General features: G+C 46.8%; 2 protein-coding genes across 3 annotated transcripts; one reads left to right on the top strand and one right to left on the bottom strand.

Moving 5' to 3' along the window:
• Positions 1-12,649: 12,649 nt before the first annotated feature.
• On the bottom strand, positions 12,650-67,569 carry LOC130372857 (uncharacterized). Its single transcript, XM_056579018.1, has 19 exons — positions 67,510-67,569; positions 67,173-67,182; positions 60,544-60,903; positions 52,051-52,314; positions 49,696-50,051; positions 46,978-47,077; positions 46,805-46,900; positions 41,802-42,161; positions 41,623-41,664; positions 40,404-40,766; positions 40,228-40,269; positions 34,434-34,724; positions 34,271-34,330; positions 26,467-26,802; positions 25,205-25,495; positions 25,042-25,101; positions 19,891-20,226; positions 13,222-13,509; positions 12,650-13,131 (listed from the first exon to the last, which is right to left on the bottom strand). The coding sequence occupies exons 1-19, from the start codon at positions 67,567-67,569 to the stop codon at positions 12,971-12,973; spliced, it is 3,876 nt and encodes a 1,291-aa protein (XP_056434993.1). The 3' UTR covers positions 12,650-12,970.
• Positions 14,079-18,394, top strand: LOC130372211 (uncharacterized). Of its 2 annotated transcripts, XM_056578065.1 has the most exons (4): positions 14,079-14,708; positions 15,855-18,049; positions 18,169-18,211; positions 18,325-18,394. In XM_056578065.1, the coding sequence occupies exon 2, from the start codon at positions 15,889-15,891 to the stop codon at positions 18,046-18,048; it is 2,160 nt and encodes a 719-aa protein (XP_056434040.1). In that variant the 5' UTR covers positions 14,079-14,708; positions 15,855-15,888; the 3' UTR covers position 18,049; positions 18,169-18,211; positions 18,325-18,394. The 2 variants fall into 2 exon arrangements, with proteins under 2 accessions (XP_056434040.1, XP_056434039.1); XM_056578064.1 differs by lacking the exon at positions 14,079-14,708 and having other exon boundaries at positions 15,810-18,049.
• Positions 67,570-72,089: the final 4,520 nt, after the last annotated feature.

Raw genomic sequence — 72,089 nt, 5'->3', positions numbered from 1 at the left:
AGTTTAGGGAGAGAGGCCACTGCTAGGAGCACGCGCGCACACACACACACACACACACACACACACACACACACACACACACACACACACACACACACACACACACACACACACACACACACACACACACACACACACACACACACACACACACACACACACACACACTCGCTGGTTCCTCTCTACCTCTCTTTACTCCTCATGCTCCATCGTTCTCCCCCCGTCTCTATTCCTACCCCACCCCCTCTCTATACTCCTCCACCTCTTGCTCCACCTCTGTACTTATCCATTTCCTTTATACCACTCTTTACTCTGTCCTCAACCTCTCTCCACCTCTCTCCTCCTCCTCCCTCCTCACCCCTCACCCCTCCTCTCTCCTCCACCCTCCTCTCTCCTCCTCCTCACCCCTCCTCTCTCCATGGCAGGAATAGAGAACGGCAGGGAGAGAAGGAGGAAGAGGAGAGGAGGAAGAGGATAGGGGGAGGGGAGGAAGAGGAGAGGAGAGGAAGATGAGGGAGTGTGTGTGAGTGTGTGTGTGTGTGTGTGTGTGTGTGTGTGTTCCCAGGACTCTGAGGCATGCCGCAGGTCGGCGACGTTATCAACAGCCTGATTCATTGCGTTCCTCTGCTTTCTAATCTGATAATACAATAGATAACAGATAATGATAGATAATACAATAACTACAGCGCTCACTCATCTTCCTTGGTGAACAGGCTTTACACGTCCCATCACGGGCTCTTCCATCTCTCTTCATGTCCATGCGACTCTTTCTACCTTCTTCATCTCACCACCTTCCAGGCTTTCCATTTTCCACTCCCCTACTGTCTAACTCTCTGTATCCGTCTTCTCCATCTTTGTTCACCTCGCCTCATTTGCTCTCTCTCTCCCAATTCCCATCTGCGTCTTCCTCGCTCTCCCTTTCTCTCTTCCCTATCCTAACTGTTCTCCTCTTCCTCTCTCTCTATATATACTGCATGTCCCTCTCTGAGGCTTCTCCATCACACACACACACACACACACACACACACACACACCACCCCCCCAGCAGGAAGAGGAGCTGAGCTCTGCCATGACACCCAGAGGTGATGACAGTGGAGGAATTTACACCCTGATTCAGGTGTGTAATCCCTGACGAGCACGACACACAAACACAGAGTCAGCAGGTGCACGTGCATGCGTGCGTAAGTGCGTAAGTGCGTGTGCACGTCTGTCTGTGTGTCTTTGAGACTGTGTGTGTGAAAACGTTGCTTTTTCAAAATTGAAAGATTTCAAGCTTGCCTTGAAAAATAATGCAGGAAAAGATTGCCGTTTAGGAAGCGAGCTGTAGAGAATAAGACAAAACAAAAGTGATAAAACAAGGTGACAAACACAACGTTGAAAGTTTCCACTTAATAAAGACACATGCTCTTTTCTTATGCAAAGACTGACTTGAATTAATCATCCTCACTGTATTAGTGTTTTTGATTTGATTACACAGAGTATTGTGTATATTGTGATACTAATCCAGGGAAACATGAGGTAGGAGATATTTCAACTCATTAGAGAGCTACTTCAGTAGAAGTACTCAATTAAGCGTTTATTTTAACGCTATAATGGTTCATCTTGCAATATCCAAGTTTTGCTCAATAACCCTTCAAAAGTTTTGTTTTGCCGTCTCATGTTGTGCTTTTGGGAGATTTGGGGAGTCGGCCGACTATGACCCGATTGGTTAAACCCAGTCATGTGACCTGACTGTGGTCCAACGACACCGAGAAGAGAGGGGGGTGAACGAGGAGGAGAGGTAGAAGAAGAGTAACGGCCACACCCCCCTCGTTCAGCGAGGGTCTCGCCAAGTTGGCAGCGTCTCTCAAGGTCCACCGTCGGCCCTGCATCAGAACAAATGTACAGTGTTCCAGACAAACTCTCACAACTTGCAAAACCACTTAGATGCAATATCCCTCGTCATCGATTTGTTCTCGTTATAGACGTATTACTAATTGTTATCGATCGCGCCCTGAACGTGATAAATAGAGAATAAAACCTTTCAAATACCTACGACGATGTTTGAGTGTGCTCGACTCATCTTGCAGAAATGTAATTGTATGCAGATGACGCTTGACGCGCACCACAATAAAAGTGCCACACAATATGCATTATATATGCACACTGATACAGATTACCTTATTGATCCCGGGGGAAATTATTTGTTCTGTTTTTCCAGCTCAAGCAGACACATCAAAGTAAACACAAAGTGGAATAAACACAAATAGAAATATAAACACAAAACTCACCATGCACATAGCTGTTCTAATTATGGATCAAATATCCATCTAACAAAACAGCAGGATCAAATAAGCATGTATGTAGCCTCAAAGTATGTAACTGAATCCTACTACAGTAAAGTGTGTCACGTGTATTGCACAGGTCATCTGGATATGATGACTAGTCAAACGAGTTCAAAGGGAGAGCTCAGAGGCCACGCTGAGCCACTCACTTACGGCAGTGTGGAGATGTCTCTAGACTTACGGCGGTAAGTGAGTGGTTAGGAGTCGAGAGTAAGTAGGCGGTGAGGAGTTTGATGGCCTGTATGAATCCCCACATCGGGGGGGGGGGGGGGGGGGGGGGGGCTGGGGGTCACCGGACCTTAGCATCCTGGGGCTAATGCGGTCAGAGGCCGCAGCCGGGGATGGACGGAGTCCAGTCAACCTCCTCAGGACTTGATCAGCCAAGAGGGCGAAGGGGGAGAGGGGAGGGCGAAGGGGAAGAGGGGAGGGCGAAGGGGGAGAGAAGTACAAGGGCGCTGTAAGCCTCCTTAACGTTGGCATACTGCAGCTCCACAGTCTACCCTCTCTGAGGAAGCCACAGACTGGGACAAAGGGGGAGGATTGCTGTGCATGTACGCTGCATAGTTGAAGTACCGGAAATGGGCAAAATAAGAAAAAAATAGAAAGCAAACAAGCTTTCTTTTTTTGGTACAAGTTGTTGAAACTTAAACCTGAAAACAAGGAGACGGGAGAATCGAGCTGAGTGCCAAGGTGTCCCTGCGAAAGACACCTTCACTTAACTGCTCTCTCTGCCGGTGTCAACCTTGCATGGTGTGTGCCTGAATGGTTGAATGATAGGCGATATTTTAAAGCGCTCTGAGGGGCCACTGGTTAGAAGCGCTTTATAAATGCAGTCCATTGAGTGCATAATGTATGCAATGGAGACGTCTCTGGATAGAGGATTTCCTGACAGCCAGAATTTCAGAAAGGCTTAACCAAACATTTATCAAACGCGAATGCGCATGCAAGAGAAGAAAAAAAACTAAGCAAAAGCAGAGAAATGTTTTGAGGCAGTTTGGGGACGACAGAGGCGTTGGGTAGAGGTTCCACAGAAGAGAGGAGCGGCTTGTCGGCTTGTTTTGGCGTCACAACGCGTCGGGCAAACCTCTTGTCACGTATCACATCACACATCACAACCCGTCTTGGCAGGAGGATAAATCAACAGTCTTTTGAGTCGACGCAGCCCGTCGGGTGGACTTTAGGACCTGGAAACCTCCCCAGTTTTAGGGAGAGCCTCCATCCTCCCCTGCGTTCCTATTGGCCCGTGTGACCTTGGGGTTTACCGCGTATTTATTTGTATTTTTTTTTTTTCTTCATGTCCTGCCAACATGAGCAGACTCACTGAGCCGCAGCACCACAGAACAGTTATGTCCTTTTTACAATCATCAGCTTTTATCTTTATGGAGATTTGCTTAAATTGTGTACTTTCGTTATTGTTTTGAGCAGAGACACACACACACACACACACACACACACACACACACACACACACACACACACACACACACACACACACACACACACACACACACACACACACACACGGGCATAGCGTAGCATGGGGCAGCTGTTGTGTGTAGTTCAGTGCTGTGAGGGACCCAACAGGCTGTGACCATACCGTAATTATGAGCAGTTTTCTAATTATTAAGCACTTTGGAGCACTAAACCCATACACCACTAACCACTAGCCAACAATACCGCTAACGGCTAGCCAACCATATCGCTAACTGCTAGCAAAACGTACCACTAACGGCTAGCCAAGCGTACGGCTAACAGCTAGCCAACAATACCACTAACGGTTAGCCAACAATACCGCTAACCACTAGCCTCAGACAGACAAAAAAACATGGCCGCATTGTAGCATATGTGAACGAGAGACACACAGACATACAAACACACACACAGAAACCCACACAGAGAGAGAGATTCAGAGAGATAGAGTTAGTCAAAGAGACAAGTCAGACGCTGAGAGACAGAGAGAAGTCAGCATGAAGGCTTATAGTGTCGCAGAAAGACAGCGGGAGAACGACATGACGACAGAGGAGAGAGGAAATTGAGAGGAAGACGGAGAGGGAGAGGACGAAGGGGGTTAAAGAGGAGAGAAGGAGAGAGAAACATACGAGGAGAGATGGACGTAAAGGAGAGACAAACCAAACAGACAGACAGAGACAGAGCCCCGGCCCCTGGCCTCTGTGGCGGCGGCGGCGGGATGAAGACGGATGCTAGGCTGCAGGTGAGCCAGCCGCCACTCCCCACACCACCACCACCTCTCCCCACACCACCACCCCCAACTCCCAGATCAGCAGCACCACCACCACCACCCCCACCCCCCAGATCACCACCACCACCACCATCACCACCACCAGCTCTGGAGCTCTCTGATGGAGAGGGGTCGCTCTGCTGAGCAGCGCCCCACCTACGTGACCCTGAGACGGGCCACGGCGCAGCGGCCAGCCCCCTCTCTGGATGGGGGTCCAGGGGGGAGGAGGGGGGAGGGCCAGGGTGATTCATGTGGACGTGGGGGGGTCAGGTGGGAGAAGATGGACTCCAGGAGCGAGTGGAGGAGACAATCTGATAGCGCGCTCTCTCTCTCTCTCTCTCTCTCTCTCTCTCTCTCTCCCTCCCTCTCCCTCAGCCTTGCGACTTAGCTATACACCATGAGCCTGGTCCATAGAGACAGACAGCTCTAGAGACAGACAGGCAGATAGAGAGACAGACAGGCAGATAGAGAGACAGACAGGCAGATAGATGGAGTCAGATAGACACAGAGTTGATGACTTAACTTGTGGTTCATCCAGAAGAAGATCTGGAATCTCTCCATGGAACACATTCAGTAATGAAAGGTATTGGGCTAGAAACTAGATATCAATTTCACGACGATTAATTGATTGATTCGATTAATGATTAAACAGAACCAAAAGCTTTTCATTCACTAGTTTTTGTCAACCACCTAAATAGTCAATGTGCAATTTATAAATTGAATCTCAAAAGCACTTACTTAGTCAACACTTGATAATCAATACATAGTAATTTACTTGATTAATTACTGAAACGATTATCAAAATGATAGTCAATTAGCACGCACACACACACACACACACACACAATCCCACGCTGCCATCTAGTGGCAAACTACAGCACTGAAAAATGACTTCTCAAAAAGTTAGTGATGATTGGCTGATTACATAAGCAGACTGTAATTACCAGATGATTAAAGCCGCTGGATGTAAACACGCCTAATGGCTACTCATATTCATAACGCTCTCATCAGAGAATTACACGGTAATGGCTTTAAACCCAAATTCCAATAGAGAAGCTTTCTCCAGGATTCTGTGACTTCAATTAAATGAGAAGAATTGAGCGATGTGGAAATGAGAAGCGTGGAGCGAATAACTGAATAACGAATAACCGAAGAGACCAAAAAAAGATTTTCGCAGCAGGCAGACATTTGTGTTTTTTGGTTTGTTGCCCACGATGCATTAAACAGTATGAGGAATCTCAGCACACTTCACATACAGCAATACAACTTTAACTCTGTTAGATAATAATAATAATACATTTAATTTAGAGGCGCCTTTCAAGACACCCAAGGACACCCCAGGATGAGACAAAGGGTAGAGAGAGATGGTTAGAGAGACCCAGAAGAGAGGGATACTGAAATGAGATGGACCAGACATTAACTGGTGTATCAGACCCACAAACAGGCAGCCTTAAGGCACGGACTGCGCCAGACAGTCAAGGGGAGCCGACACATGGGCATCCTGGTCAACGTGAGAAGATCCTTAAAGGTTGGGTATGGAATTCTCTTTTTTTGGCCATTTTTGCAAAATTACTTGAAATCCTTATCATAACCCACTTACAGCCACTGAGTTAGAAGTACTGACATAAAAATTAAACAAGTCAATCATCTGTGGAAAGGGCAGTGCTCGAAAAACTCCAGCCAATGATTTCCAGAACCAACGAGTGGCATTGGAGAGTAAGTACGTCAATCAAACGGTCGTACTGCACTCCCCCTTCACAGCTCCCGTGACCCCTTCGTGCATGTACTCAAAGCTCGTGACCCAGAGCAAGCTTCTGTTTGTTGTTATCCTGCGGTAGCTACTGGAGCTAGCTGATTAGCTAATCCACATTTGGACCTAGCACTAGAAGACAACCCTAAACGAGTCAAAGTCAGCGTTGAAGGAGAGGGGGAAGGACCATTTGAGTTGTGTAATTTCAAAATCTGCTGGCGTTTCGCAGAGCCCATACCCAACCTTTAATAGAAAAACTACAGGCCTAATGACGGCCATCTCCCCTTCCATCCGACCTCTGACCCGGATCAATACAACACCAGACGCAGGCCTGCCCAATCTGAAGAGAACGGTGCATTAGACCAGGGAAGAAGACTTCTTGGGCCACACCTGGATCCACAGGAAGTGAGACCGAGGCAGACCCACACCCCCAATGTATGGAAATGTGGAAGTGAGAAGCGTAGAGCTTGATAACGAATGGCAGGCCTGACAAACGTAAACAAGAGGAAAATACCAAAACTATACAAATCTCAGCCTCAGGCTGAGATTTGTGTTCTTTTCTTGGTTACCCACGATACAATACACCTGTTATACCCACAATGCCTCATACCAGCGTCATACTGACAAATACGTGACAAATAACCGGCTGAAGACGGACCGAACGGCGCGGAGAGTGAAATCCGCCGTGCCAAATTGGATCACCACGGCGATCACAGGGAAGAGAGACTCACGGTTACGCTGGCGTCCCCGGTGGCGCCTGGCGACCCCGCTCGGCGTGTTATCATCACAGGAGGCAGGGGGAGGTGGCGGCAACGGCGCTCTGCCTGAACGGGCCGCAGCGATTGGCTGTCCCCAGCGTCTCCCAACATCTGCCAATCAGTCAGCGTTCGCCCACGCTAAACCGAGCGACTGGCAAATAAACATCATTAAAACCCGCCGTCGCTGGCCCCGGCGCTGCGCGCTCCATGCGTGACGGGTAAACACCACTACAGCTCATTAGCATGGCTCTTCTGGTGTGTGTGTGTGTGTGTGTGTGTGTGTGTGTGTGTGTGTGTGTGTGTGTGTGTGTGTGTGTGTGTGTGTGTGTGTGTGTGTGTGTGTGTGTGTGTGTGTGTGTGTGTGTGTGTGTGTGTGTGTGTGTGTGTGTGTGTGTGTGTGTGTGTTTAAGATAGTTTGTGGAGGACGTCTATTTGGTTGAGTCTTCTTGGCCTACAACTCCACGAAGTATTATCCAACAGTGTGTCGGATCAACACACTGTAGGCTATAGGCCTACATAAATATAGGACCACTTGTTAGGCCTAGTAAACGTAAATAGGAAATAACGGTATACAACTCGGAAGCAAATGTCTCTATATGATGCGTGCATGAGAAGAGAGGCCTATGGTTTTGTTTCTCCTGAACGTCAGGGTTCCCCACACAGCACTTTACAGCTTTGGCGGCCCTCTAAGCAACACGCGTATAAAATAATCGATACTTCATTCACTGTGTAAAGATCAGGCTGCAGGGCAGCAGTCTGACCGCTTGCATGAAAATAAGCATTATACATATATAATGCCACCTGTATAAAAGGGTTGGGCAAACCCCACCACCTTAACTAACACATATTTTCTGCGGGAAACCCTGAGCGTGTTTATGTTTCAAAGGGCTAAGCCTTCTTCTTGGAGAGGTTACATTGCTCACAGCAGGGTAACCATGCACATGCTACTGATGCTGATGGCCATCGGTGTTAATGGTGATGCCAGCACTCACTATGGGCTAGGATTTCTCTTGGCCCTGGTTTTCCTCTCCTGGGATTCTCCCTGCTTCTCCACTGTGCGGAGATCTCCCCCATTAGCATGGACTTCAAAATCAACATCCTCATCGACTTTAGCGTTACTTTTTACGTCACTCGTTTCATTAGAAACTGTTCACTCCTGTCCTGTCCTTCAGTCTCTTCACTTTTTCACAGCTAAAAACAGTTCTTATCCTCAGATATCACAAATAGAACGACGTATTCAAAATCATCCACTCTGAATTTAAACCTGTGAGAGTGAGACAAATGTCTAAGTAGGGGTTGCATATTATGGCAAACTACTTGTCCATGTCCAGCTAGTTCTCTTAACAGTAAATCATCACTGATAAAAGGGGGGAGGTTTTTCACGTTTCGATACAAAACTATCGTCAATAGTGACACAGCGCATGACCCGGACAGACAAGACAGAATATATTTGATCTACAGCTAATATACAACGAAATCTTGCAGTACACTATAGTATCCATACGGTGGTGCTGTCGTCCAATGTGAGTCGGGAAGGTAAAAATAGTTTTCATTGCGATAATAGTCTCAGTGAACTAACTAAGAAAACTTTTATTCCTCGACATTTCAATACAGTCGAATGATTTCTCAAATATAGGCGGTCAACTTTAAAAGCATACTCAAATGTGCAGATATTATCACATTGATGTATTTAAGGAACAATATCTATTGCTCTTTCATGGATTAATTATTCGACTATAGCCGTGGGAAGTGTATGTGAGGGGAGGGGGGGGGGGGGTTGTGGGGATGACGCAAGATGTGCGAGATATAAATGATGCTGAAAAATGTACATTGATGTGCATGTTTTCTTACATGATTGTGGCCTTTAAAAACAAGTTGCATACTTGATGAACAACTCGGCTCCGGGCCCTGTCTTATGTTACTCAACACCTTACAACAGGGATGCCAGGGTGAAATTGGTCAGGGGGCCAGATTTTTTTCAAGTGAGACCTCAGGGGGCCGGATTACACTTTCGGACTGAAAAGGCCAAACACTGACTCAACGCATGGATAGGTAGGCTATTTTAAATTATGTTTGAAGGCCTAGACATCAAAAATAAATTGCATTGGCCCCAAAATAGCCTCACAATGAGGCCTACAATTATATAGCCTAAAGCAGGAGCCAGCTCCCCTCTAAAAACGTAACATTTTCCTATCCATGCAAGTAGCCTTCATTTATAAATGAGAAATGCAAAAAAAATAGACTAGGTGCCAACAAAACACATTTCCTATAAATAACACAAGTGTAAACTGTTAATTACTTTTAATTTATTTATTGAAGGCTTGCATAGGTGAACTAGGCGATCGCCTAGGACGGCAAATGCGTTGGGGGCAGCAAAAGTGTTGGGGGCGCCCCCTGGTGGCGGCCTTAATTAATTAATACATTTTAATGAAACAAGCGTGTTTTCTAAACACGTTTCGAAATGGAATGGAGAATGGGGGATGAAGTTATTGAATCGTAACAGACCAGCAGCAATAACAGACCAACTGACGGATTGCAAAAAAAAAAAAATACATTTCATAACAATTAAATACATATATTCTCCCCTTATCACCCGCGGGCCAGATGTGACATACAGTCGGGCCGTGTCCGGCCCCCCGGCCGTAACACTGACATGATAGAGAGATAGAGATAGAGATAGAGATAGAGATAGAGATATATATATGAACTATGATCATGACAATGAGAAACCTTAAACAAACAAACCTTCAATGGAAAAATGTATTTGGATAAATTTGTAGTGGTTGCCGGCCGCAGTGATCAGTAGGCCTAGCCCCTCCCATTGTATTCAACTTCCTGTTCTGGGTGGCGGAGGGATACGGGGCCATTGGTGGTAATGATTTGAAGAAAGAATAGGTTTTATTCTAAAGTCCAGCCAGAGCCATCACCTTAAGTGTTATGTAATTGTCAACAGCAGCTGGTCAGTTGATGGGTGGAGCAAGCTGGCTCCGTCCCTCCAAGTTGGCAAAATATGCTTGGAGATTATCATCTCCACACAAACTGTTTGTAGGTGGCAGAAGGTATTTGAACTCCTGTAACACTTGGGGATCACCAAGTTGGAATCCACAATCCCTTCAATCAAACCTAAGGCTGGACAGAAAACACCAGTGAACTCATTACGAATAGTATTATTTAAATCTCAAAGGCTAGGGTAAAGGTGTGTAACACCCTGAAAAGTGGAGAAGTAAATAATCACGCTCGACACGGTGCTCTGTCGTGGCTTCAACAAGAATTAATTACTATTTCAAAAGTATTTACCTAGGTAGGCCTATAATGTTCCTCAAAAAGGCAGTAAATATATTTCTTCGCATTCAAATAGCCTACTAACTTCGCAGTCTGGTTGTCTTCTTTACATTAATATTTTCTCAGTTATTAAGTAAATTAAATTAAATATTTTACGGTTGTAGTCATTCCACTCATTAAAAACAAGCTCGACACGGCGCTCTCTCCGTCGTGACTTCGACAAGAATGAAGCATCGTGGCCGATAGCTTCCCGTTCAGGACTGGGTAGGCAAAGCTAACCAATCAAAGGTAGGCTAATCGAAATGGATTAGCGAGTCGATAAGAGATCTAATCTTTTCTGGCAGGCAAGTATATAATAGATTTCTTATAAAAAATAAAAAATAAATCAATCTATTACATAGGCCTAGGCAGTCAATCATGTTGGCTTGGTATCCAATCGCTGTCAAAATCGAGAAACGAGTTTAATCTTTCAGAGAATGATGTGTGAACACAATACTCACCTCGTAGACCGAGTCTGACACCGACAATGCCCCAGTCCGCCTTGCGGTTCCCGTGCTCATGGATGTGTCTTACTTGGCTCAGATGTCCCCATATTTGTAAGGCCGGCCGCCGCCCCCATGAAATGGGATTGGCCACCTCGGGTACGTGGTCATTTCATGAGGGCGGCCCTACAAATGTCTGAAAGCTACACGCGGGAAAAAGTAATAAAACACACACAGTGGCTCCGTCACTGTGTGTTTTTGGGCCACCCTAGACTTAGGCCCAATCTCAATACTTCCCCTTACCCCTTATCTTCCCCCTTACCCTTGAAGTTGCGCGTTCATGTGAGAGCTAGTGGTGTCTCAATACCCAATTTGATCAAGATTAAGGGATAAGATTGAGTGCTATGTAGGCCTACCCCTTATTTTTAAGATGATTTGAGAGCTCACTTGCTCCAAGGGCTATCCCAGAGCACATAGCGAAACCGGGAATTTTCCAAAAAACATGGCTGCTTGAAGCGAGGAATGTTTTACAGCTATCTACACAACTTTTTATATGTTTATAATGACTCGGTTTGATCTGAAATGTGCTACACGAACGATGCATAGTATTCTAGGTCTTAACTGAAGCTTTCAAACGGTAGTTTTAGGATACAATTAGCGCGTATACCACCACTCCATTGGCTTATATGGTAGCTTAGACTACACACACCCTCAACTCTTCAACGATGGCGGCAGCATCTAAGATATATATATATATATCGCTCTTCTTCTCTGGCTTTTATTGGCGTTTCGGCGCTCTGGTGACGGGGCAGCCAGCTGGCGACGATGAATGATGACGTACCCGAAACCGAGTGGCGTCTCATTTCATAGGGGAAAGATCTCAGCCCTTGGCCCTTACACTTGCAAGTGCTAGGGTTAAGACAAAGACAAAGACAAAGCAAAAGGGGCAAGGGGAAGAATCGAGATTCGGCCTTAATCCCGGCCACCCCATTGGCCACCCTTGTCGCATTTCCTTTTTTTCAGAGACTTTATACATTTACTCAAAGATCATTGAACCATTCAAAGAGGTTCATGCAAAGGGACCATTGCCATACCTGTGAGTACAGCTACCTGTGAACGAAGCATTTCCACACTCAAACTGGCCAAGACCTACCTTAAATCTACCATGGATGATGTTCGACTCAGCAATCTAGGAATTGTGTAAATGTAAAGTCAAGCCGAACAAAAGCCCTGGATTTGTTATTTTGTGAATTGCTGTGAAAAGCTGAGACCAACCTGCACTTGTGTTAGAATCTGAGTTCGATCTATACGCGAGGCCTTTAGAAATGTGACTTAAAATGAGTCAGCAATTAAATTCTGATGTTTTTTGTTCAGAAAAAAAATTAACTCATAGGCAACTGCATAAATTGATCAAGCAAAATGTATTTGACAATTACACCACCGTTTGAATTAATATTATGATGTAGAGGTACAGCGTGTACCTGCCTTAAATATTCCCTACATTTCAAGATGCCTCATATTCAGGCCTTGACATTAAGCTTGCCGAAAAGGGCAAGTGGCTGTTATGTTTTACTTGCCCAATAGCAAAACACACTTGCCCAATAGCAAAACATACTTGCACAAAATGGAAAATGCAGGCCTATTAAGAAAATGTATGAAACCAACAAGTATTTGTTGAAATATAATTTATTCAAATACAAAACATAAGTTATGTCTGCAAAGCTGTCAAACCAGCTAAACCAACACGAGGGCCTCAAAATTAATTATATTAATATATTCATATAGGGTCTACTACAGCAATCCGAATGAAAAGATTTTTGATTTTTGGTGAATATTTCAAACTATTAATTGCATCCCGATTCGCTATAATGCAAAATTATCAGCAAATAATCACCTTTAGTAAGTAACAGCCCACCATTGGCAACTACTACAGCAATCAGAATGACAAAATGTATTGTCATTCGCAAAATGTATTGTCATCCACTTATTGACTCCAGAGAGATAACTTCCTCAGGGGTCACCCTAGGACCGGCTCTGATCTCAATCAGAAGGTTAGGGGCACCTGCCAGAGCGCTATCAGGAGGTGTCATGAGCAACGCAGGGAATTCCCTTGGAGGCCCTTTGTTGGTTGTATTTTAAACTATACCTTCCTTACTGTTTTTCTTTTTGGCACAACATTTGTACATTTTAGCTCCAAATGATAACATAATAGAGAGAATTGACAAAACACAAAGGGCGTTCCGGGTACCATTCCAGAAGACCTCGCCACGATCGCCGGTCAACGACTGCCAATTGACTGAACCAAAGGAGAGAGGAGTGTTATTCTCAGTATGATTCTGATTCTGATTCAACAGTCCCATCAAAACAGCTGACTGGAAACACTCACCAAACACTTGGATGGTGCCTCTGACCGCAGGGTGGACGCCTTGCTGCCGGGCCACACAGGTGTAGTTGCCTGGCTCGGTCACCTTCACCGTCTGACTGATGGAGTAGCGGCCGTCGCTGTCTGAGGAGGCGGCCGGCGGTGCTTCTTCTGCAGGGATCACAGTTCCGTTGGGGGTCTGCCACTCCAGACCGCTGGGCTGGGGCTGGCCTCTGGAGACGCAGGACAGCCGCACCGAGCCGGAGGACGGGGGAGCCTCCACGACCTCCAGCCTCAACCGAGGCTCCACCACTGTGGGCAGGAGGGCGTTAAGTCGTTTACATTCAGGGCGTTTAGCAGACGCTTTTATCCAAAGCGACTTACAGTAAGTACATGTGTCAGGATAAAGAGAAACAACAATATATCAGTGGTACAGTAGGGATGTTCATAGAACCGAGTGCCAAGCACTCACAATCGTTAGGTTAACCCATTCCCCGTGCGCAACAAAGGTAGCTAGGATAAGATGCTACACAATGCTAAGAACGTTTTTTAAGTGCGAGGAAATGCAACATTCAATAAGTGCGTACATTAAAAGTTGTATCAGCGATTCTACGCCAGAACATAAATGATCACATTCATCTGATCTTTCCTCACAACCCGCTGGTTTTGCGCTGCGTTCAGGGCTGGACTGGCAATCTGGCATACCGGGCATTTTCCCGGTGGGCCGAGTTCCCTCGAGGGCCGATGGCCTCCCCCGTTTTTTTTGTTTTTTTTCAAAAAAACAAAAACAAAAAACTGACCGGCGGCCCACGATGTCATGTTGACGGCCCTCGGCCCATGCATGTGGGGGGGGGGGGGGGGGGGGGGGGGGGGTTGAAAGTTGAAAAATGTTCAACTTTTTCGGCAGCGACGGTTCCGTCATCGAATCAGATCGCGTATGCAAATGTAAGCACTGTGACGCGACTCGGGCTCTGACGATACTGGAAAGCGGGAAAGCGGGTCATCTTGCCTCGCAACAAGCAGGAAGAAGCGGGAAGAACCCGGCGAACCGATTTGATTGGCTGACGCCTTCCCACGTGGGCACGTCCGTTGACTGACGGTGCAGTGGGCACGAGGCGTGAGGCAGCCGCAGAACCAATTATTACGGCCCACCTCTTCCCTGTATTTAGCTACGAAAAACGAAAGTTTGCGAGAGTGGAAGACGGCAATGGACAAACCAAAGCGTAAACTTAAAGGTGGAGCTGAAAAGCTCGGCCAAAAGGCTCAAAAATCTAGCCGCAGGCGCCGGAAAATGTGCTAAAATAACTGACATGTTCAGTGGAGGTGCTTCGGGAGCCCCCTCCACCTCAGGTGAATCAAGCACCACCAGCACCAGTGGACAGGGCGAGGGGGCTAGCTGTAGCGATCCACCCATGGAGACAGCACAGATGGTGGAAGATGAACAGGGAGGAGGAGATGATGAGTCCGAACCCGAGGGTCATGGACTGAGTGAGCCGCTGCCGGTGCACCAGGTAAGCAGCTATTAACATAAGGATAATACGTTTAGATGATGGATTTGAATTTAGCCAGCCGCAGCGATATTAAAATGATGCGTAATAGTTGTGACAAACGGCTATGCTAATATGTTAATGAAAATGCTAGATGAATAGTCATGCTACACGCTATCATGCCTGACGGATAAGCAAGCACACAGCATAGCCCCACGATACACGCCGTTCACAGGTGGAATGCTGTAATAATAGTCGTTGGAAAGTTTTTATTACCACGTAGTATTACACTACTATGGCATTACACAGTGTATTTAGCGATGCAACTTGGGCCATTATGGTAATAGCCGAGCCAATTTATTACAGGGGGTTGGTGGTTATTATTGTAGTGGTTGTCGTCGTCTTTTTTCCCAAACGAGGCTCTTATTTGTTTGCGCAGCTTAAACCTTTTCTTTTCGTTGAAATGTGTCTCGATGACAAACGATGCTCTCGGCTAACGTACTCTCACACTCCAAATATAATCTGTCAATATAAAGTTCTAATGATTCGAGTCTAAATGTTCAAGCCGACATGGTTGCCGTTGTCTTTTTCCAAACGAGGGTCTTAGCTGGAAAGCCTTTTCTTTTTCGTTGATATGTGTCTCGAGGAGATGTGTCTCGAAAGAAGCACAGAAAATAAAAGCGAGAGCAACAAAAAAGCAAAATGGGGAGTAGTCTATAAAATTGCATTTTTAAAACTTGACATATTTTGGAGATATCCTACCTACAGTGTTCTTAATATGGGTAATTTAAAGATATTAAAATGACTTAATGGAGATGAATACAGTATAACTTATTTGGATATTTCCAAATAAAATATAAAATGTAAGCATTAATGTTACCACAAATAAATATACATTTGGATATTTAGTTTAAGTATTGTATTATTTGTAATTAATAATTGATCCCTCTGTTCTTTTCTAGTCAAGCCTGACTGTTGAGGCAGATGTTGACTACTTTTGCTGTCCAGACCGTGCTACACTGCAAACTTTTTTGAACCACCATCCAAAGCAAGATGCTCCAAACCCTATACGAAAGGTCTTCACAAACAAAGAAGGTACAAGCAGGAAGTGGCTGACAAATTCTGTGATCAACGTCCTGCTTTATTTTGTTTTGTATGCTTGGCCTTTAGCAAGCCCTCTGATAACAGTGTATTCATTACTGGAATGTCTGACGGGAGACATGCTCACCAGAGAGCAGAAGAGCATGAAAAAAGCATGGCACATAGAGCTTGTGCTGAAGCTTATTTTCTAAACTGCTCAAAATCTGACATAAACAGCCTGCTTAGAGGAAGACAGCTAACTGCTCATAGAGAGCAGATCAAGAAGAGACGGCAGGTGTTAGACCGTGTGGTGGAAGTGGTCAGAGTGATTGGAAAGAGGGGCCTAAGCTACAGGCACGAAGACAATGAGGCTGCTTATACTCTAGAGGACAGCAGCCTTGATCATGGCAACTTTTTGGAGATGATACTTTTGCTGGGGAAATATGATGTGGCATTGAAAGAACATCTCAGTGACATAATTCATAAAAGCAAAAAGCTCCATGAATCTGCATCAGGCTCAAGAGGCAGGGGTTCCCTTGTCACTCTGCTGTCTAAATCGACTGTCAACTCAGTGATTGACACAATCCTTAAGATGATCAAAGACAACATCGGCACGGAAATTAAAAAAGCCGGCATGTTTACTGTACAACTGGACACAACACAGGATATCACAGCACAAGACCAGTGCTCAGTTGTGCTTCGGTACGTCACTGATACTGTACACGAGAGGCTTGTTGCTGTGGTAAGGTGCAGTTCATCCACAGGAGAGGCCTTTGTTCAGTTGTTGAGTGATGTGCTTGATGGTCTGAACTTAGACAAAAGCCTCTGCATTGGAAATGCCACAGATGGAGCTGCCAACATGCAGGGAAGATACAGAGGCTTCTCTTCACTCTTGTCATCACAATCTCCTCACCATGTCCATGTGTGGTGCTACTCTCATGTGCTCAATCTCGTTCTTTCTGACACCACTGAAATTGTGACAGAGAGTGGATCTCTTTTTCATCTCCTGAATGACATCGCTGTGTTCATCCGAGAATCTCATCAGAGAATGAACGTATGGGAGAAGGAAAGCCACAGCAGCAGGCACAAGCGCATAGGACCCATTGGAGAGACACGCTGGTGGGCAAAGCATGATGCCTTAAAGAAAGTGTTTGGCTCATTTGGGAAACCGCAGGACTGTCTCTACATTGATGTTCTGTGCACCCTTTCAGCCATTCAAGACCAGACGACAGTGAAGTCAAATGTAAGATCCAAAGCAAGGGGATACAAAGATGGCCTTCTCAGACACGAGACCATCCTGACCGCGCAATTATTCTTGCGGATATTTGAGAAGACCACCCCACTATCCAAATACCTCCAAACAGGCGGGATGGACATCCTCTCTGCCCACAGGATGGTGATGTCCACACACGAGGCCCTTCAGGAGATGGGAAGAGATTTCCAGACAGTCAAGGATGCAACAGAGAGTTTTGTGAAGTGGGCAAATGACAAGCTGGAGGAGCAGGATGAGGAGATGGGCATGGAGGTGGAGGTTTCACTACCGCAGAGGAGGCCAAAGAAGAAGAAGTCCATGCCAGGAGAGATGGCCCAGGATGAAACTTCCAATGACCCAAGCAAGACGTATGAGGTTAAAGTCCATAACCAAATTATGGACACCGTTATTGAGGCCATGCAAAGACGATTCCTCGATAACGGCAATCTGTATGCGGACCTCTCAATTCTTGACCCCCGAAACTTCCCAGATATCAAAACCAGTGGTCTTCCTGAGTCTGCACTGAAAGACCTAGGCAGAAGTCTCATCAAATTTAACAATTCGGCAACCATATCAAATTTACAATCTGAACTTGAAAGCTTGGCAAGCCAGTGGGACATGCTGAAGCGTCCACCACTAGATGAGTACACATCCCGTACTGTGGAGGAAGGACCTGGTGGAGACCCAGAGATGGAAATTGTCAGCAAAGCCTGTGCCTCATGTAAAAACTGCCCCCTGTGTTGCTACCAGATTCTCCTCAGATTCAACCTGCTCACAGACGCATACCCTCTTCTTTCTCTGTCCTACAAATATCTGCTGACACTCTCAGTGACACAGGTAGCCTGCGAAAGATCATTTTCAACTTTGAAATTCATCAAGAGCAGGCTGAGGAGCAGCTTATCTGCTGGTAAATTGGAGGCCTTCATGCTGATGTCCACAGAAAAGGACATCCTCATGGGATTGGACACAGACAGTGTCATAGACAGAGTGGCCGAAAAAAGTGAACTTCTTCGGAAGCTCCTACTCTACTAAAGTAAGACAATATTTTTAATATTAGTTTAGTTTTGTTTCTCTTCAAAATTACCTAAACTTGATAGTAAGGAATAAAAGGCATAACACTTTCATTGTTGATTGTCTTCTTTTTCCTTTTAGGAAGCCTCTGTCTCAGGTTGTGGCGACGACTTGCTTTCACAAAGTAAGTATTATAGTTATGGAAATGAATGTAATTGTTTGGCTTGAAATTAAAACTTTTTCCCTTTCCCCCCTTTAACATGCATTACATCCTTTTCTGTTATTTACTGTTTTTAGGCTTCCATTTCAGGATTGTGAGATTGGATTGTGAGGATTGTTTTTGGAGATAGACAGACGTTTCTGTTCTAAGTAACGTCTGTCTTACGTTTCTGGGTAAGTGAGAAGAAATCAATCTGATTCAAACACAAACGCACACAAGCACACACACACACACACACACACACGTAATGTATTCAAGTCTCACTTCTCTGTGTCTTCCTCTTTATGAAATCCTGTCCCTCTAGGGCTTCACATGTACATAGTTCTTACTGGATTGACGGGGTTTGTGAGCGTTGGTTCCGGTGAAGTCAGCTATTCACCAAGTGAGTAAACATTTACACAACAGAGCTGATTGGAACTGAAGAGCGCAGACAAGGCTATGCACCAAGTGAGTAAACATATCCATATTACCACGACATAAAAGCGTTAAGATCTGATGCTGTGTGTGCCTAACATCAGAGTGGGTATGTGCCCCCCCCCCCTCTCTCTCTGTCCAAGGAGCTGATTGGACTGAAGAGAGCAGATAACGCCAGTTCATCGGCAGCTGCCAGGGGCTATCAGCTATCATGACAAATTTATAGATTAATTTTAAATAAACAATTGAGTGTGAAGTCACTGCACATTTCCTGGTGTTTTTTTGGTACCTGAAAGAGAGTTTTTTTAGTTAAATTGTGCACCTTTTCCACTAGGCCAGAACGTTTGTACATTTAGAAGACATAAGTTACGTCAATTTAATGGCAGGTGTGCTCCGCTAATTATGTGGGCCGGTCTGAGCCAAAAAATGCCCGGGCCGTTTTGTTCTCCCAGTCCAGCCCTGGCTGCGTTCATGATAGGTTTTACTGGAAGCACGAAACGCGGAAGGGAGGGGTGAGCGGGCTCCGTTTGTTTGGGATCTTGCTTCAAATACCAACAGAAGTGACGTCGCCCAACATCGCTGATGCAACCTTTAAGTGCCAGGACGTACACAACGTAAAACATACAATAAGTGCACAACCATGTGTAGCATACTGACCAAACTAATAGTCGAACTAAACTTATTTAAGTTCTGCCATCTTATGGCTTCGGAAAATACGATTTTTGAAGCCCGGTGTACCAGCCGACCCACCTGGACCCTGACCCAACACCTACCCCTCTGCCCAGGCCCTAACACGAGACCTACCCCTCTGCCCCGGCCCTAACACGAGACCTACCCCTCTGCCCCGGCCTGGACCCACCTGGACCCTGACCCAATATCTACCCCTCTGCCCAGGACTCTGACCCAAGACCTACCCCTCTGCCCCGGCCCTAACACGAGACCTACCCCCCTGCCCTGGCCCTGGACCCTGACCCAATATCTACCCCTCTGCCCAGGACTCTGACCCAAGACCTACCCCTCTGCCCCGGCCCTAACACGAGACCTACCCCCCTGCCCTGGCCCTGACCCACCTGGACTCTGACTCAACACCTACCCCCCTGCCCAGGACTTGCCCCAGCCCTCGTCCGTGTGGTTCAAAGACAAAGAACCCTTACGGTCAAATTAAACTTAAGGTGCTGTAGGTGAGAGCTGAGAGCGAGAGACTTGAACAAACCGGACCAATCACTCACCTACAGTCAGCCGGATATCTCTGTTACTTTGTGTCCGTTTTGCAAGAATTACGCACTTATACACTCCACTGTCCGCCGGGGTCACACCGGACAGGACCACAGAGGCGTTACCGGCCTGCAGCCCCCCTGGGAGAAGGTGCACCCTGCCCACATAATGGGGGTCTTGTCCCCCCAGGCCGTCGTTGTAGTCCTTGCCCTGTCTATAGAAGAACACCTCCTGCTTCCCCTTCTTCCAGTCAAACGCCTCATCTGTCAGGTCCACCGGGGAACCCAGAGCACACGGTAGGATGGCATCGTCTCCCTCTCTGGTGAACACCTCAGTGATGTCAGCACCTGCTAGAAAACACAATTGATGCAACAAGTGTCTCAATACTCCGCTGTATTTAGGCTCAGGGAACGCGAGTGTCTCAATAACAAGGCTGTATTGAGGCTCAGGGAACGCCATCTGGGCACTGTTAGATTCAGCTGTCGTTTCTGAGGCCGTGATAACATAAAGAACACAGTCAATAATCGGACCGTATTTGATCTGATTCTGATGCTACAAAAAGGACCAACAAAACCTTACAAGAGCAAACAAGCCGTTTAGGTAGGCCTACTGGGTATAGTACACACTACAGATACACGTGTGAAGGTATGGATATAAACACTGGACAGACACAGAGGAGCTGTATAGACAGACATGTATATGCATATATGTAGATGGGCCTTGGAAGGCAGTGATGTAAATTATTTTACTCACAGTCTCTCTCTCTCCCTCTCTCTCTCTCTCTCTCCCTCACAGTCTCTCTCTCTCTCTCTCTCTCTCTCCCTCACAGTCTCTCTCCCTCTCCCTCACAGTCTCTCTCCCTCACAGTCTCTCTCCCTCACAGTCTCTCTCCCTCACAGTCTCTCTCTCTCTCCCTCACAGTCTCTCTCTCTCCCTCACAGTCTCTCTCTCTCTCTCTCCCTCTCTCTCTCCCTCACAGTCTCTCTCCCTCTCCCTCACAGTCTCTCTCCCTCACAGTCTCTCTCCCTCACAGTCTCTCTCTCTCTCCCTCACAGTCTCTCTCTCTCTCCCACAGTCTCTCTCTCTCTCTCTCTCCCACAGTCTCCCTCTCTCTCTCTCCCTCACAGTCTCAGTCCCTCCCCCTCTCCCTCACAGTCTCTCACAGTCTCTCTCCCTCACAGTCTCTCTCTCCCTCACAGTCTCTCACAGTCTCTCTCTCTCTCTCTCTCTCCCACAGTCTCCCTCTCTCTTTCTCTCTCCCACAGTCTCCCTCTCTCTCTCTCTCTCCCACAGTCTCCCTCTCTCTCACAGTCACAGTCTCAGTCCCTCACAGTCTCTCTCTCTCTCTCTCCCACAGTCTCCCTCTCTCTCACAGTCACAGTCTCAGTCCCTCACAGTCTCTCTCTCTCTCTCTCCCACAGTCTCCCTCTCTCTCACAGTCACAGTCTCAGTCCCTCACAGTCTCTCTCTCTCTCTCTCTCTCTCTCTCTCTCTCTCTCTCTCTCTCTCTCTCTCTCTCTCTCTCTCTCTCTCTCTCTCTCTCTCTCTCTCTCTCTCTCTCTCTCTCTCTCTCTCTCTCTCTCTCTCTCTCTCTCTCTCTCTCTCTCTCTCTCTCTCTCTCTCTCTCTCTCGCAACAAGTGTCTCAATACACCTCTGTATTTAGGCTCAGGGAACGCCATCTGGGCACTGTTCGATTCAGCAGTCGTTTCTGAGGCCGGTGATAACATTAAGAACACAGTCCTTTATCGTACCGTCTTTGATCTGGTTACGATGTTACAAAAAAGGACCAACAACGAAACAACAACCCTCAACTCAAACTCTAACCCTAACAAGGAAAACAAGCCTACTTGGTATAGTACACACTACAGATACACGTGTGAAGGTGTGGAAATAAACACTGGACAGACAGAGTAGCTGGATAGACAGACATGTATATGCATATATGTAGATGGACCTTGGAAGGCAGTGATGTAAATTATTTTAGTCTATGCTACTTCTGATGACATTTTTTCAAGCTAATAACAGTTATAAATAGCTTCTCCACATAATGGACAACATATAATAAAGGTTGTAGGATTTCATCTCACATTTCATCTCGTTATCATACAAAACATATCCCAAATCCATTTCACACAGGAATTACCCTGTAAAGAAATCTTGAAGGACCTCTTCCTATTTTAGTTAAACTCCCCTGATATAGAGCATGCTGTAAACTTAATTAATATGATACTCACAGGTCAGCATAACAGAGGAACAAAAAGCCAACAGGACAAGAGTGAGTTTAGTAGAGTACACCATTCTCGTTGTTCAAGTTGAACTCCACTTGATGACCTACTGCTTATTTATGGAGCCAGCAACAGGCCCGCCCACTACAGGGGTGGCAACATTTCCACTTTCTTCCACTTTCTTTACACTTGTCTACCTCTCTATTGACACTCGCTGACCGACAAACCTCTTTCTCACCGTCACTCTCCCTCTCACCGACAAACCTCTTTTTTCTCTCCCTCTCACCGTCTTTTTTCTCTCCCTCTCACCGTCTTTTTTCTCTCCCTCTCACCGTCTTTTTTCTCTCCCTCTCACCGACTTTTTTCTCTCCCTCTCACCGACAAACCTCTCTCTCTCACCGACAAACCTCTCTCTCTCTCTCTCTCTCTCTCTCTCTCTCTCTCTCTCTCTCTCTCTCTCTCTCTCTCTCTCTCTCTCTCTCTCTCTCTCTCTCTCTCTCTCTCTCTCTCTCTCTCTCTCTCTCTCTCTCTCTCTCTCTCTCTCTCTCTCTCTCTCTCTCTCTCTCTCTCTCTCAAGGAACCAATACAGTATCAAAGCAAACATTTAACCCCCATTGTAATCACGAACAAACGATAAGCAAGACTAAAGTATGGCAAAACAGCAGCAGGTGAACCTACGAAAATGAACGAGAATGGTCACCAGCTCACCATGCTGCACACTAACAAAACTTGGTGTGGCCCACACTACTCACCAACACGGGTTTGAGGGAATGAAGCCAAAGTCACTCAACCACAGGGGCTATCCTAAAGCTAAATAAAACGAATCAAATGAATGGGCAGCCCGTACAAAAGGTTGAAAGTGCATTGTAAAACATATCAGTTTGTTTTTTCAGTACATTAAAGTATGGCATATTTGCTACCCAGAGACACTTTCACTAATATTATACTTTAGCTTATAGTGTGTTTGTTAAACACTATATAGCATGCATTATAAAACCTTTAGGAAAATGACCTGTACACCTTATTGTAATTATTTTTGATGTTTCTGAAAGATTGATCGAGAGCAGGACAGAAGAGTCCTCCCTGAGGAGTGGCCCCAGTGGATCCCCAGGTAAATTGTCAATCTTACATTTTATGTTGTACTCTTCTAACTTTTCATCGATATTGTCCACAAGTTTGTTTAATGCTGTAGAAAATGAATTTTAATCTTTTTTATCTTTTTGTATGTGAAATACTTGGATAGTGGATCATTACACCTTGTGGAAAATACTTTAAACACCTATTAATGTTTTTAATATATATATTTAGATTCCCACAGAAGATTCAGACAGCGAGAGAGAGGAGCCTCCAACAACGAGTGGCGGACCAAGGTAACTCCAGGTATACTCACTCTTTCACACATACTGGGCACTTTAATTCCACTTCAGTTTTGCACAATCTGATACAGTGGCCTGATAATTCATGAACAGGTATGAGTCATACCACTCACCGTCCTCAACTGGAGTAGAGTTGGATGAATGGCCTCAAATCTATAACGTTTTAAGCAGATTATAGTGTTCAGATAATCCATTAGATGTAACATGGGATAGTACACTCCAATGTATGAGTTTATCTTGATTGTTATTAATCTCAGCTGTAATTTAATAATTGAATATGCCTTTTTTTCCATTTTCAAACAGACATTTCCAAATCAAGAACCGATAGATCTTTAAGGACAGTCTTTGAAGTGTTCAGTTTTAATGAGATGTCACTGTTTGGATTCTCTGTCTGATATGTGTAAATGTGGCTCAAACTTGAATCTAATCTTGCAGAGTCCGCCTAATACCCATTGTGAATATGATGTTTGTTATTATGTGTTTGATAGATGTTTATGAATCGAATTGAAGAAAAATTGACACTGCTTATTTAAACAGGCTGTTAATGCTTGTCATATTTACATTTGTTGGAATTCAGCAAATTGTATTCAGGATGTTATTTTATTTAATTCCATATTTCTATACATTAGCTCAGTATTTTATACTTTTTGTTATTTAAAGATAAATCCATATTGTGATCAGACTTGATTAAAAAAAACATTGCACTTCTAATTTTGTATCCTTGTTTTGTATTCCTGATGATACTCTGAGAGAATTGACTTGGCTTGTCGCCATAAACTGAGGACATCTCTACTATAAAATAGAATACCTTGCTGTCAATGCATATCTGTACAACCATTGTTCGACTCAGTCGTACAATACAAATAACACAAATAGCAATCAGTAAATCAACACAGTTTAAAAACAAGTATGAATACAGAATAAGAGATATTCTTTTTTAAGTTTTAGCTTCTTTGTTACTTTGCCTTTAGGTATAAGAACAATTTAAATATATTGAATACTTCTCTATTGCACCTTCATCTGAATTCCGAATAATGTTGAGATGTTTGCTGTATGTGTCTTAAATAGCTCTGCATCTCCTGGTGAGGCACATGCTTGCCACCCAAAAATTATCACTGGCCCCATCCTGGCCACCCCAATGGAAATTTCCTGGCTCCGCCACTGGGACCACCGCGTCCGAATACTATGAACGCAGCAACTTAATTCTGCATTAAGCACCCTTGCTAATTAATCCATATCCTGATCAAACGAAAGGCATCAACAGTCTACCTGAATGTGAGGTCAACAAGTACACGCTCACAATGTTGATGAGCCAACAAGTATAGGGCTGTGTTACAATCCCGGAAGAGCAGTAGGCCTACGCCACCTTGGCTAGAAGATAAACAGAACATTATAACTTCTCCAACTCAGAGAACCAACACCGTTAGTAGAGGAATCAGAGCGCGTACCTGTAACGTACCTGTAACTGTAATCAGGGACTGCTTGTTGACCATGACTATTCTTATTAGTTTTGGTAAATATTAACTCCAAATGATAACATAAAGAGAACAATAAAAGAAACACCTATGGCCTTCCATGGACCATTCCCGAGGACCTCTTGACGATCGCCGGTCAACCAATGGCCTGAACCAAAGGAGAGGGGAGAGAGGAGAGTGTTATTCTCAGGACCATTAACATGTTTCTGTGCTCAACAATCCCATCAAAACAGCTGACTGGAAACACTCGCCAAACACTCTGATGGTGTCTCTGACCGCAGGGTGGACGCCTTGCTGCCGGGCCAGACAGGTGTAGCTGCCTGGCTCGGTCACCTTCACCGTCTGACTGATGGAGTAGCGGCCGTCGCCGTCTGAGGAGGCGGCCGGCGGTGCTTCTTCTGCAGGGATCACAGTTCCGTTGGGGGTCTGCCACTCCAGACCGCTGGGCTGGGGCTGGCCTCCTCTGGAGACGCAGGACAGCCGCACCGAGCCGGAGGACGGGGAAGCCTCTACCACCTCCAGCCTCAACCGCGGCTCCACCACTGTGGGCAGGAGGGCGTTAAGTCGTTTACATTCAGGGCGTTGAGCAGACGCTTTTATCCAAAGCGACATACAGTAAGTACATTTGTCAGGATAAAGAGAAACAACAATATATCAGTGGTACAGTAGGGATGTTCTTAGAACCGAGTGCCAAGCACTCACAATCGTTAGGTTAACCCATTCCCGGTGCGCAACAAAGCTAACCAGGATAAGATGCTACACAATGCTAAGAACGTTTTTTAAGTGCAAGGACACACAACATTCAATAAGTGCGTACATTTAAAGTTGTATCAGCGATTCTACGCCAGAACATAAATGATCACATTCATCTGATCTTTCCTCACAACCCGCTGGTTTTGCGCTGCGTTCATGATAGGTTTTACTGGAAGCACGAAACGCGGAAGGGAGGGGTGAGCGGGCTCTGTTTGTTTGGGATCTTGCTTCAAATACCAACAGAAGTGACGTCGCCCAACATCGCTGATACAACCTTTAAGTGCCAGGACGTACACAACGTAAAACATACAATAAGTGCACAACCATGAGTAGCATACTGACCAAACTAAGAGTCGCCATCTTGTGGCTTCGGAAAATACGATTTCTGAAGCCCGGTGTACCAGCCGACCCACCTGGACCCTGACCCAACACCTACCCCTCTGCCCAGGCCCTAACACGAGACCAACCCCTCTGCCCCGGCCCTAACACGAGACCTACCCCTCTGCCCCGGCCTGGACCCACCTGGACCCTGACCCAACATCTACCCCTCTGCCCAGGACTCTGACCCAAGACCTACCCCCTTGCCCCGGCCCTGATCCACCTGAGCTCTGATTCAACACCTACCCCCCTGCCCAGGACTTGACCCAGCCCTCGTCCGTGTGGTACAAAGACAAAGAACCCTTGCGGTCAAATTAAACTTAAGGTGCTGTAGGTGAGAGCTGAGAGCGAGAGACTTGAACAAACCGGACCAATCACTCACCTACAGTCAGCCGGATATCTCTCTTACTTTGTGTCCGTTTTGCAAGAATTACGCAGTTATACACTCCACTGTCTGCCGGGGTCACACCGGACAGGACCACAGAGGCGTTAACGGCCTGCAGCCCCCCTGGGAGAAGGTGCACCCTGCCCACATAATGGGGGTCTTGTCCCCCCAGGCCGTCGTTGTAGTCCTTGCCCTGTCTATAGAAGAACACCTCCTGCTTCCCCTTCTTCCAGTCAAACGCCTCATCTGTCAGGTCCACCGGGGAACCCAGAGCACACGGTAGGATGGCATCGTCTCCCTCTCTGGTGAACACCTCAGTGATGTCAGCACCTGCTAGAAAACACAATTGATGCAACAAGTGTCTCAATACTCCGCTGTATTTAGGCTCAGGGAACGCGAGTGTCTCAATAACAAGGCTGTATTGAGGCTCAGGGAACGCCATCTGGGCACTGTTAGATTCAGCTGTCGTTTCTGAGGCCGTGATAACATAAAGAACACAGTCAATAATCTGACCGTATTTGATCTGATTCTGATGCTACAAAAAGGACCAACAAAACCTTACAAGAGCAAACAAGCCGTTTAGGTAGGCCTACTGGGTATAGTACACACTACAGATACACGTGTGAAGGTATGGATATAAACACTGGACAGACACAGAGTAGCTGGATAGACAGACATGTATATGCATATATGTAGATGGACCTTGGAAGGCAGTGATGTAAATTATTTTAGTCTATGCTATTTCAGATGACATGTTTCAAGCTAATACAGTTATGAATAGCTTCTCCACATAATGGACAACAACATATAAAGGTTGTAGGATTTTGTCAATAAGTTAAAGACTACAAACATGGCCACTTAGCCATTTCAGCCAAAGCCAAGACGGACCAAAGGTTTACCTGGGTAAATTAGAACCACATAAAGGTTAGAATACACTCTAAGCTGAAGTGAGATCCCAGAAAGTAAGTAGTCTCAGTCAGAGCCCAATGTGACCAGTCCACCAGGACCCTGAGCCACACATTCCCAGCCCGACTACGTGCTCATGAGTGGTCCCTCAGAGTGGCTTGGAATTTAGGTACACAAAAAGCCATTTCCTGATGGAGGAGTTATCAAATAGGTGTTTTCATGAATAAATGATTGCAGTACTTTATTTTAACATGCATCATTATTATTTTAGTTTTTAAATCGTACTGAATTAATTTGATTTGTTAGTCCGGTATTGATTACATTCCGATGTTGATACAACTAGGCTACTTAAATATGTATCGCACTAAACAGTTGGACATTATGATCTTCCGGACCTTGGCTTAAAGAAATCTTGAAGGACCTCTTTCTATTTTAGTAGAATACCCCTGGTATAGAGCATATGCTGTAAACTTAATTAAAATGATACTCACAGGTCAACACAACAGAGGAATGAAGAACCCACAGGCAAAGAGTAAGTTTAGTAGAATACAACTTCATCGTTGTATCAGTTCAACTATAACGTCCTTATTTATGTACACGGCGGGGCCAACCACCGACAGCCCCCACCCCTCTCCAACTCTAAACGCCAACGCTGCGCCCGCCCTCTGCCTGTCGCCAGCGACCGAGGCCTGCATGTTCCATTTTGTGCAAGTATGTTTTGCTATTGGCCGAGGGCAACAGGCGACCGAGGACGGGGATGAGGGCGACAGGCGGCGACAGGCGACCGAGGGCGACAGAGGGCGACAGGCGACCGAGGGCGACAGGCGACAGAGGCCTCGGTCGCCTGTCGCCCTCGGTCGCCTGTCGCCCTCGGTCGCCTGTCGTCGCCCTCGGTCGCCTGTCGCCGCCCTCGGTCGCCTGTCGCCGCCTGTCGCCCTCGGTCGCCTGTCGTCGCCCTCGGTCGCCTGTCGTCGCCCTCGGTCGCCTGTCGCCGCCTGTCGCCCTCGGTCGCCTGTCGTCGCCCTCGGTCGCCGCCTGTCGCCCTCGGTCGCCTGTCGTCGCCCTCGGTCGCCGCCTGTCGCCCTCGGTCGCCTGTCGTCGCCCTCGGTCGCCTGTCGCCGCCTGTCGCCCTCGGTCGCCTGTCGTCGCCCTCGGTCGCCTGTCGCCGCCTGTCGCCCTCGGTCGCCTGTCGTCGCCCTCGGTCGCCTGTCGCCGCCTGTCGCCCTCGGTCGCCTGTCGTCGCCCTCGGTCGCCTGTCGCCGCCTGTCGCCCTCGGTCGCCTGTCGTCGCCCTCGGTCGCCTGTCGCCGCCTGTCGCCCTCGGTCGCCTGTCGCCGCCCTCGGCCGCCTGTCGCCGCCCTCGGCCGCCTGTCGTCGCCCTCGGTCGCCTGTCGCCGCCTGTCGCCCTCGGTCGCCTGTCGCCGCCCTCGGCCGCCTGTCGCCGCCCTCGGCCGCCTGTCGCCGCCCTCGGCCGCCTGTCGCCGCCCTCGGCCGCCTGTCGCCGCCCTCGGTCGCCTGTCGCCGCCCTCGGCCGCCTGTCGCCGCCCTCGGCCGCCTGTCGCCGCCCTCGGCCGCCTGTCGTCGCCCTCGGTCGCCTGTCGTCGCCCTTGGTCGCCCTCATCCTGTCGCCGCCTGTCGCCCTCGGTCGCCTGTCACCCTCTGCCTGTCGCCCTCTGCCTGTCACCTGTCCGTAAACTTAATTAAAATGATACTCACAGGTCAACAAAACAGAGGACTGAAGAACCCACAGGACAAGAGTGAGTTTAGTAGAGTACACCTTCATCGTTGTTTCAGTTCAACTCCACATGAAGAGCGCCTGCTTACTAACGTCCTTATGTATGTGGGGCAAGCGACAGGCCCCACCCACTAGGGATGTCGCTCTCTCTGAGTCCATCCCTCCCTCGCTCTCCGAGTCCCTCCCTCCCGCTCGCCCTCTCTGAGTCCCTCCCTCCCGCTCGCCCTCTCTAATTCTCTCAGTCTCTCTCTCTCTGGTCACAACAGGTAAGACCTCAATGAACAATGTACCACAGTGAGTGAAAATGTAGTCTTTATCTTTCAAACGCATTTTGTTAAAGCGTGGGGTTTAATCCACAACATCAACAGACCATGGCGTGAACACAGAAGTTGAACCTGCGATTTAGATCCCAATAAAAAAACCTTTGGAGGTAAGACCTCAATGTACACTGTACCACAGTGCTCCACGAGTACTAATAAGTATCTGGCCGTTTTTCATTCAGACTACTCTGCTCAAACCAGTACAGTAGGTCAGCTCAGTCACCTGTACTGTAGGCATACTGGTCGGCTCTCACAGGTACATCGTCGGTTGTTTGCCTCCCACTTGGAGGGCAGCACTCGTGAATTTAAAAGTTTGTTCGGCAGCCTTTCAACAGAGTATCGGTCCGTTTTTCATTCAGACTATTCCATAACAGATTCGACACTGGAAAAAAAAAAAGAGAGACAGTTCGGACCCCTCCTGAGCGGCGGTCGGAGCGGTGGAGACACAACACAAACTAGACGTTAACTTAATAAACTGCAGCTCATGATAGGCCCCCCAATCGGCGTAGGCCCTGGGGCTTCAACCCAGGCAAGCCCGTGCATTAAGGCGGCCTTGGTCATTACAATAAGATTACACTGTAATTTATATAATTGACTAGTGGACAGAACACCTACCGTGTAGTTGATAGAGAGAGATAGAGAGCCGGAAGATAGAGAGCCGGAACCCAGACAGAGGACCCCCGCGTCCGAAAACTATAAACGCAGCAACGTAATTCTACATTAAGCAACCTTGCTAATTAATCCATATCCTGATCAAACGAAAGGCATCAACAGCCTACCTGAATGCGAGGTCAACAAGTACACGCTCACACAGTATACGGCTGTGTTACAATCCCGGAAGAGCAGTAGCCTACGCCACCGTGGCTAGAAGATAAACAGAACATTCTAACTTCTCCAACTCAGAGAACCAACAGCGTTAGTAGAGGAATCAGAGCGCATACCTGTAACGTTCTGCAACACGGTGCAGGAGGGACAAGAGACAAGAAATCCCCACGAGTGGTCCCAGCAAGATAGGCGAGTGCCTCCCGTGAAACCTGTGCCCTATTTATTTAGCACCGCTGCTAATCTCCCACTAGTGTAGACGGGGCGGAGGAAGAGTCGGTCACCCAGTCGGTGAACGCTCCCCCTGTTACTGTCCGTCCACACCAGAAGCGAATTGAGCGACCAAATCGCCGGAAGTCATTCACTTTCTATGGGCAAGAGCGACCAGAGCGACCAAAGCGACCAACGCTACCAGCGGCCAAAGTTGAGCGACCAGAGCGTCAAAAAGAAGTTGAAAACTTTTTAACTTTATGCAAATGACTATTATTCGCTTCAGCGACCAAACACTGACAGCCAATCGGAATGTAGACGCTCTTCGCTTGCGTGGATCCCAGGGAACATCGGCAGGCACTTTGGTTCCTACCTACCTTTATTCACTCACTGAACAAAATGTCGGCTGAAGTATTAATCGCGGCTGTAACTGGGCCCCCGGTGTTGTACGAACCCACCCTTTTTCAGTTCAGAGATCGAAACGCCATAGTGGTTTGGATATCAAGTGATGATAAGCGGGAGTATTTATAGGCTACATCTAGAACGTTCGTATTTAAGCGGGAATCATTATAATTTGCTCTACATGCCACCAATCTAACCAACCATTCGCGTGTAGCATGCTTTAAACAAAACCAAAAAAATATTTGAAATCGTCACATAAACAAACTAATCGACAAGACGAGGGATAAATGACAAGGGATATATCTCTTGTTTTTTATCCCTCTATTCCCCACTATTCACGGAGCCTGAGGTGAATAATTTTTAATTAAATAGTCTAGATAGATAGATAGTCAAGTCTTTATTAATACCAAACGACACAAATCGTCGGGAATCCATTTAGGTGGTTCGTCCCACACAGGACAGTAGCCTACAATACCACACAGAACAAGTCTGACTGGATAATACACACAATACATCACATTAAAACTAGACACGCGTTGATAGATAGATAGACAGAAAGGCCTAGATAGATAGATAGATAGATAGATAGATATGTTCCATTATTTGCCTTGCGGAGCCAACCAGTCCTGTGCACGTATGCAAATGAGCCATGTGTCCCAATGTCTATTTGTTTTGAATGCGACGAATGAGTGCAGATCATGATTTGCAGATCCAGATCAGTGAAACATATTTTAACTACTACAGCACGCAGGGTTTTTTGTTCTCGGTTGTAATTAGCCTACATTTTAGGATTTTTTTTATATTGGGGGGAATCACTGTCCTACTTGTTGTCGAAGCACTTTATCGAACAAGCAAAACCGTCTCGGCAATATGGCCAAGGTGTATGGGAGAGTTCACTGTTTGATATGGCTGTCTGTAGGGCCTACTAAACGCATACGGGGGCTCCTTTAAATGCGTCTGCATAATTGAATTGTACGTCATGAGCGACTTGAGCGACCAAAGCGAACAGAAAAATTCGCAGCGAAACTTTGTGAGCGACCAGAGCGTCTTTGACGCTTTGGTCGCTCCTGGTGTGGATGTACAGTTACCCAGTTATGACAGCCAGATTTACTAAATATCTTCATGATAAGAGCATCGACCACCGACATAGTTCGTATTCAAAGGCAAAGCAAGGGCATGACCATCAAACCAACAGCTACTAGTAGGCTAATCCTAATGTGCATTTCAAAAGTGGTCTTGCCTGAAGTTGATACTCCCTAGTGTTCTTGCGCTCGGGGTTTAGCCTGATTAAACTTTTCATCATGTCATGAATATACAATATCTCAGCTTCTCCTCATCCCAGATAAACGTTAGCTTGATAAACCTGAGCTTCATACACATTTGCTTGGGTGCAGTTAGCCCTAGCCTCCTCGTCTCCTGGTCCTCGTCTACCTTTATGTTATCAGTGCGTGTGCTGCTGTCAGTTGATTCGGATTCTAATGCTTTTTTAACTGGTTAATTCTGCTATTTTTAACGGTTAAATTCTGCTCTTAAGGGGTTCATCATGAAATCCAGAATCCGCTTTCGGCCATTTCTGTCGCGAGCCTGTTGACACAATGTGGGTGGACCGAACGTGGTGCTGTGGACCTGTGGTGATTGACGTGAGAGCAGACTGAACATCTGGAACCTTAACCATGGACTGAAATCAAAGTATAATTTTCAGATGAAAATAACCGACAACGATTGAATAAAACTTTTATTATTTGAATTGACCAAATCTCATTGACATGGAAACAAAACGAGAAATATATGGCAAACAATCGACTTCAGTTAAATTAACGAATCGAAAATCGAAAAAACTCAATAAACATGATCAACTTCTTTGTTTACAGTCTTCCCCCCCCCCCCCCCCCCCATTATGTGGTGCTTAACAATACAATATAAATAAACAAAACTAAATAAATGAAATAGAATAAGAGAATGCCGAACTATGTTTTAAGGTTTCTTTTAAAGTTCCTATGGCATGCTACTTAAATTATGGTTTTACATAGCCGTTAGTGGGCCCCTAATACAGTACTGGAAGACGTTCAAGAAATTCAGCCTTGGTGCAGAATTATAGCCACTACGAGCCAGTCCCGCAATGGGCTTTACACAAGCGTGCCCCTTCTTAGAGGCGGGTCAAGGTGGAGGGTTGGGGTGTGGCTCCCGCCGGAGCACCGCTGCCCGCTGCCGAGGCGGGGCCTCGCGGCGGGGGTGGTGCCTCGCTGTGGTGGTGCCTCGCGGCGGGGGGGGGCGGGGGCAGCAGGCAGCGGGTTCCCGGTGGGAGACAATCGCGGTCAACAATCCCCTTCTCCTCCATGTCGCGGTTCATGTAGGCTACTTCAGGGAGTCAAAGCCAAAGTCCCTCTCCCCCAAGTCTTTCTCAACCATGGCTGAGATAACCCCCACTACGATTTTCTTTGTGGAAATACCAGAGACGTCAGAGAACCAGACGGGTTTTGCGCCATAACACCAACAGCAGTACGGCTATCCAAATAACAAAGAAGTGTACAACACTTGCATTGCGCACACACACACACACACACACACACACACACACACACACACACACACACACACACACACACACACACACACACACACACACACACACACACACACACACACACACACACACACACACACACACACACTTGTCGGGCCGATCTCTGTGGGCGGGCAAGGCAGAGAAAGGGGAGGTAACTTGGCCCCGTATGAAGACATATGGGGCCAAATTCAAAATCTGAGCGTCTGAGCTTTCATTAATCAAAGGCGGGGCAGGATAACTAGTGCTCGTTTTACACCAAACGCCATTTCTAGCTACTGGGGGACCATAGGCAGGCTAGGGGAACTCATGTTAATGTTAGAAAACCTCATGAAGTGAAGTGATTTTCATGCCATGGGACCTTTAAATGTGTTCACAGATTGTGACGTCCTCAGCTCCTCTGGCAGGCTGTTCCAGAGGGGGGGGGCATAGGTAACTAAGAGGCCAGTGCCTGAGGACCTGAGTGATCTAGGTGGAGCACCATGAAGAGATGCTCCTGAGGAACCCATAACCTGAAACAGCCATTTGAGGTTGTTTCCATGTTCCATAACTAACATAAATAACTCATGCTCTCTCGTACAAATTTTGTATCAAAAGTAAACTGTTGGGATACAAATGCACACCTTCAGATGACCAAAAGTGTCTGTCGCTCAACCGAAAGACGGTACGTTCAGCTGTACAGCGGCATCACGACGGGGACAGGACCAATAGGCACCGCTTCAATCAGAACTATCAGAATCAGGGACTGCTTGTTGACCATGACCTTTCCTACAGTTATTAGTTTTGGTAAATTGGTAAATATTAACTACAACTGATAAAATCAAGAGAACAATAATAGAAACACCTATGGCCTTCCATGGACCATTCCCGAGGACCTCTTCATGATCGCCGGTCAACCAATGGCCTGAACCATAGGAGAGGGGAGAGAGGAGGGTGTTATTCTCAGGACCATTAACATGTTTCTGTGCTCAACAGTCCCATCAAAACAGCTGACTGGAAACACTCACCAAACACTCGGATGGTGTCTCTGACCGCAGGGTGGACGCCTTGCTGCCGGGCCAGACAGGTGTAGCTGCCTGGCTCGGTCACCTTCACCGTCTGACTGATGGAGTCGCGGCCATCGCTGTCTGAGGAGGCGGCCGGCGGTGCTTCTTCTGCAGGGATCACAGTTCCGTTGGGCGTCTGCCACTCCAGACCGCTGGGCTGGGGCTGGCCTCCTCTGGAGACGCAGGACAGCCGCACCGAGCCGGAGGACGGGGGAGCCTCTACCACCTCCAGCCTCAACCGCGGCTCAACCACTGTGGGCAGGAGGGCGTTAAGTCGTTTACATTCAGGGCGTTTAGCAGACGCTTTTATCCAAAGCGAGAAAGATAAACCAATAAATATCAGTGGTACAGTAAGGGATGTTCAGAGAACCAAGTGCCAAGCACTAACAAACGTTAGAGTAACCCTTTCCCCGTATACAACAAAGCTAACTAGGATAAATCGCTGCGCAATGCTAAGAACTGTTTTTAAGTGCAAGGACATACAACATACAATAAATGCATACATTAAGTGCCAGGACGTACATGACATACAACATACAATAAATGCGCAAACACGTGTAACATACTGTACTAACCCAACTTAGAGTGGAACTAAACGTATTTAAGTTCTGTGATCTTATGGCTTCGGAAAATACGTTTTCTGATGCCGCGCTTACTATTCGACCCACCTGGACCCTGACCCAACACCTACCCCTCTGCCCAGGACTCTGACCCAACACCTACCCCTCTGCCCAGGACTCTGACCCAACACCTACCCCTCTGCCCAGGACCCTGACCCAACACCTACCCCTCTACCCAGGAGTCTGACCCAACACCTACCCCTCTACCCAGGACTCTGACCCAACACCTACCCCTCTACCCAGGGCTCAGCCCGACCCCTGGACCCCTACCCATCAGTCTAACCCTACACCCTACCCCTAGACCCCTACCCCTCAGTCTAACCCTACGCCCTACCCCTAGACCCTTACCCCTCAGTCTAACCCTACACCCTACCCCTAGACCCAGCCCTCGACCTCATGGTACACAGAGGGAGGGGTGCGGTAATCAGCAGAAATCTAACTCACCCGCATTCCTGATTTTTGGGCGAGTGTGATCGAGGACGCGCTCTAAAAAGATAAAAAGGTCTGTTTCCTTTTTATATAAAGGTGCTGTAGGTGAGAGCTGAGAGCGAGAGACTTGAACGAACCGGAACCATTCACTCACCTACAGTCAGCCGGATCCATCTCTTCAGGTTCCGACTTGGGAAGTAGCAAGAATACACTCCGCCGTCGGCCTTGGTCACACTGGTCAGGTTCACAGAGGCGTTACCGGCCTGCAGCCCCCCTGGGAGAAGGTGCACCCTGCCCACGAACTGGGGGTCTTGTCCACGCTTGCCGTTGTTGTAATGCTTGCCCTTTTCATAGAAGAACACCTCCTGCTGCTTCTTCTTCCAGTCAAACACCTCATCCTTCAGGTTCACCGGGGAACCCAGACCACACGGTAAGATGGCATCTTCTCCTTCTCTTCTGAACACCTCAGTGTCAGTGTCCCCCAGATTGGTGACCACATCAGGGATGCCAGCACCTGCTAGAAAACACAATTGATGCAACAAGTGTCTCAATACTCTGCTGTATTTAGGCTCAGGGAACGCGAGTGTCTCAATAACTAGGCTGTATTGAGGCTCAGGGAACGCCCTCTACAAAAACATTATACTCACAGGTCAAAGCAACGCAGGTCCAAATAGCACACAGCAGTCCGAGGGCAAGACACGCAACTGACATCTTTCAGTGATACAGCTCTAAAGCCCGCGGTCAATTGTTTTCCTTCGCCACTCTGTGTCTTTTTATATAGTGAGCTGTGGGCGTGGCCACGATTTATCCGGCCCGAGTTTTCTGCCGAGTTTTCTGAATCCGGCGGCGGTAGACAGTGGACTAAACAGAAGGAAGGGGCGGCTTGCCACCTGACGACAAGTTGCACATAGCGCACACACCATAACGCACTATGGCAGCAGACAGTATACAGCTGTGTTCCCATGCCTAGGGTGCTGGGGTAACTTTTATGCGTCCCTTTTGTTTGAGATTTCTCATTGTTTTGATGTTCTTCTACACGTTTGTTATTTAATCGCCTCATTTTTTTTTCAATCGCCTTATTTTTGCATATATCAGGTTATATTAAGTCAAAGGACTGTTTTGTTAAACCTTTGTTCTCAGACCGTAGTCGGCACACTCTCACTCAACGCACACACACACTCTCACTCAACGCACACACACACTCAACACACACACTCAACACACACACTCAACACACACACACTCAACACACACAACACACTCAACACACACACACACACACTCAAAACACACACACACTCAACACACACAAAACACACACACACTCAAAACACACAACACACTCAACACACACAACACACTCAACACACACACACACACACACACACAGTGGGGCGGGAGATCACGCAAAATGTGCCGATACGAACATGATGTTACGTCATCCCCAGCAATATGAAAAAGATACGTATAAATTATGCTGAAAATTTTACATTGGATGTGCTTGTTTTCTGCCATGATTGTTGCCTTAAAAAAACAAGTTGCAAATTTGATGAACTCGGAACTCGAATCCACGTGCACTGTAAAAAATGGTTGTGAAATTTACATAAAAACTATGTAAAATCCCTACAGAAGAGTATAGTAAACCCAAAAATATATATTTTTCGTTTAAATCACAGTGAACTTTTGTAAACTATTCAACAAAATGTTTTTGTTATATTTACAATAACAATATGTGATTATAATCAAATTTATTTGTTAAAACTACAAATATTGGTAACAAAAACAGTGAAATACTGTAATACTCTTAACAAAACAAAAATGTTAATTTGACATGCAAATATTGTAGAAACTACAGTTTTAGCCAGTTGATTTAAAAATACAAAACATATATGTAATCATATATACAAGTCTATGCTGTACTTTTAACATGATCTTGATGAAACTATGCAAATTGAGATTTGCATAGTAAAAATTCTCACTGTGAAAAAAATTTCATTGTGAACCTCGAGGTTGCCTATATATTTATAGGATACATAAAAATATACAATTATAATTCCAATGTTTTTTTTTTATCATGGCTATTTGTAGCCAATCTGGTTCTGAGCTTCATGATGCAGGCCCCTGGCTGTATTCGCTTCTGTACGCTTCACTGTTTTTAGCCGCTCCCATATCTATGCCCGCGTCTACGCAACCGACGCCGGGAACATAAATGTTGTTGTTTATATCGCTGTCCCACTAGATGGAGCTCGGGGATACACACGGGCGAGATTCCAGGGGCCTTGATTGCCCGTTTATCAGATGAGGTCCTGAGCGCAGTTGAATAAAAGGGTCTAATGCTCAGGTGGCGCCTTGCGACCACCTGCCCGTGATGACGCTCAGGACTATTCCGTGGTTTCTTAGTTGTTCCCGTGCCCCGGGCCTACCCCGAATACCCCATGCGTGTGATTGCTTATTGTTACACGACCAGCTAACTCCTCCTCACATCCTTAGTGTGTGGTCATCTGGGGATGGGTTGAGGGGGATTGCCATTCGTTATCTACCTCATATCTTTCTATTATTATTACTATTATTTAGGGACACGTTTCATAGGTTGCATTTCTTTCCTGTGATTGTTATTATGTAGTATGTGTGTGATTGTTGCATTTTTGTTTATTGTTTACCGTTTGTTTTATTGTTGCATTTCGTTGTTATTATTAGGGTTTGGTGTTAGTTTTGTTGTTGGTTGTTGTTGTTTTTGGGGTATCGTTTGATATATATATATATATATTTTTTTTTTTTTTTTTTGTATTAGTGTATGCTTGTGGTATGTTTGTTTTTTGTGTATTACCTGCTGCCACTTTATTTGGTATTGTCTGTTCGCGATGTAAGGCCGGGGTGGATGCCACCCCCTAGGTGGGGTGTGTATGGCATACCCATGTCTGAAGCATGGGTGGCGTTTCTCCCACGTGGTTCCCCATACACCCGGTCCAGCAACTTATTTTAGTCCCATGCTCATGGCTGTTTGTTTTTATGATAATTTTGCCTTCTTTCTGTTTTTTCTAAAAGTGTTATGATGGTAGTCCCGCGCTGAAGTCCCCCATCAGGAAGAACACAAGAAGATACACCTGCATACACTAGGGCCTGGGAAGCAAGGTCAAGCAAAGACACACAGAACCATACACATCTTAAACGCACACACCTCATCGAGAGGAAGATACAGCATAAAACTGTATCACACAGGTACTCTCCCCCCTTCTTCTGAAGCAGACCTTCCACGGAGGCGAAGCTCTGGACGAACCATCAGCGCTGATTAGGGACTTAGACATATTCGATCTCTCACGCTTTATGACTCTGTATAACCGTTGCCACTTTACTTAATAAATCCAAGGTCCTCGTGCCGACAGACTTTATTACCTCTCCGTCTCATTTAATCTGGTCCAGTAACTAGACAGACCGTTTTTCCCAACAAACCTTAACCATGGACTGAAATCAAAGTATAATTTTTATATGAAAATAACGGACAACGATTGAATAAAACTTTTTTATTAATTGAATTGACCAAATCTCATTAACATGGTAACAAAACGAGAAAGATATGGCAAACAAACGACTTGTCAGTTAAATTAACGAATAGAAAAACAAAACTCAATTGTGCCCCCCCCATTCCGGAGGACCTCTTCACGATCGCCGGTCAACCAATGGCCTGAACCATAGGAGAGGGGAGAGAGGAGGGTGTTATTCTCAGGACCATTAACATGTTTCTGTGCTCAACAGTCCCATCAAAACAGCTGACTGGAAACACTCACCAAACACTTGGATGGTGACATGACATACAACATACAATAAGTGAGCAAACACGTGTAACATACTTTATTAACCCAACGTTTTCTGATGCCCAGCTTACTATTCGACCCACCTGGACCATGACCAAACACCTACCCTTCTACCCAGGGCTCAAACCGACCCCTAGACCCTTACCCCTCAGTCTAACCCTACACCCTACCCCTAGACCCTTACCCCTCAGTCTAACCCTACACCCTACCCCTAGACCCTTACCCCTCAGTCTAACCCTACCCCTAGACCCTTACCCCTCAGTCTAACCCTACCCCTAGACCCTTACCCCTCAGTCTAACCCTACCCCTAGACCCTTACCCCTCAGTCTAACCCTACCCCTAGACCCTTACCCCTCAGTCTAACCCTACCCCTAGACCCTTACCCCTCAGTCTAACCCTACACCCTACCCCTAGACCCTTACCCCTCAGTCTAACCCTACACCCTACCCCTAGACCCTTACCCCTCAGTCTAACCCTACACCCTACCCCTAGACCCTTACCCCTCAGTCTAACTCTACACCCTACCCCTAGACCCTTACCCCTGGTCTAACCCTACACCCTACCCCTAGACCCTTACCCCTTAGTCTAACTCTACACCCTACCCCTAGACCCTTACCCCTCAGTCTAACTCTACACCCTACCCCTAGACCCTTACCCCTCAGTCTAACTCTACACCCTACCCCTAGACCCTTACCCCTCAGTCTAACTCTAGACCCTTACCCCTGGTCTAACCCTACACCCTACCCCTAGACCCTTACCCCTCAGTCTAACTCTACACCCTACCCCTAGACCCTTACCCCTGGTCTAACCCTACACCCTACCCCTAGACCCAGCCCACCTCCATGTGGTACACAGAGGGGGGGGGGTGCGGTAATCAGCAGAAATCGAACTCACCCGCCTTCCTGATTTTTGGGGGAGTGTGATCGGGGACGCGCTCTAAAAAGATAAAAAGGTCAGTTTCCTTTTTATAATCTTTTTGACAAAGAACCCTTACGGTCAAATTAAACTTAAGGTGCTGTAGGTGAGAGCTGAGAGCGAGAGACTTGAACGAACCGGAACCATTCACTCACCTACAGTCAGCCGGATCCATCTCTTCAGTTTCCGACGTGGGAAGTAGCAAGAATACACTCCGCCGTCGGCCTGGGTCACACTGGACAGGATCACAGAGGCGTTACCGGCCTGCAGCCCCCCTGGGAGAAGGCCCACCCTGCCCCCGAACTGGGGGTCTTGTCCATGCATGCCGTTGTCGTAATGCTGGCCCTTTCCATAGAAGAACACCTCCTGCTGCTCCTTCATCCAGTCAAACACCGCATCCTTCAGGTTCACCGGGGAACCCAGACCACACGGTAAGATGGCATCTTCTCCTTCTCTGGTGAACACCTCAGTGTCAGTGTCCCCCAGATTGGTGACCACCTCAGGGATGCCAGCACCTGCTTGAAAACACAATTGATGCAACAACAAGTGTCTCAAACAACATACAATAAGTGAGCAAACACGTGTAACATACTTTATTAACCCAACGTTTTCTGATGCCCAGCTTACTATTCGACCCACCTGGACCATGACCAAACACCTACCCCTCTACCCAGGGCTCAAACCGACCCCTAGACCCTTACCCCTCAGTCTAACCCTACACCCTACCCCTAGACCCTTACCCCTCAGTCTAACTCTACACCCTACCCCTAGACCCTTACCCCTCAGTCTAACCCTACACCCTACCCCTAGACCCTTACCCCTCAGTCTAACTCTACACCCTACCCCTAGACCCTTACCCCTCAGTCTAACCCTACCCCTAGACCCTTACCCCTCCGTCTAACCCTACACCCTACCACTAGACCCTTACCCCTCAGTCTAACCCTACACCCTACCCCTAGACCCTTACCCCTCAGTCTAACCCTACACCCTACCCCTAGACCCTTACCCCTCAGTCTAACCCTACACCCTACCCCTAGACCCTTACCCCTCAGTCTAACCCTACACCCTACCCCTAGACCCTTACCCCTCAGTCTAACCCTACACCCTACCCCTAGACCCTTACCCCTCAGTCTAACCCTACACCCTACCCCTAGACCCTTACCCCTCAGTCTAACCCTACACCCTACCCCTAGACCCTTACCCCTCAGTCTAACTCTACACCCTACCCCTAGACCCTTACCCCTGGTCTAACCCTACGCCCTACCCCTAGACCCTTACCCCTCAGTCTAACCCTACACCCTACCCCTAGACCCAGCCCTCGACCTCGTGGTACACAGAGGGAGGGGTGCGGTAATCAGCAGAAATCGAACTCACCCGCATTCCTGATATTTGGGGGAGTGTGATCGGGGACGCGCTCTAAAAAGATAAACAGGTCAGTTTCCTTTTTATAAATCTTTTTGACAAAGAACCGATACGGTCAAATTAAACTTAAAAGGTGCTGTAGGTGAGAGCTGAGAGCGCGAGACTTGAACGAACCGGAACCATTCACTCACCTACAGTCAGCCGGATCCATCTCGTCAGTTTCCGACGTGGGAAGTAGCAAGAATACACTCCGCCGTCGGCCTCGGTCACACTGGACAGGATCACAGAGGCGTTACCGGCCTGCAGCCCCCCTGGGAGAAGGCCCACCCTTCCCCCGAACTGGGGGTCTTGTCCACGCTTGCCGTTGTCGTAATGCTTGCCCTTTTCATAGAAGAACACCTCCTGCTGCTCCTTCTTCCAGTCAAACACCTCATCCTTCAGGTTCACCGGGGAACCCAGACCACACGGTAAGATGGCATCTTCTCCTTCTCTTCTGAACACCTCAGTGTCAGTGTCCCCCAGATTGGTGACCACCTCAGGGATGCCAGCACCTGCTTGAAAACACAAATGATGCAACAAGTGTCTCAATACACCGCTGTATTGAGGCTCAGGGAACGCCATCTGGGCACTGTTAGATTCAGTGGTTGTTTCTGAGGCGGGTGATAACATTAAGAACACAGTTAATCATCGTACCATTTTTGATCTGGTTACGATGCTACAAAAAGGTCCAAACAAGACCTTACAAGGGCAAACAAGCCGTTTAGGTAAGCTTACTGGGTATAATACACATTACAGATACACGTGTGTCGGTATTGAAACATAAACACTGGACAGACACAGAGTAGATAGATAGACAGACAGAATGCATACTTGTAGATGGGCCAGGTGCCAGGTGGGTAGGTACTGTGGCGAGTGGCGACTGTGGATGTTTAGGGGGGTGGGATAAGCCCTGTGTTGGTTGTGTGTTCTGTGGTGTTCAATAAAGGCAGTTCTCGTGGTCGTGCGGTGTAATCTGACTACCGTGTGGTTCCTTCGCCGACCCTACAGCACACTGGAGTGCACCATGATGTGGCATATTTTTAGTGGACAAAGCGACAGTGAACCAAATAAAAACCTTTGGGTGGAGGTTTGTCTCTTACTTCCCGGGGTCGCAACGGGTTTATAAAGACCTCACTGTACTCACACGAGTGTCGCCGATCTCTCACCAATACAGTACTGGTCGGCTCTCACCAGTAAAGTACTCGTCGGCCCTCACATGACCAGTAGATTACTGGTGGGCTCTAACCAGGACATCGTCGGTTGTACCTCGATGCTTGGAGGGCATCACACGTGAATTTAAACGCCTGTTTTGCAGCCTTTCAACAGAGTATCTGTCCGTTTTCCATTCAGAATATTCGGACTATTCCATAACAGATTCGACACTGGAAAGACTTAGAAAATAGAGAAAGTTCGGCCCCGTCCGAGCGGCGGTCGGAGCGGAGGAGAGGAGACACAACAACACAAACTAGATGTTAACTTAATAAACATTATACTCACAACGCACCGCAGGTCCAAATAGCACACAGCAGTCCGAGGGCGAGACACGCAACTGACACTTTCAGTGATACAGCTCTAGCACGCGTCGACTGTTTTCCCTCCCCACTCTGGGGGTTCATTGATATAGTGCGCTGTGGGCGTGGCCACGATTTACCGACCTACTGCCCGAGTTTTCTGAATAGTGACTCCGGCGGCGGTAGACAGCGGACTATACAGGAGGAATGGGCGGCTTGCCACCTGAGGACAAGGCGCAGGCAGGCAGGCAGGCAGGCAGGCAGGCAGGCAGGCAGGCAGGCAGGCAGGCAGGCAGGCAGGCAGGCAGGCAGGCAGGCAGGCAGGCAGGCAGGCAGGCAGGCAGGCAGGCAGGCAGGCAGGCAGGCAGGCAGGCAGGCAGGCAGGCAGGCAGGCAGGCAGGCAGGCAGGCAGGCAGGCAGGCAGGCAGGCAGGCAGGCAGGCAGGCAGGCAGGCAGGCAGGCAGGCAGGCAGGCAGGCAGGCAGGCAGGCAGGCAGGCAGGCAGGCAGGCAGGCAGGCAGGCAGGCAGGCAGGCAGGCAGGCAGGCAGGCAGGCAGGCAGGCAGGCAGGCAGGCAGGCAGGCAGGCAGGCAGGCAGGCAGGCAGGCAGGCAGGCAGGCAGGCAGGCAGGCAGGCAGGCAGGCAGGCAGGCAGGCAGGCAGGCAGGCAGGCAGGCAGGCAGGCAGGCAGGCAGGCAGGCAGGCAGGCGCACACACACACACACACACACACACACACACACAGTCACTTTTTCCAAAAATGAAATTCGAACGAATTTCGAATGTCCATAATTAATTCGAATACATTCGAATACATTCGACCCCCCCCCCATAGAACTATAAAAAAAAAAAAAAAAGAAGGAAACACGACAACGACTGTTGTCGTGTTTCTTTTTATTTCTTGTGGAAATCACGTATACCTACTGAATTCATAACAGCACAGGATAAAAACACATCTTTGATAACACATTTGTAAACACAACAAGAGGAAGCTCCGACACACAAGTGCGGCTGTTTTTTACGCATTAACAATAACTGCTCGGAGCGCGATATGCGGAGCGCATGTCGTCCATGGCACACACAGCCTATATAAACGAAAAATCTGTGAGGCCGACCTCCAACACGGCATGCTTCTCTTTTTATTCCTTACGGAAAGAAAATTACAAGTAGTCTCGCAGCTCTCCGTTACCGCTGCAGCTGCTTCTGTCAGCCGTGCTGTATAAGTCCCCAAACAGGCTGCACATCGCGCCCAGCGCAGCGGCGGACTTTTCTCCCTGTCGTGTGCGATCAGTGTCGGTCTCCGTTTCAATGAGCTCGTGTGAGAGGCTTTCAGTCACGAGATGTTTCTGTGCAGGGGAAAGGTGGACTAACCGGGAGAAGCGGGGATCCAGGAGGGCCGCTTTATTGAGGAAAAGCCACTCGCCGCTCTCTTCTTTATAGCGCATTTTTACAGTTCGAATGGAGAATTACACTTCGAATTTTTCACCCCACCTTCGACCGACCACACACACACACACACACGGGAGACCAAGTTGCTGATAAAATGGCTTTGTCAAACCGAACTCAGGTTTGGTTAATACTTCTGTGTGAGTGATAATTTAGTCTTTATCTTTCAACCGTATTTTGTTTAAGTGTTAAAGTGTGGGGTTTAATCCACAACATCACAAGGCCATGTCGTGACCACAGAAGTTGAACCACCCTGCGTCTTAGATCCCCATAAAGACCTTTGGGTGGAGGTTTGTCTCTCACTTCCCGGGGTCACAACAGGTAAGACCTCAATGTACACTCCATGAGTCCTATCTGTCCGTTCTTCATTCAGAATACTCGGCTCTCACCTGTGTACTGGTCGGCTCTCACCTGTACTGTACTGGTCGGCTCACACCAGCACTGTACTGGTCGGCTCTCACCAGTACTGTACTGGTCGGCTCACACCAGTACTGTACTGGTCGGCTCTCACAGCAGGTACATCGTCGGTTGTTTGCTTCCCACTTGGAGGGCAGCACTCGTGAATTTAAAAGTTTGTTCGGCAGCCTTTCAACAGAGTATCGGTCCGTTTTTCATTCAGACTATTCCAGAACAGATTCGACACTGGAAAGGGTTTGAAAGACTTAAAAAGAGAAAATTCGGACCCGTCCGAGCTGCGGTCGGAGCGGAGGAGACGTATCACTAACTAGATGTTAACTTAATTAACATGATAGGCTACTCACAGGTCAACGCAACACAAACGCGGTTAATAGAGCAAACTAGTTGTTAACTTATTAAAATGATACTCACAGGTGAACAAAACCCAGGTTAACAGAGCACACAGGCCGAGGGGGAAACACGCCGCAGACATCTCCAGCGACACACTACAGCTGAGCAAGAGGCACCCGACAGCGCTCTGCCAGAGAGCTCTTATATAGCAGAGCTTTTTTTTTTTTTTTTTTTTTCACCCTTTCTGGACAAGCTCTTTGATTGGTCCATGGATGTTTCTTATAAGCTCTGTGATTGGTCCATGCATGTGACTAAGCTCTTTGTTCACACCCCATCTACATTGCCTCTGTGATTGGTTGCTCTGGCAATCAATGGATGTTTCTTATAAGCTCTGTGATTGGTCCATGCATGTGACTAAGCTCTTTGTCCACACCCCATCTACATTGCCTCTGTGATTGGTTGCTCTGGCAATCAATGGATGTTTATTATAAGCTCTGTGATTGGTCCATGCATGTGACTAAGCTCTTTGTCCACACCCCATCTACATTGCCTCTGTGATTGGTTGCTCTGGCAGTGTGTGAGAACGGCTGGAGGTGCTGCCTGATCAACAGCAGTCTGGAGAATGGAGGAGAGACGCAAGGTTCATCTGATACAAAAGATAATTTATTTGTCTACCTTCAAATACACAGAGTATAGCAATTCATGGATCCACAAGTATGCAAGGTGACTTCCTATTCAAGATACCTTGCTTAACCCGACGAATGCCCTACTTCCTTGGTGATAAATCCCTGTACAAAAACAAAACACGCTTTTCACTGCAAATCACAAGATATAAACTAAACCAAACTATGAAAATAACACTGCACAGTGCACACGCATGTAAAAAAAAGAAAGAAGGGAATTACACAACTAGAGCGGGATACATTCAGCCACAAGCAGGGGAGGAAGCCAGCAAGCGACAGAGCCACCAACGCTTATTCTAGCATCCAAACAAAACGACAAAACAACGAGCAGCACCCAAACACCACGACATGCACTAGCATTAAAATACACACGCAGGCACCCCGAGCAGAAGCCTCGAGCAAGTAGTCCAACTTGACAGCTAGCAGAGATTGGACGAGCAGGCCGGGGAGACGAGGAGAGAAGCTCACGACAGCTGGGATTTTGGGCCGCACAGGCAAGGGGAACAGAACAGCAACCCCACGAAACGCCACCGACCCTGAGAGGAGTGCATAGTCATTACAATACGATTACACTAATTTATATTATTGACTAGTGGACAGAACACCGACCGTATAGCTGAGAGAGATATAGAGAGCCGGAAGATAGAGAGCCGGAACCCAGACAGAGGATCATCGCGTCCGAATACTATAAACGCAGCAACGTAATTCTACATTAAGCAACCTTGCTAATTAATCCATATCCTGATCAAACGAAAGGCATCAACAGCCTACCTGAATGCGAGGTCAACAAGTACACGCTCACAATGTTGAAGAGCCAACAAGTATACGGCTGTGTTACAATCCCGGAAGAGCAGTACGCCACCGTGGCTAGAAGATAAACAGAACATTCCAACTTCTCCAACTCGGAGAACCAACAGCGTTAGTAGAGGAATCAGAACGCATACCTGTAACGTTCTGCAACACGGTGCAGGAGGGACAAGAGACAAGAAATCCCCACGAGTGGTCCAAGCAAGATAGGCGAGTGCCTCCCGTGAAACCTGTGCCCTATTTATTCAGCACCGCTGCTAATCTCCCACTAGTGTAGACGGGGCGGAGGAAGAGTCGGTCACCCAGTCGGTGAACGCTCCCCCTGTTACACCCAGTTATGACAGCCAGATTTACTAAATATCTTCACGATAAGAGCATCGACCACCGACATGGTTCGTATTCAAAGGCAAAGAAAGGCCATGACCATCAAACCAACAGCTACTAGTAGGCTAATGTGCATTTCAAAAGTGGTCTTACCTGAAGTTGATACTCCCGAGTGTTCTTGCGCTCGGGGTTCAGCCTGATTAAACTTTTCATCATGTCATGAATATACAATATCTCAGCTTCTCCTCGTCCCAGATAAACGTTAGCTTGATACACATTTACTTGGGTGCAGTTTCGTTTGCCCTATAGCCTCCTCGTCTCCTGGTCCTCGTCTACCTTTACGTTATCAGTGCGTGTGCTGCCGTCAGTTGATTCGGATTCTAATGCTTTTTTAACGGGTTAATTCTGCTATTTTTAACGGTTAAATTCTGCTCTTAAGGGGTTCCTCATGAAATCCGGAATCCGCTTTCGGCCATTTCTGTCGCGTGCCTGTTGACACAATGTGGGTGGACCGAACGTGGTGCTGTGGACCTGTGGTGATTGACGTGAGAGCAGACTGAACATCTCGAACCTTAACCATGGACTGAAATCAAATTGAATACAACTTTTTTATTAATTGAATTTACCAAATCTCATTGACATGGAAACAAAACGAGAAAGATATGTCAAACAAACGACTTGTCAGTTAAATTAACGAATCGAAAATTGAAAAAACTCAATAAACATGATCAACTTCTTTGTACACAGTCTCCCCCCCCCCCCCCCCATTGTGTGTTGCTTAAATACAATAGAAATAAACAAAACTAAATAAAATAGAATAAGAGAATGCCGAACTAGTTATGTTTTAAGGTTTCTTTTAAAGATCCTATGGCATGCTACTTAATTTATGGTTTTATATAGCCGTTAGTGGGCCCCTAATACAGTAGGCTACTGGAAGACGTTCAAGAAATTGAGCCTTGGTGCAGAATTACAGCCACTACGAGCCAGTCCCACTATGGGCTTTACACAAGCGTGCCGCTTCTTAGAGGCGGGTCAAGGTGGAGGGTGGGGGTGTGGCTCCCGCCGGAGCGCGGGGGTGGTGCCTCGCTGTGGTGGTGCCTCGTGGCGGCGGGGGGGGCGGGGGCAGCAGGCAGCGGGTTCCCGGTGGGAGACAATCGCGGTCAACAATCCCCTTCTCCTCCATGTCGCGGTTCATGTAGGCGACTTCAGGGAGTCAAAGCCAAAGTTCCTCTCCCCCAAATCTTTCTCAACCATGGCTGATATAACCCCCACTACGATTTTCTTTGTGGAAATATCAGAGAACCAGACGGGTTTTGCACCATAACACCAACAGCAGTACGGCTATCCAAATAACAAAGAAGTGTACAACACTTGTGCACACACACACACACACACACACACACACACACACACACACACACACACACACACACACACACACACACACACACACACACACACACACACACACACACACACACACACACACACACACACACACACACACACACACACACACACACACACACACACCCTGAGGAACCCATAACCCGAAACAGCCATTTGAGGTTGTTTCCATGTCCCATAACTAACATAAATAACATAAATAACTGCTCTCTCATAGAAATTTTGTATCAAGAGTAAACTGTTGAGACACAAATGCACACCTTAAGACGACCAAAAGTGTCCGTCGCTCAACCGAAAGACGGTACGTTCAGCTGTACAGCGGCATCACGACGGGGACAGGACCAATAGGCACCGCTTCAATCAGAACTATCAGAATCAGGGACTGCTTGTTGACCATGACCTTTCCTACAGTTATTAGTTTTGGTAAATTGGTAAATATTAACTCCAAATGATAACATAAAGAGAACAATAAAAGAAACACCTATGGCCTTCCATGGACCATTCCCGAGGACCCCTTCACGATCGCCGGTCAACCAATGGCCTGAACCATAGGAGAGGGGAGAGAGGAGAGTGTTATTCTCAGGACCATTAACATGTTTCTGTGCATCAAAACAGCTGACTGGAAACACTCACTAACACTTGGAGGGTGACATGACATACAACATACAATAAGTGAGCAAACATGTGTAACATACTGTATTAACCCAACTTTTCTGATGCCCAGCTTACTATTCGACCCACCTGGACCCTACCCCTAGACTCTTACCCCTGAGTCTAACCATACACCCTACCCCTAGACCCTTACCCCTCAGTCTAACCCTAGACCCTTACCCCTGGTCTAACCCTACACCCGACCCCTAGACCCTTACCCCTCAGTCTAACCCTACACCCTACCCCTAGACCCAGCCCTCGTGGTACACAGAGGGAGGGGTGCGGTAATCAGCAGAAATTGAACTCACCCGCCTTCCTGATATTTGGGGGAGTGTGATCGGGGAGGCGCTCTAAAAAGATAAACAGGTCAGTTTCCTTTTTATAATCGATACGGTCAAATTAAACTTAAAGGTGCTGTAGGTGAGAGCTGAGAGCAAGAGACTTGAACGAACCGGAACCATTCACTCACCTACAGTCAGCCGGATCCATCTCGTCAGTTTCCGACGTGGGAAGTAGCAAGAATACACTCCGCCGTCGGCCTGGGTCACACTGGACAGGATCACAGAGGCGTTACCGGCCTGCAGCCCCCCTGGGAGAAGGTGCACCCTGCCCCCGAACTGGGGGTCTTGTCCAGGCTTGCCGTTGTTGTAATGCTTGCCCTTTTCATAGAAGAACACCTCCTGCTGCTCCTTCTTCCAGTCAAACACCTCATCCTTCAGGTTCACCGGGGAACCCAGACCACACGGTAAGATGGCATCTTCTCCTTCTCTGGTGAACACCTCAGTGTCAGTGTCCCCCAGATTGGTGACCACCTCAGGGATGCCAGCACCTGCTTGAAAACACAATTGATGCAACAACAAGTGTCTCAATACACCTCTGTATTGAGGCTCAGGGAACACCATCTGGGCACTGTCCGATTCAGTGGTCGTTTCTGAGGCCGGTGAAAACATTAAGAACACAGTTCATTATTGTACCGCCTTTGATCTGGTTACGATGTTACAAAAAGGACCAACAACGAAACAACAACCCTCAACTCAAACTCTAACCCTAACAAGGAAAACAAGCCTACTTGGTATAATACACACTACAGATACACGTGTGAAGGTATGGAAATAAACACTGGACAGACACAGAGTAGCTGGATAGACAGACATGTATATGCATCTATGTAGATGGACCTTGGAAGGCAGTGATGTAAATTATTTTAGTCTATGCTACTTCTGATGACATTTTTTCAAGCTAATAACAGTTATAAATAGCTTCTCCACATAATGGACAACAACATATAAAGGTTGTAGGATTTCATCTCACATTTCATCTCGTTATCATACAAAACATATCCCAAATCCATTTCACACAGGAATTACCCTGTAAAGAAATCTTGAAGGACCTCTTCCTATTTTAGTTGAATACCCCTGATATAGAGCATGCTGTAAACTGTTAATTAATATGATACTCACAGGTCAGCAGAACAGCGGAACGAAAAGCCAACAGGACAAGAGTGAGTTTGGTAGAGTAGACCATTGTCATGTTTTATGTTCAACTCCACGAACGAACTACTGCTGCTTATATATATATCGACAGGCCCCACCCACAACTTCTTCCCCCGCCCTCTTTCACCCTCTCCAGGGCTCTCTCTTCCTCTTGTCACTTTTCTCTCTTCCTCTTGTCACTTTTTGGCCCTCTCTCTCTGGCCCTCTCGTCACTTTTTGGCTCCCTCTCTGGCCCTCTCGTCACTTTTTGGCTCCCTCTCTGGCCCTCTCGTCACTTTTTCCCTCCCTCTCTGGCCCTCTCGTCACTTTTTCCCTCCCTCCCTCCCTCCCTCTCTCCCTCCCTCCCTCCCTCCCTCCCTCTCTCCCTCCCTCCCTCCCTCTCTCTCTCTCTCTGCTCAAAAGGAACCAATACAGTATCAAAGCAAACATTTAACCCCCAGTTAGTTCAATAAACCCAAAATATTGTAATCACGAACAAACGATAAGCAAGACTAAAGTATGGCAAAACAGCAGCAGGTGAACCTACGAGAATGGAGTTAACCCAGCTCACCATGCTGCACACTAACAAAACTTGGTGTGGCCCACACTACTCAACAACACGGGTTTGAGGGAATGAAGCCAAAGTCACTCAACCACAGGGGGCTATCCAAAAGCTAAATAAAACGAATCAAATGAATGGGCAGCCCGTACAAAAGGACACTCCGTCCATCCATCCATCAAAATGCTACTCACCTGGTTGACGCTACAACAGCCACAGCAGGGACACGAGCTATACCATGGCGCAATGGCACACAGCTGCCTTAAATAAGGCCTTAATTATTAAGGCCTTATTTAAGGCCTTAATAATCCATCTTTCGCTCAACCGAAAGATGGTACGTTCAGCTGTACAGCGGCATCACGATGGGGACAGGACAAATAGGCACTGCTTCGTTTCCAAACTATCAGAATCAGGTTCTGCTTGTTGACCATGACCTTTCTTACAGTTATTATTTTTGGTAAATTGGTAAATATTAACCACAACTGATAAAATAAAGAGAACAATAAAAGAAACACCTATGGCCTTCCATGGACCATTCCCGAGGACCTCTTCATGATCGCCGGTCAACCAACGGCCTGAACCAAAGGAGAGGGGAGAGAGGAGAGTGTTATTCTCTTTAGCAGACGCTTTTATCCAAAGCGACATACAGTAAGTACATGTGTCAGGATAAAGAGAAACAACAATATATCAGTGGTACAGTAGGGATGTTCATAGAATCCGGACCAATCACTCACCTACAGTCAGCCGGATCCGTCTGTTTGTCTGTCTCGTAAGAATTACGCACTCATACACTCCACTGTCCGCCTGGATCACACCGGACAGGACCACAGAGGCGTTACCGGCCTGCAGCCCCCCTGGGAGAAGGTGCACCCTGCCCACATAATGGGGGTCTTGTCCCTCCCGGCCGTTGTTGTAGTCCTTGCCCTTTATATAGAAGAACACCTCCTGCTTCCCCTTCTTCCAGTCAAACGCCCCATCTGTCAGGTCCACCGGGGAACCCAGAGCACACGGTAGGATGGCGATGTCTCCCTCTCTGGTGAACACCTCAGTGATGTCTGCACCTGCTAGAAAACACAATTGATGCAACAAGTGTCTCAATACTCTGCTGTATTTAGGCTCAGGGAACGCGAGTGTCTCGCTGTATCGAGGCTCAGGGAACGCCCTCTACAAAAACATTATACTCACAGGTCAAAGCAACGCAGGTCCAAATAGCACACAGCAGTCCGAGGGCGAGACACGCAAATGACATCTTTCAGTGATACAGCTCTAAAGCCCGCGGTCAATTGTTTTCCTTCGCGACTCTGTGTCTTTTTATATAGTGCGCTGTGGGCGTGGCCACGAGTTTTCTGCCGAGTTTTCTGCCGAGTTTTCTGCCGAGTTTTCTGAATCCGGCGGCGGTAGACAGTGGACTAAACAGGAGGAAGGGGCGGCTTGCCACCTGACGACAAGTTGCACATAGCGCACACACCATAACGTATACAGCTTTGTTCCCATGCCTAGGGTGCTGGGGTAACTTTTATGCGTCCCTTTTGTTTGAGATTTCTCATTGTTTAGATGTTGTTGTTCTACACGTTTGTTATTTAATCGCCTCATTTTTTTTTTCAATCGCCTTATTTTTGCATATATCAGGTTATACTAAGTCAAAGGACTGTTTTGTTACACCTTTGTTCTCAGACCGTAGTCGGCACACACACACACACACACACACACACACACACACACAACGCTGAAGTTGGCATCCGATTCGCAGCATCCGATTCAGCAGCTGGTCCACTTTAAATCGGTCCTGATTGAAAACCACTACACCTAGACTCTTCACATCTGGACTAAATTATCACAGTGAGGCTATACATTATAATAAACAGTTACAGATTTGTGAAACCTTTTTTCTATTTATGAAAATGCAATACAGGCTCATTTTAATGCTTTTTAGGGGTCCAGACTGCATCAGAACGGGTCCTGATTGAAAACCACTACACCTAGACTCTTCAAATCTAGACTAAATTATCACAGTGAGGCTATACATTATGTAAAACATAGTTTCAGATTTGTGAAACCTTTACCCTATTTGTGAAAATGCAATAAAGGCACATTTTAATGCTTTTTAGGGGTCCAGACCGCATTAGAACTGATCCTGATTAAAAACCACTACACCTAGACTCTTCAAATCTGGACTAAATTATCACAGTGAGGCTATACATTATGTAAAACATAGTTTCAGATTTGTGAAACCTTTAACCTATTTGTGAAAATGCAATGCGGTCTGGACCCCTAAAAAACATTCAAATAAGCCTGTATTGCATTTTCACAAATAGGGTAAAGGTTTCACAAATATGAAACTATGTTTTACATAATGTATAGCCTCACTGTGATAATGTAGTCCAGATTTGAAGAGTCTAGGTGTAGTGGTTTTCAATCAGGACCGATTTGAAGATTCTAAGTGGTTTTCAAGCCGAATCGGATGCTGCGAATCGGATGCCAACTTCAGCGTCGTGTGGGGCGGGAGATCACGCAAAATGTGCCGATACGAACATGTTACGTCATCCCCAGCAATATGAAAAAGATACGTATAAATTATGCTGAAAATTTTACATTGGATGTGCTTTTTTTCTGCCATGATTGTTGCCTTAAAAAAAACAAGCTGCATATTTGATGAACTCGGAACTCGAATCCACGTGCATATAGCGCGTACTGTCCACACACCCACATGTTAAATAGCCAAGTTATACTTAATAGTCTGAAGAATGGAGGAGAGACGCAAGGTTTATCTGATACAAAAGATAATTTATTTGTCTATCTTCAAATACACAGAGTATAGCAATTCATGGATCCACAAGTATGCAAGGTGACTTCCTATTCAAGCTACCTTGCTTACCCCGACGAATGCCCTACTTCCTTGGTGATAAATCCCTGTACAAAAACAAAACATGCTTTTCACTGCAAATCACAAGATATAAACTTAACCAAACTAAATTAAAAAATGTAAAAAAAAAATAAAAAAATAAAAAAAAGGGAAGTAGGCCTACACAACTAGAGCGGGATACATTCAGCCACAAGCAGGGGAGGAAGCCAGCAAGCGACAGAGCCACCAACGCTTATTCTAGCATACAAACATACAAACAAAACGACAAAACAACGAGAAGCACCCAAACACCACGACATGCACTAGCATTCAAATACACACGCAGGCACCCCGAGCAGAAGCCTCAAGCAAGTAGTCCAACTTGACAGCTAGCAGAGATTGGACGAGCAGGCCGGGGAGACGAGGAGAGAAGCTCACGACAGCTGGGATATTGGGCCGCACAGGCAAGGAGAACCGAACAGCAACCCCACCGACCCTGAGAGGAGTGTATAGTCATTACAATACGATTACACTAATTTATATTATTGACTAGTGGACAGAACACCGACCGTATAGCTGAGAGAGATATAGAGAGCCGGAAGATAGAGAGCCGGAACCCAGAAAGGACCCCCGCGTCCGAATATTATAAACGCAGCAACGTAATTCTACATTAAGCAACCTTGCTAATTAATCCATATCCTGATCAAACGAAAGGCATCAACAGCCTACCTGAATGCGAGGTCAACAAGTAGGCTACACGCTCACAATGTTGATGAGCCAACAAGTATACGGCTGTGTTACAATCCCGGAAGAGCAGTAGGCTACGCCACCGTGGCTAGAAGATAAACAGAACATTCTAACTTCTCCAACTCGGAGAACCAACAGCGTTAGTAGAGGAATCAGAACGCATACCTGTAACGTTCTGCAACACGGTGCAGGAGGGACAAGAGACAAGAAATCCCCACGAGTGGTCCCAGCAAGACAGGCGAGTGCCTCTCGTGAAACCTGTGCCCTATTTATTCAGCACCGCTGCTAATCTCCCACTAGTGTAGACGGGGCGGAGGAAGAGTCGGTCACCCAGTCGGTGAACGCTCTCCCTGTTGCACCCAGTTATGACAGCCAGATTTACTAAATATCTTCATAAGAGCATCGACCACCGACATAGTTCGTATTCAAAGGCAAAGCAAGGCATGACCATCAAACCAACAGCTACTAGTAGGCTAATGTGCATTTCAAAAGTTGTCTTACCTGAAGTTGATACTCCAGTCCCGAGTGTTCTTGCGCTCGGGGTTCAGCCTGATTAAACTTTTCATCATGTCGTGAATATACAATATCTCAGCTTCTCCTCGTCCCAGATAAACGTTAGCGTGAAAACCTGAGCTTGATACACATTTACTTGGGTGCAGTTTGCCCTATAGCCTCCTCGGCTCCTGGTCCTCGTCTGCCTTTACGTTATCAGTGCGTGTGCTGCTGTCAGTTGATTCGGATTCTAATGCTTTTTTAACGGGTTAATTCTGCTCTATTTAACGGTTAAATTCTGCTCTTAAGGGGTTCATCATGAAATCCGGAATCCGCTTTCGGCCATTTCTGTCGCGTGCCTGTTGACACAATGTGGGTGGACCGAACGTGGTGCTGTGGACCTGTGGTGATTGACGTGAGAGCAGACTGAACATCTGGAACCTTAACCATGGACTGAAATCAAATTGAATACAACTTTTTTATTAATTTAATTGACCAAATCTCATTGACATGGAAACAAAACGAGAAAGATATGCCAAACAAACGACTTGTCAGTTAAATTAACGAATCGAAAATTGAAAAAAACTCAATAAACATGATCAACTTCTTTGTACACAGTCTTTGTACACTTCTTTGAGGTTGTTTCCATGTCCCATAACTAACATAAATAACTGCTCTCTCGTACAAATTTTGTATCAAAAGTAAACTGTTGGGATACAAATGCACACCTTCAGATGACCAAAAGTGGTCGTCGCTCAACCGAAAGACGGTACGTTCAGCTGTACAGCGGCATCACGACGGGGACAGGACCAATAGGCACCGCTTCAATCAGAACTATCAGAATCAGGGACTGCTTGTTGACCATGACCTTTCCTACAGTTATTAGTTTTGGTAAATATTAACTACAACTTTTGCACTCACTTCTGTCACTTCCGCAGTCTCTCCCTCTCTCTCCCCCTCTCCCCCCCTCCCTCCCTCCCTCTGCTCAAAAGGAACCAATACAGTATCAAAGCAAACATTTAACCCCCAGTTAGTTCAATAAACCCAAAATATTGTAATCACGAACAAACGATAAGCAAGACTAAAGTATGGCAAAACAGCAGCAGGTGAACCTACGAAAATGAACGAGAATGGAGTTAACCCAGGGAATGAAGCCAAAGTCACTCAACCACAGGGGGCTATCCAAAAGCTAAATAAAACGAATCAAATGAATGGGCAGCCCGTACAAAAGGACACTCCGTCCATCAAAATGCTACTCACCTGGTTGACGCTACAACAGCCACAGCAGGGACACGAGCTATACCATGGCGCAATGGCACACAGCTGCCTTAAATAAGGCCTTAATTAGGGGACTGGACCAATCTCGGGCTGCATTCAAGAGTACCACGCTTGACTAGGGTTTCTAGGCTGCTACACATGCAAGGTGACAGCCAGCTCATCGTGAGCAGTCGGGGTGAGGAGTCTTGCTCAAGGACACCTCAACACTCAGTTAGGAGGAGCCGGGGATCGAGCTAGCAACCTTCGGTCGTTACCAGCCAACCCGCTCTACCTCCTGAGCTGCGCCGACACCAACTGAGAGAGAATTCCGACCCATCCGAGCGGGGGACGGAGCAGAGGAGACGCAAAGCAAACTATATGTTAAATTAAAAGGATACTCACAGGTCAACACAACGCAGGTCCAAAGAGCCCACAGGCCGAGGGGGAGACACGCAACAGACATCTTTCAGTGATAGAGTTCAGTGATAAAGTTCTAACACACTCGACAACGCTCTACACTACAGTGTCTCAAATGGGCGTGGCTAGAACTGGTCGAAGCTGGGGCGACTTTTAACCTGACAACAGGTTGCACACATAACGCTCTGTGTGGGACCAGGTTGCTGCCAACATTTATTTGTCAAACCAACTCAGGTTTGGTTATAACTTCTGTGCCAGTGATAATAAAGTCTTTACCTTTCAAACGTATTTTGTTAAAGTCTTAGAGTGGGGGGTTTTATCCACAACACCACCAGGCCATGTCGTGACCACAGAACTATCATGCGTCTTAATTCATGACAGTGATCCCAATAAAAACCTTTGGATGGAGGTTTGTCTCTTACTTCCGGGGGTCACAAAGGGTATTTTAAGACCTCAATGTACACTGTAGGCCTACCACTGTGCTGGAAGGCCTGTGTGGTGGTGTGTGTGCGCTCTCCCTCTCCCTCTCTCCTAATCCAGGCAGCGCATCCCTCCTCTCTGATTGGCTGACAGGTGCAGGTGACCCAGGGGAGTGTTCGGAGCGTCACAAGGTCAGAGCAGAACACTGAGAGTCTTTGGAACAGAACCAGGGGGCTGATCAGTCCTTGTTCTCTGATTCACCTCCCATCCCCTCCTCCTGACACCTCTCTGACGAGTGTGTGTGTGTGTGTCTCTGTCTGTGTGTCTCTCACTCTTGCTCAACCTCTCTTTATCTCCCTCGCTCACTCTCATTCTCGCATCAGAAAGATTGACGGACAGACAGAGCCAAACACAAGAAAGTATAAGTAAAAACGCAAATCTATGGGAGTGAATGTGCAAGTGTATTTCTTAATTAATTAAGTTCCTAGGGTTTCTTTGTCGGTGATCTGTGTATTGTAACGCTTAAGATGGGGTTTAATAAACTTCCACGTGTGTGTGTGTGTGTGTGTGTGTGTGTGTGTGTGTGTGTGTGTGTGTGTTTATGTGTGTGTGTGTGTGTGTGTGTGTGTGTGTGTGTGTGTGTGTGTGTGTGTGTGTGTGTGTAACTCGCCGCTCTGCCACAGCCCGAACTATGTGCTTGTTTTGTGGCATTTTGGGTTCTTAATAGAAATCGTCATATCTCGTTAAGATGTCGCTGCATTCCTCCTCTTCCTCACTGCAGTGATCAGTGTGTGTGTGTGTGTGTGTGTGTGTGTGTGTGTGTGTGTGTGTCTGCCTGCGGAGGGCCGGAGGGGTTTCAGCGCAGTAATAAAGTGCGAGTTCCAACGCTCAGCTGTCTGTCTACCATAACTTGTGTGGCAGTGATGATGTTATAACAGCGAGTGACGAGCTGTGGTTGCAGGAATGTAAGACTCGTGTCTCTCTCAAATTCCAATAAAAAGAAAGCTTTATTGGCATGAGAAATAAACATTTGCATTGCAAAAGCAGGTGAACAATAAAGTAAACAGCATTATTAAGTAAGTAAAAAGGTCTGGTATATAGTATAATATATAATATAATAAGTATACAACGTTAAATACAAAATATCTATGCATATCAAATGTTAGACGATAAAAGTACTATAAAATGTAAAATGTGCACTATTTATAAAAATTACAAAAATCCAAGTATCATGTATATACTTAAATTACAGATACTCTAAATGCACAGTGTTTTCATTATGGAGGATGTGTGCAATAGTGACATTATTGTGTCGGTCGTAGCTCTCATTGGCGGGCCAAATTCTCTGGTTGGGCAAGGCAGAGAAAGGGGAGGTAACTTGGCCCCTTATGATGACATATGGGGGCCAAAATCTGAGCGTCTGAGCTTTCATTTTTCAATAGGCGGAGCAGAATACCTAGTGCTCGTTTTACACCTAACGCCATTTCTAGATACTGGGGCACCATAGGCAGGCTAGGGGAACTCATGTTAATGTTAGAAAAATGTTCATGCCATGGGACCTTTAAATGTGTAAACAGATTGTGACGTCCTCAGCTCCTCTGGCAGGCTGTTCCAGAGGGGGGGGGGGCATAGGTAACTAAGAGGCCAGTGCCAGAGGACCTGAGTGATCTAGGTGGAGCACCATGAAGAGATGCTCCTGAGGAACCCATAACCTGAAACAGCCATTTGAGGTTGTTTCCATGTTCCATAACTAACATAAATAACTGCTCTCTCGTAGAAATGTTGTATCAAAAGTAAACTGTTGAGATACAAATGCACACCTTCAGATGACCAAAGTGTCCGTCGCTCAACCGAAAGACGGTACGTTCAGCTGTACAGCGGCATCACGACGGGGACAGGACCAATAGGCACCGCTTCGTTTCCAAACTATCAGAATCAGGTTCTGCTTGTTGACCATGACCTTTCTTACAGTTATTATTTTTGGTAAATTGGTAAATATTAAGTACAACTGATAAAATAAAGAGAACAATAAAAGAAACACCTATGGCCTTCCATGGACCATTCCCGAGGACCTCTTCATGATCGCCGGTCACCCAATTCTCTGAACCATAGGAGAGGGGAGAGAGGAGACTGTTATTCTCAGGACCATTAACATGTTTCTGTGCTCAACAGTCCTATCAAAACAGCAACCGCGGCTCCACCACTGCGGGCAGGAGGGCGTTAAGTCGTTTAAATTGAGGGCGATGAGCAGACGCTTTTATCCAAAGCGAGAAAGATAAACAAATAAATATCAGTGGTACAGTAAGGGATGTTCATAGAACCAAATGCCAAGCACTAACAAACGTTAGAGTAACCCTTTCCCCGTATACAACAAAGCTAACTAGGATAAATCGCTGCGCAATGCTAAGAACTGTTTTTAAGTGCAAGGACATACAACATACAATAAATGCATACATTAAGTGCCAGGACGTACATGACATACAACATACAATAAATGCGCAAACACGTGTAACATACTGTACTAAACCAACTTAGAGTGGAAGTAAACGTATTTAAGTTCTGTGATCTTATGGCTTCGGAAAATACGTTTTCTGATGCCGCGCTTACTATTCGACCCACCTGGACCCTGACCCAACACCTACCCCTCTGCCCAGGACTCTGACCCAACACCTACCCCTCTACCCAGGACTCTGACCCAACACCTACCCCTCTACCCAGGAGTCTGACCCAAGGCCTACCCCTCTGCCCAGGAGTCTGACCCAAGACCTACCCCTCTACCCAGGAGTCTGACCCAAGACCTACCCCTCTACCCAGGGCTCAACCCGACCCCTGGACCCCTACCCATCAGTCTAACCCTACACCCTACCCCTAGACCCCTACCCCTCAGTCTAACCCTACGCCCTACCCCTAGACCCAGCCCTCGACCTCATGGTACACAGAGGGAGGGGTGCGGTAATCAGCGGAAATCTAACTCACCCGCATTCCTGATTTTTGGGCGAGTGTGATCGAGGACGCGCTCTAAAAAGATAAAAAGGTCTGTTTCCTTTTTATGTAAAGGTGCTGTAGGTGAGAGCTGAGAGCGAGAGACTTGAACGAACCGGAACCATTCACTCACCTACAGTCAGCCGGATCCATCTCGTCAGGTTCCGACGTGGGAAGTAGCAAGAATACACTCCGCCGTCTGCCTGGGTCACATTGGACAGGACCACAGAGGCGTTACCGGCCTGCAGCCCCCCTGGGAGAAGGTGCACCCTGCCCACGAACAGGGGGTCTTGTCCACGCTTGCCGTTGTTGTAATGCTTGCCCTTTTCATAGAAGAACACCTCCTGCTGCTTCTTCTTCCAGTCAAACACCTCATCCTTCAGGTTCACCGGGGAACCCAGACCACACGGTAAGATGGCATCTTCTCCTTCTCTTCTGAACACCTCAGTTTCAGTGTCCCCCAGATTGGTGACCACATCAGGGATGCCAGCACCTGCTAGAAAACACAATTGATGCAACAAGTGTCTCAATACTCTGCTGTATTTAGGCTCAGGGAACGCGAGTGTCTCAATAACTAGGCTGTATTGAGGCTCAGGGAACGCCCTCTACAAAAACATTATACTCACAGGTCAAAGCAACGCAGGTCCAAATAGCACACAGCAGTCCGAGGGCGAGACACGCAACTGACATCTTTCAGTGATACAGCTCTAAAGCCCGCGGTCAATTGTTTTCCTTCGCCACTCTGTGTCTTTTTATATAGCCTAGTGCGCTGTGGGCGTGGTCACGATTTCGTTTTCTGAGTTTTCTGAATCCGGCGGCGGTAGACAGTGGACTAAATAGGAGGAAGGGGCGGCTTGCCACCTGACGACAAGTTGCACATAGCGCACACACCATAACGCACTATGGCAGCAGACAGTATACAGCTGTGTTCCCATGCCTAGGGTAACTTTTATGCGTCCCTTTTGTTTGAGATTTCTCATTGTTTTGATGTTGTTCTACACGTTTGTTATTTAATCGCCTCATTTTTTTTTCAATCGCCTTATTTTTGCATATATCAGGTTATACTAAGTCAAAGGACTGTTTTGTTACACCTTTGTTCTCAGACCGTAGTCTGCACACTCTCACTCAACACACACACACACACACACACACACACACACACACACACACACACACACACACACACACACACACACACACACACACACACACACACACACACACACACACACACACACACACACACACACACACACACACACACGGTGGGGCGGGAGATCACGCAAAATGTGCCGATGCGAACATGTTACGTCATCCCCAGCAATATGAAAAAGATACGTATAAATTATGCTGAAATTTTTACATTGGATGTGCTTGTTTTCTGCCATGATTGTTGCCTTAAAAAAACAAGTTGCAAATTTGATCAACTCGGAACTCGAATCCACGTGCATATAGCGCGTACTGTCCACACACCCAGCGACTCCTGACACCGGGATCCCACCGGACGCGTACGCGCCGCGGAACGGCTGCGTCCTCTGCCCTGCGTCCATTCCTACCGGGCGCGTAACGGCAGCGTAGCGCTGCCTTGCGAGCCAGCCAGCCAGCCAGTATTCACGCGAGATCACGAGATCACGCGATAATTCTAAACCTAATGTACTCACCTTCGACTCCCAAAACTATTGCAATTAAATGCCACGCTTTGTCCTTTCTGACATTTTCCTTATAAAAAGGATGATTTGGTACATAAATGACTTCATGTTGCTGAACTTCGACAATGAGTCTCTCGTCGTCAATGTTGCCGACCCTCTGAGACCCACCGGTCATGACGTAATAATGTTGATGTGAAGTTACATGAGCTGAGTATTGTGTTTTATTTTGAAAATTGACCGGATGCTCTATGGCTTTTACTTTTCACTTCCTGCCCGGCTCGACCTGCTCTGTCGAAATTGACGCGGTTTAGCAGCGGCTCGCGGCAAAAATAGAATTGGACGGAAAGATAGCGCCGCGGCGCGGCACGCCGCTCCTGGGACGCTGCTGAAACGTTCCGCGGCGCGCCCGGTGGAAATGGTCTCATTGATTATAGTGGAAGCGATCAGCAGCGTGACCGCGGCGCAGCCGTCCCGCGGCGCGTACGCCTCCGGTGGAATCTAGCCTTAACACTATGGGCTGGTGGATAATTCGTTGTTTTTTTTTTTTGTTTTTTTTTAATTGCCATGGGCCCCCCCTCTGCCTTGGGCCCCCCCACGACTGCCTCACTTTCCCCCGCAGTCCGTCGGCCCTGCACACACCCACATGTGAAATAGACAAGTTATATTTAATAGTCTGAAGAATGGAGGAGAGACGCAAGGTTTATCTGATACAAAAGATAATTTATTTGTCTGTCTTCAAATACGCAGAGTATAGCAATTCATGGATCCACAAGTATGCAAGGTGACTTCCTATTCAAGCTACCTTGCTTACCCCGACGAATGCCCTACTTCCTTGGTGAAAAATCCCTGTACAAAAACAAAACATGCTTTTCACTGCAAATCACAAGATATAAAGTACAGCTCACAGAGAAGGCAGCAGAACACCTTAAGATTAAGTATTAGAGAATAGAGAGTCATTTTCGTAAAACTGGATAAGGCCTTTTGTTCCCGACTGTTATCTTCTTAAGGGGAAACTAGTTTAAAGTATAAATCTCCTTAAACTGCCATTATATGCACATGTTGTAATATAATGTAAAAGATCTCCTTTCTTTTTGCAATTTGCACATTTATTTATTTATGCAGATTGAATTCTTGATTATCATATCAATTTACGCCATTCTCATTGGCTCCTTCTGTGCTCTTAATTCCGAATTGAGCAGGTTGCAATTCACTCACGGGCCAAAGGGGTCAGTAATAAGGAGGTATGTTACATTTATTTAGTATGTTTGTGTAATGTTAGACTATATTAGCCCTTGCAGTTTGGCTTCTATATTAACCCTTGCAGTTAAGTAGATCTTTATTTATTATTATATATTTTTATTTTTGAAGGCTTCATTTCAATCATTCTGCGTCCGGGTTAAGCATCTTGAACTGTTACGTATGACACCTGTACATATATCTGTACACGTAGAGTGAGGGGTCTAGGGGGTGGCCAGGGGTGGCCGGGGCCACCCTAGAGTGAATCCCGGCCACCCCATTGGCCACCCTAGTCATATTAGCATTTTTCCTAATTTATTGTTAGAGAAATTTTTGTTACATTTCATATTTGTATTCTTTTGAATCCGTCTTAACCTAGATATTCCTGAAACGCATCAAAGGAAAACGGAGAGAAAATATAGTTTTCGCCCTTGTGGATGTTCGACCCAGCAATCTAGGAGTTTTAAGTGTAGAGTCAAAGCAAGCAAAAGTCCTAGATTTTGATGATTTGGGAATCGCTTTGCATATATTAGAGGCAGGGATTTAAAATTTAAAAAAAATAATGGTTTTGGCAATTGTGTAATTGATTTTCTGATAAATGCACAGCATTGTCGCTTTTTACTTTTACCGCGTTAGATCAAAAGATCGAGTTGGTGGGTTTTTTGAAACAGACCTGAAAAGCTGAGACTAACGTGCAGATTTTACTTTAGAATCTGAGTTAAATCAATACACTCCTTTAGAAATGTGAGTTAAAATGAGTCAGAAATGAAATTCTTCATGATGATGTTTTTGTATATATATAAATATCAACTCATAAGTAACTGCAAGATAGTGTATTTGACAATTACACCACTGTCTGAATTAATATTAGGATGTAGAGTTACAGCGTGTACATGCCTTAAATATTCCCTCCATTTCAAGATGCCTTATATCAGCTTTAGATTTATGTGCCACCCCAAAATAATCTCTGGTCTCACCCTGACCCATCTCAGCCACTGCATATATAATATAAAAATATATTATTGATTCGAGTTCTGCGTACAATGACTAATGTAATGGAGAAGTCATAGTGAAGGTATGAGGAAGAAGCTGGAGGCATTCACAGAAGTATCGGATTCTGATACCAATGAATGGAACTGGCAGGGCCGGATTAACCAATGGGTTTTATGGGCACGTGCCCAGGGCCCCGCCCAGCCAGAGGGCCCAAGACTCGTCCGAATTTTTATTTTTATTTTTTTTCGGGCGGGCCCCTTTAAGTTGCGAATGAGTCAATATCAGCGCACGCCGGTTGCCTCGGTTTCAATTAGAAACGTTTACTCTTTATGGAAACTGACAATTTGACCAGTATCCGTGAACAGGCAGAAGTGCTCTGCATGTCATACCCATCTGATTTAGATGTCGACTTGGCCAATGAAATAATCCAGTTCAGAAGCTTCATACAAAACGAACAGGATAAGTCTCCTCAAAAGCTTTTGAAGATGATCTTAAAACAGGGTCTGCAATCAACTTTCCCAAGCGTTTTTATAGCTCTCCGTATTTTTTTGACCCTGCCTGTGACAAATTGTGAAGGGGAACGATCATTTTCACATCTGGCCAGAATTAAAAATGAGCTTAGAACGACACAGACGCAACAGCGCCTCAGCGCGCTGTCACTCATGGCCATCGAGACGGAGCTACTCAGGAGCCTGGAATTCGATGAAGTTATCACTGACATTGCTAATAGGAGAGCCCGTAAGAAGTTTTTCTAACAGGTGCGTCTGGGAGGGAGACATAAACATATATATATTATTTCTCATTTAATGTTACATATTTGTATTCAGACTTACTTCTGTTTACTAACTTCTGAGTGTAATGTATTGCCATTCATTATACCCTGGCGGAGAGGAGTACTAGTTTAAGGATCAAGATGAAAGAGAGGACAGAAGTGGGGAAATCAGAAAGACAGACAACCAGACCGTGATAGGGGATCCTGAGTGAAGAAAGGAGACCAAGGGATGATGCCAGTCACATTAAAAAACTCTATGTTCATATGTTCATTCAGCAATTCATAAGTTGATAGGGCTAGGCTAGTATAAACTGAATAAACAAATCGAATAAACAAATAATTATAGTATTATAGTATTTCATTTTGATGGTAGCATATCATTTAGCTTTGTTAAATGTTTCTTTGTCTTGTTTTAGCATATAATGCTTTGTTGATAATATGCAATAGAAACATTTCTGTTCTGTTGTGACGTAGGCTACAATAGGCCTAATCATTAATAATAAAAAACACCTGCCACAGCACTGTTTGTTTTTTTCGGGGGGGGGGGGGGGGGGGGGGGGGGCATCCAACATTTGTGCCCAGGGTCCTGTGACTGCTTAATACGGGCCTGGGAACTGGCATGACATGCTGTTTGTTATGCTAAACGGAACTGGTTTCTTATTTGTGTGTTTTCATTTCTCGGCAGATGAGCCAATTCCTGTTTGTTATTCACATAACAAACTATTGTTGTTATTATATTCACATAATAACGAAGGTTCCAGCTGCGTCCATTTGTGTCTGCAGTGGGATGATATCAGACGCTTCTAGGAAATACAAGAAAATAAAACAAGTATTCACGTGCTTTGTCCTTTTTTATTTCTTGCATCGGTAACATTTCTTGTTACCGATGCAGCATCCCGGGCCTACAGGCCTCACGATGTACAGAAAATGACTGCAGCCAAATGCCCTGAGGTAATACAGTCTACGAGGTAGGGGGTCTTCAGCAACACACCCCCAAGGTAAAACCCACACGCCTACTACCTGTGGCTCGGATAACGGATAAGAACGAGGTTATAAATAAAAGTGCCGCTGCTAGCTATTTTGGGGCCCTAAGCATAACTCCTTTATGCCCCCCCCCCCCGAATTCCCCCTACCAGCCCCCTGTGCTGAATTGTTGAGGGGGGGGGGGGGGGGGGGGGTAGCAAACAATTGTTGACGGGGGGGGGGGGGGGGGGGGGGGGTAATAATAAAAAAGTAATATATATTTTTTTTTTTTTTTGGGGGGGCCCTCAGGACTTGAAGCCCTACGCGCAGCGCGTAGTGCGCGTTATGGGAGCGGCGGCATTAACTTAACCAAACTATGAAAATAACACTGCACACGCATTAAAAAAAAAGAAGGGAATAACACAACTAGAGCGGGATACATTCAGCCACAAGCAGGGGAGGAAGCCAGCAAGCGACAGAGCCACCAACGCTTATTCTAGCATACAAACAAAACGACAAAACAACGAGAAGCACCCAAACACCACGACATGCACTAGCATTCAAATACACATGCAGGCACCCCGAGCAGAAGCCTCAAGCAAGTAGTCCAACTTGACAGCTAGCAGAGATTGGACGAGCAGGCCGGGGAGACGAGGAGAGAAGCTCACGACAGCTGGGATTTTGGGCCGCACAGGCAAGGAGAACCGAACAGCAACCCCACGAAACGCCACCGACCCTGAGAGGAGTGCATAGTCATTACAATACGATTACACTAATTTATATTATTGACTAGTGGACAGAACACCTACCGTATAGCTGAGAGAGATATAGAGAGCCGGAAGATAGAGAGCCGGTGTCCGGAACCCAGACAGGACCCCTGCGTCCGAATACTATAAACGCAGCAACGTAATTCTACATTAAGCAACCTTGCTAATTAATCCATATCCTGATCAAACGAAAGGCTTCAACAGCCTACCTGAATGCGAGGTCAATAAGTACACGCTCACAATGTTGACGAGCCAACAAGTATACGGCTGTGTTACAATCCCGGAAGAGCAGTACGCCACCGTGGCTAGAAGATAAACAGAACATTCTAACTTCTCCAACTCAGAGAACCAACAGCGTTAGTAGAGGAATCAGAACGCATACCTGTAACGTTCTGCAACACGGTGCAGGAGGGACAAGAGACAAGAAATCCCCACGAGTGGTCCCAGCAAGACAGGCGAGTGCCTCTCGTGAAACCTGTGCCCTATTTATTCAGCACCGCTGCTAATCTCCCACTAGTGTAGACGGGGCGGAGGAAGGGTCGGTCACCCAGTCGGTGAACGCTCCCCCTGTTGCACCCAGTTATGACAGCCAGATTTACTAAATATCTTCACGATAAGAGCATCGACCAGCGACATAGTTCGTATTCAAAGGCAAAGCAAGGGCATGACCAAACCAACAGCTACTAGTAGGCTAATGTGCATTTCAAAAGTGGTCTTACCTGAAGTTGATACTCCCGAGTGTTCTTGCGCTCGGGGTTCAGCCTGATAAAACTTTTCATCATGTCATGAATATACAATATCTCAGCTTCTCCTCGTCCCAGATAAACGTTAGCTTGATACACATTTACTTGGGTGCAGTTTGCCCTATAGCCTCCTCGTCTCCTGGTCCTCGTCTACCTTTACGTTATCAGTGCGTGTGCTGCCGTCAGTTGATTCAGATTCTAATGCTTTTTTAACGGGTTAATTCTGCTATTTTTAACGGTTAAATTCTGCTCTTAAGGGGTTCCTCATGAAATCCGGAATCCGCTTTCGGCCATTTCTGTCGCGTGCCTGTTGACACAATGTGGGTGGACCGAACGTGATTGACGTGAGAGCAGACTGAACATCTGGAACCTTAACCATGGACTGAAATCAAAGTATAATTTTCAGATTAAAATAACCGACAACGATTGAATACAACTTTTTTATTATTTGAATTGACCAAATCTCGTTGACATGGAAACAAAACGAGAAATATATGGCAAACAAACGACTTTTCAGTTAAATTATCGAATCGAAAAAACTCAATAAACATGATCAACTTCTTTGTACACAGTCTCCCCCCCCCCTATTGTGTGGTGCTTAACAATACAATAGAAATAAACAAAACTAAATAAATAAAATAGAATAAGAGAATGCCGAACTAGTTATGTTTTAAGGTTTCTTTTAAAGTTCCTATGGCATGCTACTTTCTTGATGGTTTTATGTAGCCGTTAGTGGGGCCCTAATACAGTACTGGAAGACGTTCAAGAAATTCAGCCTTGGTGCAGAATTACAGCCACTACGAGCCAGTCCCACAATGGGCTTTACACAAGCGTGCCGCTTCTTAGAGGCGGGTCAAGGTGGAAAGTGGGGGTGTGGCTCCCGCCGGAGCACCGCTGCCCGCTGCCAAGGCGCGGCCTCGCGGCGGGGGTGGTGCCTCTCGGCGGGGGGGCGGGGGCCGCAGGCAGCGGGGCCCCGGCCGGAGACAATCGCGGTCAACAATCCCCTTCTCCTCCATGTCGCGGTTCATGTAGGCTATACTTCAGGGAGTCAAAGCCAAAGTTCCTCTCCCCCAATTCTTTCTCAACCATGGCTGAGATAACCCCCACTACGATTTTCTTAAGAGGTCGTAGTGGGGGTCCTTTGACGTCCTTTGACGACAGAGAACCAGACGGGCTATGCACCAAAACACCAACAGCAGTACGGCTATCCAAATAACAAAGAAGTGTACAACACTTGCGTTGCAGTGTGTACACACACACACACACACACACACACACACACACACACACACACACACACACACACACACACACACACACACACACACACACACACACACACACACACACACACACACACACACACACACACACACACACACACACACCCTCATTGGCGGGCCAAATTCTCTGGGCGGGCAAGGCAGAGGAAGGGGAGGTAACTTGGCACCTTATGAAGACATATGGGGCCAAATTCAAAATCTGAGCGTCTGAGCTTTCATTAATCAAAGGCGGAGCAGGATAACTAGTGCTCGTTTTACACCAAACGCCATTTCTAGATACTGGGGGACCATAGGCAGGCTAGGGGAACTCATGTTAATGTTAGAAAACCTCATGAAGTGAAGTGATTTTCATGCCATGGGACCTTTAAATGTGTTCACAGATTGTGATGTCCTCAGCTCCTCTGGCAATCTGTTCCAGAGGGGGGGGGGGGCATAGGTAACTAAGAGGCCAGTGCCACAGGACCTGAGTGATCTAGGTGGAGCACCATGAAGAGATGCTCCTGAGGAACCCATAACCTGAAACAGCCATTTGAGGTTGTTTCCATGTTCCATAACTAACATAAATAACTCATGCTCTCGTACAAATTTTGTATCAAAAGTAAACTGTTGGGATACAAATGCACGCCTTCAGATGACCAAAAGTGTCCGTCGCTCAACCGAAAGACGGTACGTTCAGCTGTACAGCGGAATCACGACGGGGACAGGACCAATAGGCACCGCTTCAGAACTATCAGAATCAGGGACTGCTTGTTGACCATGACCTTTCCTACAGTTATTAGTTTTGGTAAATTTGTAAATATTAAATACAACTGATAAAATAAAGAAAACAATAAAAGAAACACCTATGGCCTTCCATTGACCATTCCGGAGGATCTCTTCATGATCACCTTTCACCCAATGGCCTGAACCATAGGAGAGGGGAGAGAGGAGAGTGTTATTCTCAGGACCATTAACATGTTTCTGTGCTCAACAGTCCTATCAAAACAGCAACCGCGGCTCCACCACTGCGGGCAGGAGGGCGTTAAGTCGTTTAAATTGAGGGCGATGAGCAGACGCTTTTATCCAAAGCGAGAAAGATAAACAAATAAATATCAGTGGTACAGTAAGGGATGTTCATAGAACCAAATGCCAAGCACTAACAAACGTTAGAGTAACCCTTTCCCCGTATACAACAAAGCTAACTAGGATAAATCGCTGCGCAATGCTAAGAACTGTTTTTAAGTGCAAGGACATACAACATACAATAAATGCATACATTAAGTGCCAGGACGTACATGACATACAACATACAATAAATGCGCAAACACGTGTAACATACTGTACTAAACCAACTTAGAGTGGAAGTAAACGTATTTAAGTTCTGTGATCTTATGGCTTCGGAAAATACGTTTTCTGATGCCGCGCTTACTATTCGACCCACCTGGACCCTGACCCAACACCTACCCCTCTGCCCAGGACTCTGACCCAACACCTACCCCTCTACCCAGGACTCTGACCCAACACCTACCCCTCTACCCAGGAGTCTGACCCAAGGCCTACCCCTCTGCCCAGGAGTCTGACCCAAGACCTACCCCTCTACCCAGGAGTCTGACCCAAGACCTACCCCTCTACCCAGGGCTCAACCCGACCCCTGGACCCCTACCCATCAGTCTAACCCTACACCCTACCCCTAGACCCCTACCCCTCAGTCTAACCCTACGCCCTACCCCTAGACCCAGCCCTCGACCTCATGGTACACAGAGGGAGGGGTGCGGTAATCAGCGGAAATCTAACTCACCCGCATTCCTGATTTTTGGGCGAGTGTGATCGAGGACGCGCTCTAAAAAGATAAAAAGGTCTGTTTCCTTTTTATATAAAGGTGCTGTAGGTGAGAGCTGAGAGCGAGAGACTTGAACGAACCGGAACCATTCACTCACCTACAGTCAGCCGGATCCATCTCGTCAGGTTCCGACGTGGGAAGTAGCAAGAATACACTCCGCCGTCTGCCTGGGTCACATTGGACAGGACCACAGAGGCGTTACCGGCCTGCAGCCCCCCTGGGAGAAGGTGCACCCTGCCCACGAACTGGGGGTCCTGTCCAGGCTTGCCGGTGTTGTAGTCATTGCCCTTTTCATAGAAGAACACCTCCTGCTGCTCCCTCTTCCAGTCAAACACCTCATCCTTCAGGTTCACCGGGGAACCCAGACCACACGGTAAGATGGCATCTTCTCCTTCTCTGGTGAACACCTCAGTGTCAGTGTCCCCCAGATTGGTGACCACCTCAGGGATGCCAGCACCTGCTTGAAAACACAATTGATGCAACAACTAGTGTCTCAATACACCTCTGTATTGAGGCTCAGGGAACACCATCTGGGCACTGTTCGATTCAGTGGTCGTTTCTGAGGCCGGTGAAAACATTAAGAACAGTTCATTATCGTACCGTCTTTGATCTGGTTACGATGTTACAAAAAGGACTAACAACGAAACAACAACCCTCAACTCAAACTCTAACCCTAACAAGGAAAACAAGCCTACTTGGTATAATACACACTACAGATACACGTGTGAAGGTATGGAAATAAACAGTGGACAGACACAGAGTAGCTGGATAGACAGACATGTATATGCATATATGTAGATGGACCTTGGAAGGCAGTGATGTAAATTATTTTAGTCTATGCTACTTCTGATGACATTTTTTCAAGCTGATAACAGTTATAAATTGCTTCTCCACATAATGGACAACAACATATAAAGGTTGTAGGATTTCATCTCACATTTCATACAAAACATATCCCAAATCCATTTCACGAAGGAATTACCCTGTAAAGAAATCTTGAAGGACCTCTTCCTATTTTAGTTGAATACCCCTGATATAGAGCATGCTGTAAACTTAATTAATATGATACTCACAGGTCAGCAGAACAGAGGAACGAAAAGCCAACAGGACAAGAGTGAGTTGGGTAGAGTAGACCATTGTCCTGTTTTATGTTCAACTCCACAAACGAACTACTGCTTATATATCGACAGGCCCCACCCACCTCTTCTGCCGTGCCGTGTGTGCGCGCCTCTGCCTGCCGTGCCGCGTGTGCGCGCCTCTGCCTGCCGTGCCGCGTGTGCGCGCCTCTGCCTGCCGTGCCGCGTGTGCGCGCCTCTGCCTGCCGTGCCGCGTGTGCGCGCCTCTGCCTGCCGTGCCGCGTGTGCGCGCCTCTGCCTGCCGCGCCGCGTGTGCGCGCCTCTGCCTGCCGCGTCTCTCTCTCTCTCTCTCTCTCTCTCTCTCTCTCTCTCTCTCTC

The sequence above is a fragment of the Gadus chalcogrammus genome, chromosome 19 (assembly GCF_026213295.1).
Source record: "Gadus chalcogrammus isolate NIFS_2021 chromosome 19, NIFS_Gcha_1.0, whole genome shotgun sequence".
Classification (NCBI taxonomy): domain Eukaryota; kingdom Metazoa; phylum Chordata; class Actinopteri; order Gadiformes; family Gadidae; genus Gadus; species Gadus chalcogrammus.
The sequence above is the reverse complement of the archived record's forward strand: the minus strand, read 5'-3'. Positions and strand labels throughout refer to the sequence as shown.

Coding starts and splice junctions, on each gene's coding strand:
- LOC130372211 (XM_056578065.1), top strand. CDS start 15,889: ATGTCTGACGGGAGACATGCTCACCAGAGAGCAGAAGAGCATGAAAAA.
- LOC130372857 (XM_056579018.1), bottom strand. CDS start 67,569: ATGAAAAGTTTTATCAGGCTGAACCCCGAGCGCAAGAACACTCGGGAG. Junction 26,803..34,270: donor TGGTCCATGGAAGGCCATAG/GTGTTTCTATTA, acceptor TGTGTTTTCTAG/CAGGTGCTGACATCACTGAG. Junction 25,102..25,204: donor AGACACCATCAGAGTGTTTG/GCGAGTGTTTCC, acceptor CCTTTGGTTCAG/GCCATTGGTTGACCGGCGAT.